We start from the raw sequence: 72,089 nt of genomic DNA on the forward strand, positions 1-72,089 counted from the left end.
GAATAAAACGTTTATATACCTCAATATGCTCCCGCAAGTTGGATGGCGAGGTTTTTGTAGGCAGTGATGTGGTTTGTTTTCGGCAAACAAAACATTTTTAAATGAAACTAATCTTTTAATCCTTTCAGAAAACTGAAACATGGGTTGTAGGTAAAGCCATGGGTGTGTGCATTCCCCAGAAGAACCGCCTCCTTCCATTCTGCCATCAACTGATCGTGTTAAATAATGCTGTTGAGAAATCATTGAACTTGATTTTATACAGTCTATGGATGTGACGTGATCCTATTGGTTACTGATCGGCTGTCTCAGTGTCACCTGCGAAAAAAAACAATCTTTTAGAAAAGAAAAACACATCCGCTTTCAAAGTCACTTCATAGTAACGAGGACCTTGATAAAAATGTAGTGGAGTGAAAAGTACAATATTTGTCTTTCAAATGTAGTGAAGTTAAAGTCATAAGTTTTTCAAAAAAATACTCAAGTACAGATACTGAAAGTGTAGTTAAGTACAGTACTCAAGTAAATGTACTTCGTTACTGTCCACCTCTGCTTATCAGAGACATTTTCCCACCATCTTACCCTAAATATCCATCTAAGGTATCTGTAGTGGAAACTGTTCAGCTTCTTTTCATCTCCTTTAGTGATTTTCCACATTTCACAGCCATACAACAGCACAGCTTGAACCAGTGTACTAAACAGCCAAATCTTGGTTCTCCTCCCTATTCCTCTTGTTGCCCACACTGCCCGTAACGTCTGAAAGGTGATGTGAGCCTTCTGTAATTGGTTGCTGATGTCTCTATTGTTACGCCCAGCTATGCCCCCTTCAGGCCCAACACTGTCAGTGCACGGGCAGGGCTGGGTCCTGGTACCTGATTACCTAATTAGGTACACCTGTAATGCCAGCTGGGGCTATACAGGGGCTGGCGCCTATGGCCTCACTAGGCTCTTTCTCTCTCTGTCTTGACTGGCACTACCTGCTTGTTCTCTCAATCACAATAATGATTAAACTACCATTACACAACGTGCAAGAAATGCACAGAAACTGGTAAAGACCAGAATAAATCACAAACGTACTTGTCGCAGTATCAAAGCATACGCAAACAAGGTTAAACATGCACACCTCACCTTACAAAAGGCTACAAACTAACAAGTTGCAAACAGCGCAGCGCATGCACTAAACGAGGCACCAACCTCCACAAATTGCAACTTAAACAGCTTAATTAAGCGCAGCGAGACAGATCACCCAAACACAGAACATCAATCGATCTAAAAATAGATCCGTGAATGTTCTACACGGTACTCCGCACACAAAAAGTAGCCAATTAATGCGAACACATTCTACTGACAAATAAAGAGAGGATAGACACCACATCCGCATGAACCACTTACCCCAACGTGACTCCAGGTGAGACCATCAGCTGGTCGCCGGCGAAATTCCTACAGCAAATAAAACACAGTCCTCTGGTAACCTTACCTAGCCCCAGAAGCTAACTAACCTTGCTAGTCTTCAGGAGCCTGCTGGCCTTGGGGCGGCTGGTTAACACTGAACTCGCAACAGTGTTACACTGTTCGAAGCGTGCCCCTGACAGGAGAGATAACTCCCGACCAGGATTACCCCCAAAAACAAATAACTAAAATAACAAAGGCAAAATAATAACCAGTGCACCGAAGGAAAGGCAATACCCAGCTGGAGCACTCTGCCTAACCAGAGACTGCAATTAAGCCAAACAAACCAAACAAATGGGCTCACCTGAGACCACTTGAGTCTATGATCCAAACCAATTAAAATATCCCGGACGAGCCCCCAAGTTATGTAACGGCAGGCTCGTTTACCATCACATAATGAGGGAGACAACAACAAAAGTAAGTTTTAAGATGTTTATTTAAACAACAAAAAAAACCATGTCTAGGGATAAAATACAGGAGTGAGGTTATGCATGAGTGGATACAAATAAAAAAGGTCAGTATATAAGATTGTGTTCAAAATAACAAAAGAATGAGGCACAAGGAAAAAGAATAAGAGCTGAAAACGGAGAGAGAGAGAACAAGCAGGTAGTGCCAGTCAAGACAGAGAGAGAAAGAGCCTAGTGAGGCCATAGGTGCCAGCCCCTGTATAGCCCCAGCTGGCATTACAGGTGTACCTAATTAGGTAATCAGGTACCAGGACCCAGCCCTGCCCGTGCACTGACAGTGTTGGGCCTGAAGGGGGCATAGCTGGGTGTAACACTATTTCCTCCTCCTTTCTTGTCTACCATAGCTCCTAAATACAGAAACACATCAACATCTTCAACTTGCTTGCCGTTCAATATTATTCTTTCTTTGCTTCTAGCCTGCTCAGTCCTCAATGTCTTGCACTTTTTGGCATTAAGTTTTAGGCCAACTCTGTCTGCTTCCTCCATCAAACTTTGACAATAGAGCAATATCGTCTGCAAAGTCAAGATCTTCCAACACCGTTGAGAAGTTCCACCGTATTCCTCTTCTCCTACCAGCTGTTGCTTTTCTCATAACCCAGTCAATAACCATTAAAAATAAGAATCCCTGCTCCGAAGGGATCACCACCTTATCGTGGCAGGGCAGTTTGTGCGTCCTTATGACCCCTAGAGCTATGTTGGCTGGAGTCTTGGGCTCCTGGTAGGGTTACCCATGCTGAACAAGTCGAAGGGTAGGGTCCTGACAAAGAGTGATCCTCTGGTCTTCCAGGTTGGGGATTGAGCATAGGGCTGACAACTCTACCCCATAAAAAGTACTTGTTACAGAAACTAGAAACACTTGTGTTCATACTAAGTTCACGTTAGTGGAGTTAATGTCAATGTCATTCAAGGCCGTGTTCAGTTATTGTGCTGCTGGAGGAGATCTGGATTCTCACAACCTGGTTGTTGGTGGAGCTCTTCATACGGAAAGAATTTGAATGAAGAAATCTGAATTGTTCTGAGCTGTTGTGGAGATAGTCAGTACTTTTAACAATATCCTGTACTTCTCCTCTCCATTGACAACCTATGGGTGTAACACAATGGCACAGCTGCATGTGTGTCTGTGTCTGCATATGTGCATGAGTTCTCCTGTCTACAGCTGGTTTTGTCAGCCATGTAATGTCTCAGGAGAAAGTCAAATTCAAGATGCATATGAGCAACTTGTCTTACTACCACCAGAAAATATCCAAGAATACACAAGTGCAGTCTGTAGCAAAATGTGCAAGTCATCAGAAAGACTATTTAACAGTTGTTCCACAAAATCAAGTCATAAATGAGCTGATAGTCGAGTTGGCTATAAGCCATGTATGATGAAATTGAATAGAATAATTATTTAATTCTATCCACATTCACTGGATTTTGAGAAACAGAACATCCATCCATCCATCCATTATCTGTAACCACTTATCCTGTTCTACAGGGTCGCAGGCAAGCTGGAGCCTATCCCAGCTGACTATGGGTGAGAGGCGGGGTACACCCTGGATAAGTTGCCAGGTCATTGCAGGGCTGATACACAGAGACAAACAACCATTCACACTCTCATTCACATCTACGGTCAATTTAGAGCCACCAATTAACCTAACCTGCATGTCTTTGGATTGTGGGGAAAACCAGAGCACCCGGAAGAAACCCACGCGGACACGGGGAGAACATGCAAACTCCACACAGAAAGGCCCTCGTCGGCCACTGGGCTCGGACCCAGAACCTTCTTGCTGTGAAGCGACAGCGCTAACCACTACACCACCATGCCGCCCCGAGAAACAGAACATTTTTATTTTTTGCAAATTCAGTAAATAAAAACTTTATACAAAACATCCAACAAAATCATTTCCGTTTAGGCAGACTTCTTAAAAACCTATCAATGGCTGCATGAATTGACTTTAGTGTTGTTGGTTTTTTGTAGAAAGTGCCATCTTGCTGTTACGCCGAGGTATAGATTAGCTTTAGACATTTATTTAATTCTTCCTTGGACATTTCAGTTCTGTACTTTTCAAACTTCTTTGAGCTTTTGAACCAGTCTAAAAAAATTCAAGTTTTAATGCTTAAAGATGAAGAATGTAAACAAACCAGTGAAATGACAGTAGCAATTTGTGAAAAATGCTATAATAATAATATCCATCCATCATCTGTAGCTGCTTATCCTGTCCTACAGGGTCGCAGGCAAGCTGGAGCCTATCCCAGCTGACTATGGGCGAGAAGCGGGGTACACCCTGGACAAGTCGCCAGGTCATCACAGGGCTGACACATAGACACAGACAACCATTCACACTCACATTCACATCTACGGTCAATTTAGAGCCACCAATTAGCCTAAGCTGCATGCCTTTGGGGGAAATCAGAGCACCCGGAAGAAACCCATGCGGACATGGGGAGAACCCAGGATCTTCTTGCTGTGAGGCAACAGTGCTACACTACACCACCGTGCCACCCTATAATAATAATTCTTGGAAAAATAAAAAAGAGATGTTTTTATCATCAAATACTTTCATTCCATATTTTGTTGCTTTTTTAAAATTTTGGGGGGGTTTTGTTTTTGAGTAGTTTTTATTTCATCCTCGGGTGGTTCTGCAACACGCTCCGCCATTTTGTTTTTCTCTGCTCACGGTATATGAGCTGATAGCCTAGTAGTAAAGTAGCCAATCAAAGCGCACCATTGCTCATATCCAGTGAATGTGGATCGAATAAAAAGGCATATGGAAGTGCACAAGGAAAAAAATCATGTCAGTCCGTTCATGAACCCATCATGCATCTGCTACATTGGAACCATGCAAGTCTGCTACTGACTTGAAGTATCAACCATGAGCACACAACTGGAGGGAGGAGACGGAAGAAAAACAAAAGAAAGAGACACTGCGATGGCTATCATCTGTCAAATATATGGAGCAACCACCACATGTTTAATACTCCAAATATTCATATCTGTATTTGGATTTAAACATAGAGTGGGTGTGCTTGGTTTGTGAATTCTGGCTCTGACATTTGCTCAGTTTCAGCTGTATCACTCACTCCAGGTCACAACTATAGATGTTTATACCTGTTGGATCTGGTTCCCAATATATCACCAAACTTGAAGCCTAATTTAAAGGTGCATTAGGTAAGATTAGTCTGTTTTATTGTAATTCAGGTGAGTTTGACATTTGAGTGAGTTCATGAAGCTCTGCCCCAGAATGAGGAAGGCTTAGATGGCCCATAGATTCTATAAAATGACTGACAGGAGGCAAATCCAAAACCAAACAAGCATTCCGGACCAAATGAAGTTCTCAGTGACTTAAAGGAGAACTGAAGTCATTTTTAAACTTGCTTTATTTCTTAATTAATGTGTTATTCAATTACGTTTTCAGTTTTAGTAACCTTATATCGTGGCTCGTATTGGCATATTATATTACACTTATTGGCCTTTTCGGTTTTTAACCATGTTGAATGTAGTTTGTTTGGTCCACGGCAGGCGTCGCTTATCTGTGCAATCTTCACAAGACTTGTGTGAGACTTCAAACGTGAAGTGTCGGCACCGCCATTTTGAAAACTGTTTACACAGCGGCCAGATTGCCATATCATTCCAATTTAGATTAATTTCGAGATTTGCCAGCTTCATCAGTGATGGAGATTATTCCATACGACTTCGAACCAACGTGGAGTAGAGAAGAGTTGGAAAGACGACAGGATAAGGACGAGTCCATTGTGCTGGTATGTACTTACTGTCGCACAAGTAAAACATGCCAGATCAGGCAGCTGGTGGGTTTTCAAAATAATAAATACATACATATGTATTTATCACAAAAATACATTATACTGAGCGCATTTCCCACATAATCCTCACTAAGGTTTTGGACAGCACTACAAAATGGCGTCCACACTATATAGTGCACTATATAGTGAGTAGGGAGAGATTTTGGACACAGGGAAAACTGCCGGCTTGATTACGTCAGCATTCAAAGGAGGGCGCATGCATCTTTTGACAATGTTGGCAGATGTTGGTCACTTTGATTTCTGCTGTACGTTTTACTTCCATCCTACGATGTCTCACGCAGGTGTCAGTGAATCTCATTTACTGCCATTGCTTTGACATATGGACTGATATATTACACAGCATATTTCAAACATTCATAATTTGCTATAGCAGTGACAAAATAGCTGTCAGAAATGCATTCCTATATTTAATAAAATGAGATAAACAGAATTTTGAACATAAAAAATTGCCTTCAGTTCCCTTTTAATAAACTTTTGCTGATGCAATGGTTTAGCCTATTGTTTTTTATCATTTAAATATTTTCCAAGTTATTAGTACAAATAAGGAATTAAAAACTGTACCTTTAAACTACAGAGACGCCTGTTACTAAGATGAATAAATAAATGTGGTGTTTGATGCTTTTTTTTTTGTGACCCATGGGATCACCTCGATTTCTTGAGATGCCTTGGGAACTTTCTTGGCATTTGTATTTGTTTCTGTTGAGAGCATGATGTCTGTTCATTCTGAATGATATATTTGTGTTTGTTTACATCCCTTTGAATGCTGAAGGATACATGACCCAACATGCCTACCATAAGCACTTCTGGAAACCATCTTCAAGCATAGAACACAAACCTCCATGCAAACTTGAGTTGACCAGATTGATAGTCTGAAAGGGCTTTTGTTGTCTGAGTTCTGACTCAAATGGGGCAACACTGGTAAGAACTAGTAAGAATCATACACAATGTCTGTATGCTTTTTGTCCACAGTAACACTCTTGGAGGTCAACCTTTGTCAACTGCTGAAAAAACAAAACAAAGTTTATTAGTCACAAGTTAAGTACTGTACAAACCTTCCCATGTTCTTTACCTCGATGTGTTCTTCCCGAGGAAAGCTGGAGCCAATTCCAGCTGACTTCGGGCAAGAGACTGGGTACACCCTGGACAGGTCACCAATCTATTGCAGGACTAACACAGAGACAAACAACCATTCACACTCATGGGCAATTTAGACCTGATCCATGTCTTTGGACTGTGGGAGGATACCAGAGTGCCCAGAATAAACCCATGCAGGCACGGGGAGAACACACAAACTCCACAAAGAAAGACCTGAGTTTGCTGCAAGGTTCAAATCCAGAACCTTCTTACTGTGAGATAACAGTGGTAACCACTGCACCATTGTGCTGCCCCATGTGTTTATATTTCTTCTTCTTCTTCTCCTTTTGACTGCTCCTGTTAGGGGTTGCCACAGCAGATCTGTTCCACATGTTTGATTTGGCATACAGTGGTGCTTGAAAATTTGTGAACCCTTTAGAATTTTCTATATTTCTGCATAAATATGACCTAAAACATCATCAGATTTTCACACAAGTCCTAAAAGTAGATAAAGAGAACCCAGTTAAACAAATGAGACAAAAATATTATACTCGGTCATTTATTTATTGAGGAAAATGATCCAATATTACATATCTGCGAGTGGCAAAAGTATGTGAACCTTTGCTTTCAGTATCCGGTGTGACCCCCTTGTGCAGCAATAACTGTAACTAAACATTTCCAGTAACTGTTGATCAGTCCTGCACACCAGCTTGGAGGAATTTTAGCCCATTCCTCTGTACAGAACAGCTTCAACTCTGGGATGTTGGTGGGTTTCCTCACATGAACTGCTCACTTCAGGTCCTTCCACAACATTTCCATTGGATTAAGATCAGGACTTTGACTTGGCCATTCCAAAACATTAACTTTATTCTTCTTTAACCATTCTTTGGTAGAACGACTTGTGTGCTTAGGGTCGTTGTCTTGCTGCATGACCCACCTTCTCTTGAGATTCAGTTCATGGACAGATGTCCTGACATTTTCCTTTAGAATTTGCTGGTATAATTCAGGATTCATTGTTCCATCAATGATGGCAAGCCGTCCTGGCCCAGATGCAGCAAAACAGGCCCAAACCATGATACTACCACCACCATGTTTCACAGATGGGATAAGGTTCTTATGCTGGAATGCAGTGTTTTCCTTTCTCCAAACGTAATGCTTCTCATTTAAAGCAAAAAGTTCTATTTTGGTCTCATCTGTCCTCAAAACATTTTTCCAATAGCCTTCTGGCTTGTCCACGTGATCTTTAGCAAACTGCAGATGAGCAGCAATGTTCTTTCTGGAGAGCATTGGCTTTCTCCTTGCAAGCCCGCCATGCATACCATTGTTGTTCAGTGTTCTCCTGGTGGTGGACTCATGAACATTAACATTAGCCAATGTGAGAGAGGCCTTCAGTTGCTTAGAAGTTACCCTGGGGTCCTTTGTGACCTCGCCGACTATTACACACCTTGTTCTTGGAGTGATCTTTGTTGGTCGACCACTCCTGGGGAGGGTAACAATGGTCTTGAATTTACTCCATTTGTACACAATCTGTCTGACTGTGGATTGGTGGAGTCCAAACTCTTTAGAGATGGTTTTGTAACCTTTTCCAGCCTGATGAGCATCAACAACGCTTTTTCTGAGGTCCTCAGAAATCTCCTTTGTTCGTGCCATGATACACTTCCACAAACGTGTTGTGAAGATCAGACTTTGATAGATCCCTGTTCTTTAAATAAAACAGGGTGCCCACTCACACCTGATTGTCATCCCATTGATTGAAAACACTTGACTCTGATTTCACCTTCAAATTAACTGCTAATCCTAGAGGTTCACATGCTTTTGCCACTCACAGATATGTAATATTGGATCATTTTCCTCAATAAATAAATGACCAGGTATAATATTTTTGTCTCGTTTGTTTAACTGGGTTCTCTTTATCTAATTGTGTGAAAATCTGATCATGTTTTAGGTCGTATTTATGCAGAAATATAGAAAATTCTAAAGGGTTCACAAACTTTCAAGCACCACTGTAGGTTTTACACTGGATGCCCTTTCTGATGCAACCCTCCCCAGTTTATCTGGGCTTGGGACCGGCGCTACATATGCACTGGCTTGTGCAACACCAGTGGCTGGGTATTTTACCTAACCTGCATGTCTTTGAACTGTGGGGGAAACCGGAGCACCTGGAGGAAACCCATGCAGGCATGTGGAGAACATGCAAACTCCACACAGAAAGGCCCCTGTCCACTGTGAGTCTTACTGTCATCGCAAAAAGCCCCTACTAGCCGTGCTGCTGACTTGGTTCAGGTGTACAAAAGGAGTACATAGTGTATGCATTCTTGATTTGTCGCAAGACCCGTAGAATTTGCATGTGCAGGACCAAAAGTCTCCACGGGCAGTCTGTGACCTTATATGGCACTGAACACACGCAAGTGTTGCGCAAGTCTTGAGCATGGTTTTGCCTATTTTTTTTTTACCATAGACCGCCTGTAGCAGCCCATACGGCCGGTTGTGAGTGCGGCTTTAGATGCTATTAAAGACTCCATCTTGGACACCACTGCTCAAGAAAAATCTGGAGATGTGAATCTGAATGGGTCATCCAGAAAGTCAAATTAAGCATAACCTGATTCCATCCATCCATTATCTGTAGCCACTTATCCTGTGCAGGGTCACGGGCAAGCTGAAGCCTATCCCAGCTGACTATGGGCAAGAGGCGGGGTACACCCTGGACAAGTCACCAGATCATCACAGGGCTGACACATAGAGACACACAACCATTCACACTCACGGTCAATTTAGAGCCACCAATTAGCCTAATCTGCATGTCTTTGGACTGTGGGTGAAACCGGAGCAAACCCACACAGACACAGGGAGAACATAACTCCACACAGAAAGACTCCCATCAGCCACTGGGCTCGAACCCAGAACCTTCTTGCTGTGAGGCGGCAGTGCTAACCACTACACCACCGTGCCACCCCATAACCTGACTCTGAATACAAACATCTTTTTGATGTTACATCAACTAATTATTAATGTAACTTTTGAACTTAAGTCCCTGACTCTGAATACAGGCCGAGATAATTGCAACCACTTTTTTTTTTATAATGATACATGGATATGGGATGTTGTAACTGCTCATAATGTGACTGAATTACATCAGTTGTAATGATGTAACCAAATAAAAAATATATATTTTTCATTTTTAAGCTAATGGGTCTCAGTGGCACTGTGGTTATCACTGTCACCTCACAGCAAGAAGGTTCTGGGTTCGAACCTTACAGTCAACTGGAGCCTGTCTGTGTGGAGTTTGCATGTTCTCCTTCTTTTTCTTTCCGTGCTTCCACAGAAGGTGGTTGCATTTTTCTTTGCTCTCCCTCTCCCTCCTTTTTTTTCCCTGCTTGTGCTCCTTTGTCTCGTCTCGTCTGTCTATACATTTGAGAGACTCTCTCCGCATTGCTCTCTAAACTAAAAAAAAAACAAGGAATTGATAAACTGGTCTTCGAATGAAATTGACACAGTTTTCTCGACGAGAAGCCTGGGTTCAGGGGAACCCGCCTGTCCTGCCGGAACATTCGTGGCTGGTTACACGATGGATGCGTGGGAGCGGTGGCAGGTCATCTGCCTGGCGATTCTTTCTGTGGAGGACATTGAAGAGATCTACCTATTCAGAACCATGATTACAGGACTTTTGCTGATTGGATTAGGCATTGCCCTGGTTTATCGAGGAGATCAGAAAATGGTGACAGCTGTTCAAAGTCCCACAAAGCTGCCCAATATGATTGAAGCAGTGGGCAGAGCTGTGGGCACTCAGACTGTGGCTATTCAGAACTTGAACCACAACATGGTTGTCATCTTGGAGATGCTTTCGGCTTTGCAAAAAAAAAGTATTTCGGAGACCAAATTGGACAGATATGGACAATCAGAGTGGACGGGCAAAAAATGCATCTGCTCGCAAGACCAAACAATCCCAATCTTATCTACTTTCGGCTCCCTGAGACAGCACCGGCCTCGGCCAAGGCCGTTGCTGGGACAACGTCTCCCCCTGAAGGTCACTGCTGTGAGACACTCTTAGCCTGGGCCCGCCCATCCTAAGTGTGACACAACACGGGGGCCTGTTGCGAACATAGTCTGGCAAGGCAAGCTATCTCCAGCTCTTCCAAGCTCCCGAAAAATCAGGAGCCAATCAACTTTGAGCATCTCCAACGGCCCTGGGTAGAGGCATGTTCAAGGCAGTGACGTAGTAGAACTGCGACCGGAAGCCATAGATTGTTTACACAATCTATGCCGGAAGCGCTTCATTCACTAGAAACATTACGAACATGGAGCAGCGGCAAGCCTTTGACACAGCGGTAGATGCTGTATTGAAAGCATTCAATGGGAAGTTCTCATTGAAAACGGAGCAAAGAGCAGCCCTGGAGGTATTTATCTTCTTCCTGTTACTCAAGCAGTTTCCATCGCATCACATACGTCAGAGGAAAGAGTGATGTGATTGGTTTAAGCTTCGTCACAGCCTTTTCTGGCTTCGACCAGTAGCAAACTGAGGCATTTCAGGGAGGTGGGTCAACCACGCGCTTTGGGAAACGGTTGGGCTTAATATCTTTGCCAGACCAATGCTCGCAGAGCTTTGAAGTTGCGTTAGCCAGACTAAGACACTCTCGCATTCCTTCCCCCACTTCCCGCGGTCGCTGCTTTCACCCCCAGTGTGACAAACGGGTGCGTAACCAGCGCCCTCATGGCTGCAGGAGCGGATGGCTGCTTGCTTGCGCTGGGTTACCTCTACCTCCTCCCCTCCCCCCTCCACCCCTTACCCCTCACCCCTGATTGCCCCCCCTTCTCCCCTTTACCCCCCCCTTAAGTCCCGTGTTTTCATGTTGTAAAGTGTACTTGTGTTTCTTGTGCTTACGGTATGTGCTGAGGTTTTTTTTTTTAATGTTCCCACACTGTACTCTTGCAGAAGCATAGAGTGGGGGTGTTTTTTTCTCCTCTCCTTTCCTCATGTTCTCTGTAATTTCTTTTTTTTCCCCTGTCTTCCTGTCCTGTCTACTCCTCTTAATTATGTGTATGTATGTATGTAAGGACAGGTTGATGGTCAATTTCACTGGTAACAGTGATAATAAAGGGTTCATTCATTCATTCATTCATTCATTCATTCATTCATTCTTCCTGCATGGGTTTCCTTTTGGTGCTCTGGTTTCCTCCTACAGTCCAAAGACATGCAGTTTGGGTCAAATGGCCACTGAATTTCTCCTAAGTGTGAACAGTTGTTCATCTCTGGGTCAGCCCTGATATAGGTTAGTGACCTGCCCAAGGGCACCTATCCCACCTCTCGCCCAAAGTCAGCAGGGATTGGTTCCAGTTCACCCATGACCCTGACAGATAAACTGTATAGATAAAGGTTAACAGACCATCTGGTGTGTGCAATAAAACTACATTTTATATTTCATATTCATGCATGAATGTTCAAAGGGTGTGTATGAAGCTTTTTTTTTTTGCTATCGTCAGTGCTTACGAAAACCAAAAACACAAACTAGACACACAATTCACACAAGAAAAATGCTGTATTTATAAAACCACTGCTTCATTATGTACTCAAGTAAAGTAAGTGATGTTGAAGAACTGCACACGTTCAGGAAACTAGTTATGTTCTAGAAAGTTCTATTTGTTCTCATCTCATTCTCATTATCTCTAGCCGCTTTATCCTTCTACAGGGTCGCAGGCAAGCTGGAGCCTATCCCAGCTGACTACGGGCGAAAGGCGGGGTACACCCTGGACAAGTCGCCAGGTCATCACAGGGCTGACACATAGACACAGATAACCTGGTTCAAATCTTTACAGACAAATATTTTGAACACTAAAACGATATGTATACAGGTACATACAGTGGCATTACGTTACAGCCCTAGACTGATAGTATAGAAAATTGAACTTTTAAATAGGAAGCTTGAGAAGTCTGTGAAAGCAAGAGCCAGACGTGAAATTGCTTTATATCTATCACATTTGTATTATTCAAATTTTTATTGTAAACATAATATAAATATCATCATAGTTAAACGCCATCATAGTTGCCTTTCTATGTATAAATGTTCAAATATGATTCTTCTGAAAAGTTACAGGGATTTTACATGTTTTTTAGTTTTCATCAAGTTGAAATAAAATTTCTCTTATCAGCATAAAAGTCTTACAACAATTAGAAACACATTAGGTTTTTTAAAAAGATACAAAAATGCAAAACATTTATAAAGACTTTTGTTACAGAGTAGTATGAAGTCCCTATATTATTCTGACATAACGCGCACACTATACTGTATAAAGGATTTGTAAAGACCAGTGAGTTGTTTGGCTTTTTTCTGTAGATTTGTGTATCGATAGCCAGTTGTGCTATCCTGTGACGGTGTGTGTGTGTGTGTATGCATGTGTGTGTGTGTGTGTGTGTCAGTGTGCATTTGTCCCATGAGGCCAGTCTTCTGTGTCAAACATGTGAGACACTACATAATCCTTGTATTTTCCATCAATCAGTTTAGCTGCATTATTCTTGGCGAACCAGCAGTGGACGGTGTGTGTCCCAGAGTAAATATGTCTGCTCTTCTCTACCACATCCACAGTGCGCTCCTTCACCTTCAGGGCCATGTGACCAGGCTCAGGGTTACCTTGGGTAATGCTTACGTCTTGTGGGTCATTTCCTGTTGCTGCAGTGATGTTTCCAGGAAGCTGTGTTAGTGTGACTTCTTCATAGATAAACTGACCTGAAAGGACATATTTAGTAATATCTGTGTATGAGTGTGAGTAAACCTTACAATCAATCAATAAGAAATAGAGGTACAATTTATTGGACCAATTTCAGATTGATGAAGTTTTTCACCCTGGCCTCGTTCCTGATACTAAACAATGCTAAACTATGTCAACCAAACAAATGAGATCCCACATAATCTGACAAAAATGGACAAATGGTGTTGTTCAAAGCAGAGGTAGCTTGTAACCATAGACTTTGGTGGGGCATGATGATAAGTAATAACCTAAAACCAAATTAACTAGAAGGACACTTGATAGAGTGTATACCTCCACCAAGCCATGTATCCAGATTTACATCAAAATCTAATCAATTGTTCCATGGCTCACTTTTCCTCAAAATTTCATTAAAATCCATTCACTACTTTTTGAGTTGCATTTGTGAACAGGCAAAAAAAAAAAAATCTTGGGTCAGCATACATATCTGGAACCTGGATCCACATACATACCCGGATTTGTATCAAAATCTAATCAGTTGTTCTTTGTCCCATGATCCACGTTTCCTCCAAATTTCACCAAAATCCGTTCACTACTTTTCGAGTTATGTTGGGAACAAATAAACAAATGAAAAGTCGTGCAGAGCACCATACTTGCAAAAATCACAAAGAAACGGAAGTTATGGCCAATTAGGTGTTTTTACAAGATTTGACCTTGACCTTTAACCTTGACCCACCAAAAACTAATGATGTCTTTGTATGACCCTAGTGAGTTGTCCTGTGCATTTTGGTGAAGATTGGTCCTGAAATAATGATGCTAGAGCACCAACAAACAAACAGACAGATCAACATGCTTGCAAAAATTTCCGATTTTTGCAAGTAACAAACGGAGTCTCATCCAACAAAGTTGGCGGAGGTAATTAGAGATGCTATCACACTTGACTTGCACTACAGGCATCTAGATTACTATTTTAGAGTAACCACATAACAGGCAGTTGAGAGTTAACATTATCCAGTGATCCAGCATACAGTCCAGCAGCTGGTAATATCATTAACCAGGTTTGCCAAGTTTTAGTAAACTTTCCAGCCCAAACATCACACGAAAGACCTGAAACTCAAGCCAAAAAATCTGGGATTATTAAAAGGGCCAATTTTTTCCTCTTTCTCACAGCCTATGTGTGAAAAAACAAGCATTTCACACTTATTTCTCATGTATGTCCATTACCCACTACATCAAGCCCCTTTCACTCTCCAAATCTTTGCAATATATCATACAATAGAAATGGTTCTGCACATCACAGACACAATGATGCACTTATACTTTGCCTTATATACTTTGCCTTTATTGCAGAAATTTATTCAACAAGATCTTGTGACCACAGATCATTTTTAAACTATGCCAATTTGGTAATCCCCTTAACTGTCCTGTCCACTGCTCCTCCCTCAAACATGGGGCAGCAGGATTATTGTCCCACTGGGATTCTATGTGCACTTGTTGCAATTTCCTTTTTTTTTATTAATAGGTGTAATAATAACTCTGTGGAGCTGAACAGGGCAGTGAGAACACTATAGACCCCTTGCGCATGACGTCACACAACACGTCATAATTTCACCTGGGGGACAATCAGACACCGTCTTTCGTGTAAGCAAGGCTTAATCTGTCTTAAATATGATTCATTTTTGCACTGTTTTTAATTGTTCAAATAGAGAAATAGATAAAAGGTATTACCATCTCCCCACTATCAAGAAAAATAGTAACAAAGAAGCAAATGCTTCAAGAACAACGAAGAAATTAATGGTTAAAGAGAATACGACGAGAGGAGCTAAGCCTGAAAACTCCAGAGAAGTTTGTGAATGCCTGCGTTTGTAGTGATAATTTTATTTCAGGTAAGAACTTGCATTTTAAAAAATAGAAAGTCGGAAGGGGCGGCACGGTGGTGTAGTGGTTAGCGCTGTCGCCTCACAGCAAGAAGGTCCTGGGTTCGAGCCCCGGGGCCGGCGAGGGCCTTTCTGTGTGGAGTTTGCATGTTCTCCCCGTGTCCGCGTGGGTTTCCTCTGGGTGCTCCGGTTTCCCCCACAGTCCAAAGACATGCAGGTTAGGTTAACTGGTGACTCTAAATTGACCGTGAGTGTGAATGGTTGTCTGTGTCTATGTGTCAGCCCTGTGATGACCTGGTGACTTGTCCAGGGTGTACCCCGCCCTTCGCCTGTAGTCAGCTGGGATAGGCTCCAGCTTGCCTGCGACCCTGTAGAAGGATAAAGCGGCTAGAGATAATGAGATGAGATGAGAAAGTCAGAAGTGAGTATGGAAGAGCTTGCATAAGAATCTTATTTTATTTCTGCTCGCATTTGAGTTAGCTTCTTCATGAAAGTATTTGATTTTCTTACAGGTGAACCAGCTTCCTTATTTGACACAGAAAACCCAGATTGGGCACCAAGCAAATATCTCAGACATAACTCAGTAAAAAAACCAACAAGAAGCGACATGTAGGATATATCCTGAAAGAACAGAAGAGATTAAGAGCAGAGAGCACTGTAGCTTTGTTTCTCTTATCAGAAGAGCCGAGTCCTGTGCAAAATGTCACCATGGAGCTGGAGTGTAGTAATGAACCTACAGTTTGAGTGAGTTCTACACACACACACACACACACACACACACACACACACACACTGAACTTTACAACAGCTGCATGCATGTGAAACGGAAATAAATCGACTAAGGCAGGAAAAACTCATCTCATCTCATTATCTCTAGCCGCTTTATCTTGTTCTACAGGGTCGCAGGCAAGCTGGAGCCTATCCCAGCTGACTACGGGTGAAAAGCGGGGTACACCCTGGACAAGTCGCAGGTCATCACAGGGCTGACACACAGACATAGACAGCCATTCACACCTATGGTCAATTTAGAGTCACCAGTTAACCTAACCTGCATGTCTTTGGACTGTGGGGGAACCCGGAGCACCCGGAGGAAACCCACACGGACACGGGGAGAACATGCAAACTCCACACAGAAAGGCCCTTGCCGGCCACGGGGCTCGAACCCGGACCTTCTTGCTGTGAGGCGACAGTGCTAACCACTACACCACCATGCCGCCCGAAGGAAAAACTATTTTGAATAAAATTGTTACTGTCCGTTACACACTTATCAACCTGTGTGACTCAGTTGTGCCTTTTGAAAAGAGAATAAATGAAGAGGGAACTGAACATTAACCATTTATTGAAATTATTATTACAAGGGTGATTATAGTTACTGTATGACTATAGCTACAACTGGAATGTGCTGATTCTGTTAGCGTTTGTAATTATTGTACCATCCACTATTAGATAAAATTAAAATAAAATCTTACAATATTGTCTGAAAGTCTTTTGATATTTTGCTATTTTACAAATAATAACACTTCAGATATTGTTTTAACAATAATAAGTATCACTGTATAAATGATGGAGTGTAAATAGCTCTGTAACTAGCTAGATGACCTCTGGGTTGTTGAGACATGGAGGGGTGGGAATACCATCTAGCCCACAGTTCAGGTCGGAGTCCTTTGAGAGTAAATGCTTTGGCTTTTGCAACATTCCATTCCCAAAAACTGATGTTGGGAAAAAGTCTTTACACAAAGAAGGTTTCTGTAGTTTTTTTAACTTGTCTTCCATGGAAAAAAGGTACATTACAACATCTATGTACAACCCCGAATCCAAAAAAGTTGGGACAAAGTACAAACTGTAAATAAAAACGGAATGCAATGATGTGGAAGTTTCAAAATTCCATATTTTATTCAGAATAGAACATAGATGACATATCAAATGTTTAAACTGAGAAAATGTATCATTTAAAGAGAAAAATTAGGTGATTTTAAATTTCATGACAACAACACATCTCAAAAAAGTTGGGACAAGGCCATGTTTCCCACTGTGAGACATCCCCTTTTCTCTTTACAACAGTCTGTAAACGTCTGGGGACTGAGGAGACAAGTTGCTCAAGTTTAGGGATAGGAATGTTAACCCATTCTTGTCTAATGTAGGATTCTAGTTGCTCAACTGTCTTAGGTCTTTTTTGTCGTATCTTCCGTTTTATGATGCGCCAAATGTTTTCTATGGGTGAAAGATCTGGACTGCAGGCTGGCCAGTTCAGTACCCGGACCCTTCTTCTACGCAGCCATGATGCTGTAATTGATGCAGTATGTGGTTTGGCATTGTCATGTTGGAAAATGCAAGGTCTTCCCTGAAAGAGACGTCGTCTGGACGGGAGCATATGTTGCTCTAGAACCTGGATAGACCTTTCAGCATTGATGGTGTCTTTCCAGATGTGTAAGCTGCCTATGCCACACGCACTAATGCAACCCCATACCATCAGAGATGCAGGCTTCTGAACTGAGCGCTGATAACAACTCGGGTCGTCCTTCTCCTCTTTAGTCCGAATGACACGGCGTCCCTGATTTCCATAAAGAACTTCACATTTTGATTCGTCTGACCACAGAACAGTTTTCTACTTTGCCACAGTCCATTTTAAATGAGCCTTGGCCCAGAGAAGACGTCTGCGCTTCTGGATCATGTTTAGATACGGCTTCTTCTTTGAACTATAGAGTTTTAGCTGGCAACGGCGGATGGCACGGTGAATTGTGTTCACAGATAATGTTCTCTGGAAATATTCCTGAGCCCATTTTGTGATTTCCAATACAGAAGCATGCCTGTATGTGATGCAGTGCCGTCTAAGGGCCCGAAGATCACGGGCACCCAGTATGGTTTTCCGGCCTTGACCCTTATGCACAGAGATTCTTCCAGATTCTCTGATTCTTTTGATGATATTATGCACTGTAGATGATGATATGTTCAAAGTCTTTGCAATTTTACACTGTCGAACTCCTTTCTGATATTGCTCCACTATTTGTCGGCGCAGAATTAGGGGGATTGGTGATCCTCTTCCCATCTTTACTTCTGAGAGCCGCTGCCACTCCAAGATGCTCTTTTTATACCCAGTCATGTTAATGACCTATTGCCAATTGACCTAATGAGTTGCAATTTGGTCCTCCAGCTGTTCCTTTTTTGTACCTTTAACTTTTCCAGCCTCTTCTTGCCCCTGTCCCAACTTTTTTGAGATGTGTTGCTGTCATGAAATTTCAAATGAGCCAATATTTGGCATGAAATTTCAAAATGTCTCACTTTTGACATTTGATATGTTGTCTATGTTCTATTGTGAATACAATATCAGTTTTTGAGATTTGTAAATTATTGCATTCCGTTTTTATTTACAATTTGTACTTTGTCCCAACTTTTTTGGAATCGGGGTTGTAGCTAACGCTAATGTTAGGCCACAAATCTGCACCATCACTTCAGTCATTTCAATTTTATATGGATCATAACTGCGAATAAACTCCAATTTCTGCATATATCTATCCTTTACTTTTTTCTGACTAAGATTATCCAAGTAATTCGGTAGTAGAGCTTTTTTAGCTGTAGTTTTCTTCGGACAACAGCAACAGACGTCGGACATCTTCGCTTGGCTTCAGTATGTGAACAGTATGTAAACAAAGTTTGCTTGTCTCCCAGGATAAGGGTAGCGACAGTTGCTAAGATAAATGTGACGTCAGTGCAAGGGGTCCATACTACAACTGCACAACATTTTGAAAAGTGAGCAAATCAATTAAAATCGTTAATATCTTTGGTCATTCATAAAAAGTAATTAGTATCAGTTCAACAGAATTGTAAATGCATGAGCTTGTGATGGAAATGGTGGGGTCAAGTCTGTCCCTATGGACAAGCCATCACTAAACAACACTTTAAAGGTGTTGAGATGGAGATGAGTTGGTGCAGGTCAGACGAGTTTCTGAGCCAGTGACCAAAAGTACAGGTCAAATAATCCAAACTCCATGAATAAGCAAACAATCAAGCCCCTTATCCTTCAAGTGTTTCGATTGTCTCCTGCCTCAAATGCAAGTCACTTTGGTTAAAAGTTATAAAATGTATATGCATGATATATTATTTTGTTTTATTTCAGTTTCAGAATTAATTTGTTTAATTTAAAGGGAAACTTCAGGACTTTTTAACCTGAACCCTATTTTCTGATCTTTTTGGGTCCAAATTTTTACTCAGAACAAAACTGATTGAAATTGGTTCAGTACTGAGTTAGATCATTCTTTCCATGTAAATACCAGAAAACGGCCCCATGTAATAATTGACTACAGGCGCTGAATGTGGTGCTGCATCAGAAACTGGAAAAAAGAGAAAGGTAAAAAAAATGAGTGTAGAAAGTGTTATTTTCTACAGTTTCTTTACAGTTATTGAAGGAAACAGACCCAGCTGTCAGTGGAGAAAAGAAGCTTTTCACTTTGACACGCATGTTTGTCCAATAGGATTACATTGTATAGCCTTTTTTTTTTGGTTGCTGGTTACAGCATTGTGTCTCAATAGTGGACTGATTTCAATAATTTTTGTCCTTAGTAAAAATCTGGACACAAGAAGATGGAAAAAATTGGGTCCAGTTTTAAAAAATCCTGAAGATTAAAAAAAAAATTCCTGAAGAAATTAAGGTTAAAAATGCAAAACGCAGACTATAAGTTAAAACCATATGCCACAATTAACCTGAGATAAATTTATAGTTTTTATTGTGACTTGTTTGTTTGTTTGTTTGTTTGTTTGTTTGTTTGTTTGTTTGTTTGTTAACCATAATATGGAACAGTGTGTAATGTGAATGACAATTTTGCATATTTGTTTTGATGACATTTTGTTTCCTGAACTAACAGAAAAATAAGAATATAATGTCTAATATTAAGGCATATTGATAATGTTCTGTAAAATGTATTATATATATTATTATACATATGGGCCACTTTTTCCATGGAATAAAAACATGTATTCTATTCCCTTCTAGTGGGTTTATTGATGGCATGCAATATTTTTATCATATCGCTTATCCTTCATGTATTATGCCACTCTACCCAATGGAGAATGAGCCTGCAATATTGTTATAATATTGCATGTTGTCAAGACAACATGATGTCACACATCGGAGTTCATGTGAAGATCCAGTGACAAAACTTTTCTGCTGCGCATGCGCACAATCATTTCTTTGTCGGCTGGGAAAGAGAGACGATGAGGTTAGTCCAGTGCTACTGCTAGGATTAGCTATGCTATAATTAAACACTGAATAAATGAACTGAAAACTGAAACTGAAGATTTGCTGAACACCCGAAAGGCTACCAAAACTTCATTATATATTCTTCACGCATATTTGCAAGAGAAAAACATACCAACAGACATCAAAAAACTGGAAAAGAGACATGTCTGAGATGTAAAACTTCCGCACTAGCGAGTGACTGTGACTGTTTGTAAATGAACATGGCTGCGAAGTTTGCTCGGTTAAAAGCAGAAGATTTTGATAGAATTTTGGCTGCCAGGTCACTCCGTTGTGTGTAGTTGTCGATGTTGAGTTTAAAAGTAACAAAGTAAATCACACAGGGAAAATAGTAATAATAATAATAATAATAATCAGCTTGACTATGCTAGCATTGGCCTGTGCTAGCATTGGCCTGCGCTAACACTACACCAGCTAGAAGGTAACTGGACTGCCATGGTAACAGCACTGAGTTGCGAGTAAGCTAGCATTGGCCTTTGCTAATGCTACTGCTGAATGCTGCACCACCTAGAAGGTAACTGGACTGCTGTGCTAACAGCACCAAGTCACGGGTAAGCTCACGTTGGCCTTTGAGAATGCTCATATGAAGAGAGTGTGTATGTATGTATAATAATAATAATAATAATAATAATAATAATATTGGCTGTTTTTTTGTCGTGGTATATCAGATATATTCCATTCAGCTACTTGTCTTTGACTCATTCAGTATCATGCTAGCTGAATGGAATATATCTGATATACCACTCAAAGCCAGCCAATTTTATTTAAATATATAATTTTTGATTTATATAAGAATCTTATCTTTCACATATACAGTATATATGGATTTTTCTTTGCCCTATTGTCTAGAGTTTGCAAGATTACATCCAAGTTGGGAAGGATGGCCGTCGTCTCTCTTGTCAGTTAGAACAGCACCTGAAATCCCACTCTGCTCATATATATAAAATCGGGCTGTGAGCTTTGGACTCCTATGCAAGTTCAGCTGTAGTGTAAACGCTACTGTACGATAATAGAGTCTCAGTAAGTCAGAGTAGGAATTAACCATGGTTCGATTTGGAGTAAACTGAATTATAATAATACAGTATTAAATGTGTGTAGAGGTGTGGCTGTGTGCTCACCTAACAGTCCGTGTGTGTCCTTGCTCAGTCCCCTGCTGTCCCCTATATAGAAGCCCAGGTGGTCTCGTTGGTAAGCAGCAGGGTTTTTATAAATATGCATCAAGATGATGAATCGGATTGTTCCCTGAATGGTAACTGTAACATTGGCATTAGCAACTATAGCCACTGCTAAATCTTTGTTATCCACAGTGACACTGGAGCTGCAGGAAAGGATGAGGCGATCAAGGCTGTCAACAATGACCTTCCGTGGCGTCACTTCGATGTACGAGCGCCTTGGCTTATCAACAACAATAATGATGGAGCTAAAATATGTGCGCTGCTGTTTGTGACTGCCAGGGGGTGCTGGAGCGCCAATCAGCTTCCCGTTTACAGTTATGCCTTAAAAAATATCAGAGGTAAACAGCAATATCAAGAACTGACATTCAGCTATAGGATATTCTAGGATATACACATAGCGTAGGTATTTCAGCAGAAAGCTAGCTGTAATGGTGTACGGTATATCATTGCCCATATTTTTGATTGCTGATCCCTTTTACGCTTGTGATTCCTGGATTAGATAACCATAAAAACAGTGTCCATGTCTCCTTTTACAGCACATCTGATCGTTATGTTAATATCACAGTCACGCTGATACAATGATCTACAGTTTCAGTTGTAATTGCTGAAAAAGTACTGTATGGTATAGAAGCTTATTATCAGGTAAATAATCCATGCTCTTGTCTTACCAGAGTGTTTGTGGTCGGTCACTAAGCGGAGGACGTCCCCAGGCTCTCCATTAATGTTAAAACACACGGTCAGTTTGCTGAGAGGGAAGTCAACCACAAAGTGAGGATCTCCATCCGCTACAGGGGCAGAGACACAAATCTAGTAAAACATGACAAAGCCTAAAATTTGGAACAATTTACTGCGTCTTATAATAAACCAAGATGCAATGTTAACAAAATGTATTTTACACTGTCCTTTAATATAATGTCATTCTTTCTGAATATGAGTCAAAAACAGGGTTTTCTTATTGATCGAGGGAACACATGATAGGAAAGAAAAGAAGGATATCAAGTGAGTCAATATTGGGAATTATTATACATACAGGACACTTTTTTGATGGAATGAAAACGTGTTCTGTTCCCTTCTAGCGGCTTTCATTCATTTGGTTTGATAGCGTGCAATATTGTTAGCATATCGCTTATCCTACATGTATTACGTCACTCTATCCAATGGAGAATGAGCGTTGAATATGGTTTACAATATTGCATAGTTGTCAAGACAACATGACGTCACACATCGGAGATGTCAAACTTCTGCGCTAGCGAGTGACTGTGACAATTTGGAAACAAACATGGCCGCCAGGTTTGCTTCGTTAAATACGGAAGATTTTGAGAGAATTTTGAAAGAGAAAGATGCATTGAACGCCTGAAAGGAATGTATAATAATAATAATAATAATAATAATAATATTGGCTGGCTTTTTTCGTGGTATATCAGATATATTCCATTCAGCTACTCGTCTTCGACTCATTCAGTATCATGCTAGCTGAATGGAATATATCTGATATACCACTCAAAGCCGCCAATATTATTTAAATGTTATTACAAGAAGGCAATGATGTGTTGAGGAGCATACTTGTTCCATCATATGAATGACACAACAGTATAAATGTTCCCAGTATATTATATATTATATATAGTATAATCAAACATGATCAACCAAAAAAGTTTATAACCTGTTCATTCATTCATAATCACTGCTGATGTTTATGCTTGTGTCAACGGCATGAATTGAAAATAATTAAATAATATTGGCTGGCTTTTTTTCGTGGTATATCAGATATATTCCATTCAGGTCACATGATACTGAACGAATCAAAGATGAGGAGCTGAATGGAATATATCTGATATACCACAAAAAAGACAACCAATGTTTATTATTATTATTATTATTATTATTATTATTATTACACATTCCTTTCGGGTATTCAACACATCTTTCACTTTCAAAATTGTCTCAAAATCTTCCGTATTTAACAAAGCAAACCTGCCGGCCATGTTTGTTTACAAATTGTCCCAGTCGCTCGCTAGCGCTGAAGTTTTACATCTCCGATGTGTGACGTCATGTTGTCTTGACAACCATACAATATCGTAAATCATATTCAACTCTCATTCTCCATTGGATAGAGTGGCGTAATACACGTAGGATAAGCGATATGCTAACAATACTGCATGCTATCAAACCAAATGAATGAAAGCCGCGAGCAATGAACAAAATACATGTCTTTATTCCATTGAAAAAGTGTCCTGTACGAGTATGTCTAATAATACACCATATTCATTCTGTGTAATCACTTGACATGACTGTCACTGATTAGCTGTATGAATCTCGAGTCTGGTCTAGAAATAAATCAGCCTTAGTCTGGTGACTTCATGTCATTCTGTGTATTCTTCTTACAAACCATTGTGCAATCGATTTGATTCCGCAAAAATCTGACATAATCCACTTTAAGACATTTGTTAAAAGCAAACAATCTGAAGTGGTGCTTAAAAATGGAGCCTTATATCAATGTCTCTTTATCTGTGAAAGATAAAAAGCCATTTAAGCAACCCATTAATACCAGCTGCTCGATGGAGGAGACTGGAAGTAACTCTCGAATAATCAGCCATCATCTTTAATATCTGATGTGATCTGAAGATGGGAGACGCTCTTCAGATTGTGTTATATGGTCACACTTTGTGTCTCAGAGCCCAGACATTATGGCTGTGTTGAAAGAACCTCCTGTCTTTCCTTTAATGCTTTTATCTCTGAGAAGACGTCTCTAATTGCCACTTAAATGTGCCCCTTCTTCAAAAGACTGTCTGTAACTCACGAACACACAGCATTGCATGGAGCCAGATTCTGACCTAAAATGCATACCACAGTACATGACACATACAAGTTCACACACATGGCCCTGACAGCGCTGTCACAATTACAGCCTGCAGTGAGCACTTAGTAGTGTTTAACTCCCCTCTGTTGTAGCCCTCTTTACTTACAAGAGCTAAATTACAAGCCGATTTTTTACACAGCGAATAATTATTTTCTACCTGTGCTTTTTGACTCCTCGCTACACAGACACGGAAACAATTAGACGACACGTAGGTGAACAAAGGAAAGAAATTACCTGATGTTTTGGATAGGGTGACTGACTTTTTGCTTGGTCTTTTAAGTCCATCTGAAGACAAAAAAAGACAAGGGACAAGAGGAGCAGTGAGAAAAAATAATAATATTATGTCTTGTCTTGCACATTGGGGATCTCAAGCTAAATCCGATTATTCTGTCCACATTCCCTGGATATGAGCAATCACATGCTTTGATTGGCTACTCTACTACTAGGATATCAGCTCATATACCGTGAGTAGAGAAAAACAAAATGGGAGACTGCGTTACTGAACCAACCGAGGACGAAATAAAAACTACTCGAAAACAAAACCCCAAAAAATACAAAAAAAGCAACAAAATATAGAATAAAAGTATTTGATGTAAGAATGTATCTTTTTTTTATTTCTCAAGAATTATTATTATAGCATTTTTCACAAATCGCTACTGTCGTTTCGCCGGTTTGTTTACATTCTAAGCGGAAACGATTTTGTCAGATGTTTTGTATAAAGTTTTTATTTATCAAATTTGCAAAAAATTAAAATAAAAATACTCCGTTTCTCAAAATCCAGTGAATGTGGATAGAATAAAACCGTTATTCCACTCAATCTCGTCATACATGGCTTAAAGCCGACTTGTCGCTTCATGCTTCGTTGGCTATCAGCTCATGTATGACTCGATTTCGTGGAATAACTGTTAAATGTCTGGAAAGGAGCTTTGTGGCAAAGTAAATAACAGTAAACTGAACTGAATATGGACATAATTTCCCCCTCAATCCCGTTGATCTGCCAAGACATGTTTGGTCCCTGAGTTTTGCACTGGAGCTAAGAACCTAATGTAGCAAAAAACAAAAGCAAGTCTATCTTCTTCTTTCGGCTGCTTCCAGATTATCCGTCCCAATTTTTATGATCCACATATTTGATTTGGCATAGGTAGGTAGGTATCTATCTATCTATCTATCTATCTATCTATCTATCTATCTATCTATCTATCTATCTATCTATCTATCCACACCGAATGCTCTTCCTGATGCAACCCTCCCCAATTTATCCAGACTGGGGACCAGCACTTAGTCTACACTGGCTTGTGTAACCCCAGTGGCTGGATATTTTACATAATCTGCATGTCTTTGACCTGTGAGAGGAAACCAGATCACTGAAAAACAAAAGCAAATCTATATGTACAGTGGTGCTTGAAAGTTTGTGAACCCTTTAGAATTTTCTATATTTCTGCATAAATATGACCGAAAACATCATCAGATTTTCACACAAGTCATAAAAGTAGATAAAGAGAACCCAGTTAAACAAATGAGACAAAAATATTATACTTGGGCATTTATTTATTGAGGAAAATGATCCAATATTACATATCTGTGAATGGCAAAAGTATGTGAACCTCCTAGGATTAGCAGTTAATTTGAAGGTGAAATTAGAGTCAGGTGTTTTCAATCAATGGGATGACAATCAGGTGTGAGTGGGCACCCTGTTTTATTCAAAGAACAGGGATCTATCAAAGTCTGATCTTCATAACACATGTTTGTGGAAGTGTATCATGGCACGAACAAAGGAGATTTCTGAGGATCTCGGAAAAAGCGTTGTTGATGCTCATCAGGCTGGAAAAAGTTACAAAACCGTCTCTAAAGAGTTTGGACTCCACCAATCCACAGTCAGACAGACTGTGTGCAAGTGGAGGAAATTCAAGACCATTGTTACCCTCCCCAGGAGTGGTCGACCAACAAAGATCACTCCAAGAGCAAGGCACGTAATAGTCAGCGAGGTCACAAAGGACCTCAGGGTAACTTCTAAGCAACGGAAGGCCTCTCTCACATTAGTTAATGTTCATGAGTCCACCATCAGGAGAACACTGAACAACAATGGTGTGCATGGTAGGGTTGCAAGGAGAAAGCCACTGCTCTCCAAAAAGAACATTGCTGCTTGTCTGCAGTTTGCTAAAGATCACGTGGACAAGCCAGAAGGCTATTGGAAAAATTTTTTGTGGATGGATGAGACAAAAATAGAACTTTTTGGTTCAAATGAGAAGCATCATGTTTGGAGAAAGGAAAACACTGCATTCCAGCATAAGAACCTTATCCCATCTGTGAAACATGGTGGTGGTAGTATCATGGTTTGGGCCTGTTTTGCTGCATCTGGGCCAGGACGGCTTGCCATCATTGATGGAACAATGAATTCTTAATTATACCAGTGAATTCTAAAGGAAAATGTCAGGACATCTGTCCATGAACTGAATCTCAAGAGAAGGTGGGTCACGCAGCAAGACAACGACCCTAAGCATACAAGTTGTTCTACCAAAGAATGGTTAAAGAAGATTAAAGTTAATGTTTTGGAATGGCCAAGTCAAAGTCCTGACTTTAATCCAATCAAAATGTTGTGGAAGGACCTGAAGCGAGCAGTTCATGTGAGGAAACCCACCCACATCCCAGAGTTGAAGCTGTTCTGTACGGATGAACGGGCTAAAATTCCTCCAAGCCAGTGTGCAGGACTGATCAACAGTTACCGCAAACGTTTAGTTGCAGTTATTGCTGCACAAGGGGGTCACACCAGATACTTAAAGCAAAGGTTCACATACTTTTGCCACTGACAGATATGTAATATTGGATCATTTTCCTCAATAAATAAATGACCAAGTATAATATTTTTGTCTCATTTGTTTAACTGGGCTCTCTTTATCTACTTTTAGGACTTGTGTAAAAATCTGATGATGTTTTCGGTCATATTTATGCAGAAATACAGAAAATTCTAAAGGGCTCACAAACTTTCAAGCACCACTGTATCCCTAAATTTGTTCCATATGTATTATAAATGCTTAAAATACATATACTTGCTTCAGGCAAACAAAAGTTTGGACACGCTTTCTCATTCATTGGTTTTTCTGTATTTTGATTCTGTATTTTCTGCATTGTCGAACAATACTGAAGACATCAAAACTATGAAATAACATCTGGAACATATATGGAATTATGTGGTGAACAAAAAGTGTATAAAAAACACAATGTTTGATATTTTAGATTCTTCAAAGTAGCCAATGTTTCTCTTGATGATGCTTTGCACACTATTGGCATTATCTTAACCAGCGTCATGAGGTAGTCACCTGGAATGCTTTTCAATTAACAGGTGTGTCTCGTCAAAAATTAATTAGTGGACGAGTTTCTTGCCTTCTTAATGCGTTTGAGATCAAATAGTAAATAATAATAAATACAGTAAATAGCCCTATTCCACACCACAACTGTAGTAATCCATGTAATCCATCAAGAACCGCTCAACTAAGTAAAGAGAAACGACATCCATCATTACTTTAAGACATGAAATGTCTTTTCATTCAAGAAGAAATGTTGAATTAGAAGGTGTATCCAAACTTGTGACTGGTACTGTAGCTTTAACAATTTGCTAAAATGGACGGCTTGGTGATTCAAGTGATCCCAGTTCAACCCTGAGCTCAGGTTAGTGTCAGAGTTTTATGTTCTCTTCATGTCTGTGTGGTTTTCCATGGCGGTGTGTGGATAGGCTATGCTAAATTGCCTCAAAGTGTGAATGTGTATATAGCATTTAGTGGAAATATCTGAACGTTCCGGGCGGCACGGTGGTGTAGTGGTTAGCGCTGTCGCCTCACAGCAAGAAGGTCCTGGGTTCGAGCCCCGGGGCCGGCAAGGGCCTTTCTGTGTGGAGTTTGCATGTTCTCCCCGTGTCCGCGTGGGTTTCCTCCGGGTGCTCCGGTTTCCCCCACAGTCCAAAGACATGCAGGTTAGGTTAACTGGTGACTCTAAATTGACCGTAGGTGTGAATGTGAGTGTGAATGGTTGTCTGTGTCTATGTGTCAGCCCTGTGATGACCTGGCGACTTGTCCAGGGTGTACCCCGCCTTTCGCCCGTAGTCAGCTGGGATAGGCTCCAGCTTGCCTGCGACCCTGTAGAAGGATAAAGCGGCTAGAGATAATGAGATGAGATGAGATCTGAACGTTCCACGAAATGTAACTATAAATGGATAAAAAGTATGATGTGTTGTTCTTTAATAAAGAATAACATTGTTAATGGCAAATTGCTGAGGAATAAATCCAGAAGAAAATATAGTAATCCACTTTGGAGTGGAAACAGCATCACACCACCGTGTTGTGTATTATTTTCCTATAACAGCATGTCCCATTAGGTTTTACTGTTATGCTTAAAGACGGAAAGGTGGAAAGATGAATGAATTAATATAATAATCTGTAAACTTCAATTAACTATTAACTACTGTAGCCTTGTAGTTCCAGTGCAAAACTCAAGAAACAGAACATGTTTAACTGATTGGCTGCAAATGGGAACTTGTGCAATTATGTATTTATTAAAAAGTATATTTATTTATATACGGCTTCATTTTCCCATGTTCCTCCCAATTGTTGTTCATTTGCCAATTCCCAGCCAATAGCCAACTCTCCACTATCATACAACAGATACCAAGCAGCTATGGTACATCACAGGGAAGCATATCACTCTCAGAGGAAAGAACTCTTCAGCATGCATGTGCTCATATAAGCCTACACTTGGTTCGTGTTCCTGTGATTGACAGAGGAGGAAAAGTATGCCATCTGTCCATCAAGAAAGTATGGTCAGTGTTGCTCTCTAGACTCCTGAGCACAGATTGCTGTCGCATTTCTAGGATTCAAACTTGCATTCTCCTGATCATAGGGCGAACATGTTTCTGTTGCACCACTCGAGAGCCTCTGCAGATTTCAATTTTAGCTATTTTTTTCTCAGAAAGTAATGAACATGTCTCACTTGTGGGCTTGCCAGCTGTGGGCACTGTTGCTGGCTGTTCCTTATTCCTGTGCAGGCTTTGAGGCGTGTCTCCCAACGGCTCCTCCTCTGCCAACTGATTGACCAAATCTGAGTGTACAGGTGGGGCTTCTGTAGGCTCAGCCTCTGCGAGAGTTCCATCAGTGAGCATTTGTGGTGTCTCCACCTTCATTTGTGTTAATGGCGTGAGGAAATTGTAAGAAAGTGAAAGTTCGGTGGCACGTTGTGTGAAGTTCTCTCTTTCTGAGCTTGTGTGACTGCGTAATCGTCCATTCAGTCCATCCTTCACACTCAGGAAGCCCCAGAGCCGCTCGATGTAGCCATCCGCATTTGGTCCAGCTTCAGCCTCCTCCACACGCCGCTTCGTTTCACGCTCCTGTTCACTCAGAGAGACGTCTTTCTCCATTACCAGGCTGCGATCACTGTTGCTGGCCGTCACCTGCACGTGGAGGGAATCCGAGCTGCGATTGGTCAGCTTTCCGGCCACGACGATCTCGGAGCCATTGAAATAATTGGGGAAGAGGTTCTGTGTAACGTACTCGACAGCATTCTCTGAATATTCGACACGAATATCCGAGAGCAGGGGGGTGCCAATTTCTGTGTAGAATCTACAGATACAGAGAAAAGACTGTAAATATTAATATATTAATTAAATAAATAGAAATATTCATTAATAATAAGTAGTGCAGCAGTTAAGAGGTTTCCACATTTTGGCATTGCTTTAATTTGTGAAAAAAAGTATTAAAAACATTTAAGGGCGGATGAATTAATAGGGAATTAGAGTTAGAAGTTGGGATGGATGTGGTAACTTATTTGAACAAAGCTGATGTGTAACTAGGTGACTTTAATGAGGTAATTATCACCAGCACTGTGAAAAAATGTTCAAGAGAAAATAAAATCATTGAGAAACTTGGATCATCCAGAGTTTTCATTCAGATCTGACTTCTTTTAAAAAAGTTTAAAACATGATTAACTTTAAAACATTAAGTTCAATGAACTTTTTGAATTCTCAGAGATGATGATTATTACAATCCCAAATCAGAAAAAGTTGGGACGGTATGTTGAAATTGAAATTAAAATTGAAAACAATGGTTCATAAATAATCTGTATTGCACTCAAAAAATACATCACATTATTTGTTTTACCACATAGATTTTGTTGTTGTTTCCAAAATAAGCATTTTTTCAATTTTGACTGAAACTCATTTCAAAAAATGTTTTGGACAGTAAAGCATTTGCCACTTCATAATGTTCACATTCCTTCTGATAGTTAGGGACTGAAGACACCAAGTGATGAAATGTTTCAAGTGTTTTGTCCCCTTCTTCCTGCAAACAGGTCTTAAGGTGTGCAACAGTATGGAGTCGTCCTTGTCATTTTCTGTTTCACAATTCACCACACATTCTCTATTGAGAAGCAGTCAGGACTGCAGGCAGGCCAGTTTAGCACCTATACTCTCTTCTTTTCCAGTATGCCTTTGGAATATGGTTTTGCATTGTCTTCTTGAAATATGCATGGGCATCCCTGGAAAATATGTCATCTTGAAGGCAGGATATGTTACTCCAAAATCTCAATGTACTTTTCTGCATTAATGCTCCATCACAGAAGTGTAAGTTACCTTTGCCAAGGACACCGACACAAGCCCATACCATGATAGACCCTGGCTTTTGGACTTGTTGCTGGTAACAGTCTGGATGGTCTTTTTCATATTTGGTCCGGAGCACACGGTATCCATTTCTTCCAAAGAAATGACCTGGAATACTAATTCATCTGACCACAATACAGGTTTCCACTGTGTGATGGTCCATCCCAGAGGCCTCCAAGCCTAGAGAAGTTGACAACGCTTCTGGACACAGTTAACATAAGGCTTTCTTTTTGCACAGTACATTTTAACTGGCATTTGTGGATGTAACTCCATGTTGTAGTGCTTGACAAAGGTTTGCCAAAGTAATCCCGAGCCCATGTGGTTATATCAGATATAGATGAATGATGGTTCTTGATGCAGTGCCATCTGAGGGATCGGAGGTCACGGGTGTTCAGCTTTGGCTTGAGCCCTTGCCTTTTATGCACTGAAATTCCTCCAGATTCTTTGAATCTTTTAATAATATTATAGAGGATATAATATAGGATGAGATATCCAAATTCTTTCATATCATTCTTTGAGGAACATCATTTTTAAACACTTCAATAATTTTCTGATGCACTTCTTGACAAACTGGAGATCTTCGACCCATCTTTCCTCCTCAAAGACTCGGTCTTTCCTGGATACTGATTTTGTACCAAATCATGATTACAATCACCTGTTGACATCACCTGTTTCAAATCAAATCATTATTTAATTGTTTTACCTCATTACTAGCCCTAAATTTTCCCCATCCCAACTTTTTTGGAATGTGTTGCAGGCCTGAAATGCAGTAATGGATGTATATTAAAAAATGAAATTAATTTGACCAGACAAAACATGAAATATATTGGGTTCAGACTGTCTGAAATGAAATACAAGTCAGAGTAAATTTAGAAATCACTGCTTTCTTTTTTATTTGCATTTTCCATACCATCCCAACATTTTTTTCTGATTGGGGGTTGGGCGGCACGGTGGTGTAGTGGTGAGCACTGTTGCCTCACAGCAAAAAGGTTCTGGGTTTGAGCCCAGTGTCTGACAGCGGCCTTTCTGTGTTGAGTTTGTACGTTCTCCTCATGTCTGCGTGGGTTTCCCGCACAGTTCAAAGACATGCGGTTAGGTTAACATGGGGTGGCCTTAGGTTGAGGTGCCCTTGACCGAGGTACCTAACCCCCAACTGCTCCCCAAGCGCTGTTAGCATGGCTGCCCAGTGCTCTGGGTATGTGTGTGTGCTCATAGCTCACTTGTGTGTGTTCACTGCTTCAGATGGGTTAAATGCAGAGAGGAATTTCACAAGTGTATGTATGATGAATAAAGTTGTTCTTCTATTATTTTTATTTCATAATGCATTATTATACATTTTGATCATTATCACATTTAAATGTAGACTAAAGTTGCTGTTTTATTGGAAAGTCTTCAAACTCCCGATCATGGTTTTATAGAATACCCTGGGAGTTATTACTAGGATATTCTGGGAAAATTAATTTTCCCAAATCCTAGTTTTTGGGCTTGTTCAGATTCCTGGCTTACCATTGTGCTTACCAATATGATAGTATGAACAAGCGGTGAACTTTGTTGGCTCGTCCAGGTGACTGCGCACTTGTTTGAATTCACAGAGGTACTTAATCTTCAACCCTTCAACCCTTGATGTGAACCTTTGTTACAAACCCTCATGTATGGGATTTTGCCCAATCCTGTTGCTTTTTTAGTGCTTGATCTCTGACCTTTGAGATAAGCAGTAGTAAATTAGGGCTCATAGGTAAACTGCGCATGGGGCCGCAAGCCATAGTCTTTAAATACATTTCACTGCCAATTCTTATTCTCTCTCTCTCTCTCTCTCTTTATAGTATATCTTGTATGTATCATCTTTGCAGGCATATGCAACTGGTGGAACTGGACACTAATCAAAAGCTTCATTTACCATTTAAATTTAGAAAGCAGTAGAAAGCTTTTATTTGTCACATTTACATTACAATGTGGTGAAATTATTTTCTTCACATATCCCAGCTTATTAGGAAGTTGGGGTCAAACCCAAGGGTCAGCCATGTAATGGTGCACCTGTAGCAGAGATCGCTAAGGGTCTTGCTGAAGGGCCAACAGATGCAGCTTGATGGTGCCGGGGCTTGAAACTCTGACCTTCTGATCAGTAACCCAGAGCCTTATTGTCAACTTCTTGTCAAAGGTTTAATTACAGGGTAGTGTTAATGTTCAGCCTATTCAAACATAGATAGCATGCTTTGTCAGCAGCCAGTCAGAGCAAGTCTGGGGGCAGAAACCATTAAAAGTGGTGATGACTAAAGAAATTAGAGATGAGGAGGGACTTACTGCACTCAAGAGGACAAATTCTTTGGAATTTTATGGAAGCAAATTCAGATCATACAACCAGTCGAATTATAATTTCCACTATTATCGCATGATTGTATTGAAGTATTTTACTAAAATATTTAGCTATACAGCTCCACCCTTCTCACCCTTTCAGCATGGCGCTAGCATTCGCATCTTCTGGAATTCTTCTCATGGTGCCACAGTTCTCCAGCGCCATGCGCTCCAGAAGCTTATAGTCAACGTCGTTGCCCATCCCGATGGTAAAGATGCAGAACTTCTCTTGCACAGCTGCCTTTGTGTTTCCCAGAATGACTGGCGTCTGGACCACACCCACTGTGGGACGTCCATCAGTCAGGAAGATTATGAGGGACACGCTGTTGTGATGTGGCTCCTCCTTTTGTGACAAGTAATCTCTGAGCAATGATGAGCCAGTCTGGAGGGCACTGTTAATGTCTGTGCCTGGGATTAGAGATAGAGAGAGAGATTGAAATGAATGAAAATATTTTGTAGTGTTACAACCTGACACTGAAATGGACCCAATTGTCATTATATGTCATGAATCTACACAAAACAGCACACAATATTCAATTAGCTGCCATCAGAAGTTATGTTGACTTGTGTGTAATTAAAGTGTCATGTGATCTCATGAAAATAAATACACCTGTTCTTTGAGTTTGTTCAGGAAAATTCATAAACTTACACCATCATGGAGACCAAGCTACTAAAAAAGGCTAAAGGGGGCTAGGCCACTGGCACTGAGAAACCCTGGGAGGCAGCAAGTTGGAGAATCAACAAACATGTGGAGAAGGTTCTCTGATCTGAAGAGACCAAAATTAAACTTTTAGCCTTGGCACAAAGCATGACACTTGGCCGAAACCCAACACTGCTTATCACCCTGATGACACCTTCCCCACAGTGAAACACGGTGGTGGTAGCATCATGTTGTGGAGATGCTTTTCATTACTATGGACTATGAAACTGGTCACAGTTTGCACACTATCATCTCACTATCATAGATTTCCCATGTCATATTTTGTTCACTTTGCATTTTACTCGCTTATATTTTTAAAACTGTTCTTGATAATAGCGTAAATAATTTGGTATAACTATACTGTGTCAGAGGAACAGAAAGAGCAAGCTGTGTGAAAGGAAATAAGACAAAGGACACAGCAATGTTATTCCATATATTTGGAAAAATTTCATTGGAAGTACTGTATATTTTATTTAGCATATACTGTTGCGAGTATATTGTTGACTTTTGTGACAGATTATCTTTCTCATTGTAAGATTCACTTAATCATTTTTGTGATAGTGAAGATACTCCTATGTGTGTCACATACTGTACACTTACTGTACATACACTGTACACTTTACTTGTGTTTGCAATACTGATATAAATAACAGTGATGTAGTACATGGTGTAGCAGGAGGAGAAAAAAGGATATAAGGTGTGGTACCTCCAGTCGGTGAGATCATGTAGATGAACTTCTTGGCATCACGTACATTGTTCGGCGTAACAGGCACCAGCTTGTCCAGCTGCCACACTCGCACACGGTTCGAGAAACTGACGAAATTAAAGTGATCACTTGGACGCAAGTCACCCAGGATAGTGAACAGAGCTTCTTTAGTCTTTTGGAGAAAAAGAAGGAGTATATTGCAAAAATATTGGCTATGCTTAAGTATTGGTGATTGATAAATGAGAGGAATATCAGACACGTGCTCACAGAAATGAGCACACACCCATACACAGAGACATACTGAGTGAACAGCTCAGCTCTCACTGCATGGTAATGTGTTTAAAAAAAAATGAGGTCATTCAATAAATGGTCTGAGACAAATCTCATCACCCCACCTCACAACACTTTGCTAACAAGCATTAGTCATGAACAAGTCCACTTCTTCAAAACTCTTCATACTGTAGCTCTCTCTTTCTCTCTCTCTCTGAACAACCAAAATGCACCACAGATATGGAGAATTTTATCACAACACAAGCTCTGTGTCTCTTCTAATGAGAATAAGCAGTACGCAATGATCAAAAGAAACCTAGTGACTTGTTTCAGGAGCAATATAATATAATTTATTCTATTCACATTCATTTGATATGAGCAACCGCTCGCACACTTTGATTGGCTACTCTATTACTAGGCTATCAGCTCATATACCGTGAGCAGAGAAAAACAAAATGGCGGTGCACATCAAGTCGGATATATCACTTTGTTATCAAGTATTTAAAAGAAACAAAAAAAGCTAAAACGAATACAGCCCCTCTCCCCAATATCGCCTGTTCTACACTCCAGCCCAGATGGTGGCACATTTAAGTTTGGCAAACCACCAAAAAACCCTAAAGAAGAAGAAGAAAATGGTGGCGTGTGTTGCTGAACCAACTGAGGATGAAATAAAAACTCTACTTGAAAACAAAATACAAAAAATACAAAAAAGCAACAAAATAAGGAATGAAAGTATTTGACGGTACGAACATACCTTTTTTATTTTTCAAGAATTATTATTATTATAGCATTTTTCATAAATTGCTAACCAGTTTGTTTACATTTTATTTGCAAAAGATAAAAATAAAATTGCTCTGTTTCTCAAAATCCACTGACTGTGGATCGAATAAAACAGTTATTCCACTGAATCTCGTCGTACATGGCTTATAGCCAACTCAGTGCTGTGCGCCTCGTCGGCTATCAGCTCATGTACGACCTGATTTCATGGAAAAATTGTTAAAGATACTTGTCATATAATGTTTTTTAGAAGTTTGTGTTGTTGACTTTCCTTTGGTTGATAGCAATGTACAGAATGGCACTTTTTCAGTAATTGTATAGAATATACCACAAATTGAATGTGTTAGAAATGTACAAATATCTGATTAATTAAGAGTAAGCAAAAGTGACCCCATTTCTTTATCCATCCATCCATAACCGCTTATCCTGTGCAGGGTCGCAGGCAAGCTGGAGCCTATGCCAGCTGGCTATGGGCGAGAGGCGGGGTACACCATGGGCAAGTCACCAGGTCATCACAGGGCTGACACATAGGGACAAACAACCATTCACACTCACATTTACGGTCAATTTAGAGCCACCAATTAGAGCCACACATGCCTAACCTGCATGTCTTTGGATTGTGGAGGAACCCAGAGTACCCGGAGGAAACCCACGCAGACACAGGGAATACATAACTCCACACAGAAAGGCCCCCATCAGCCACTGGGCTCAAACCCAGGACCTTCTTGCTGTGAGGCGACAGTGCTAACCACTAAATCACCGTGCCACCCCACCCGTTTCTTTAATGTACTGAAAATCATTGTGTGACTGAATGATGAAGGCAAAATGCCTTAGTGTAATGCCTAAGCCTTAGCCTTCCATACAGATCATCCAAAACAATAAATAGGCACTGTATGGTATGGACTGATTTTGTTGAACTTCTTGTATGATATACTTTACTGTGACCCTTTTTTAGGGTTGCTTACAAGCTGCTGTGTGAAGTGATTCAAAAATGTAAATTTAGTAGTGACTAATGCTTGTCAAGAGCTAGATTCTACTAAACACTTTTATACCACCTGTCTCATTTTGGTCCCCAGCATGGAGGCACTGGAGTCAATCACAAATACAACGTTCTTCGGTACAACAGGCAAGTCTTTTGGGGCGAAGTAGTGCACAAAGTGTCCATCCAGCACCTAGAGAAAGCAGAGGGGTTCATGAACTTTTGTTTGCATGTGTGTGTGTGTGTGCGCGCGCGCTTGTACTTTCTACATACTGAGGACCAGAACACATTTTTTACCAACAGAGTTAGGACATTGTTGGAAAGTGAGGACATTTTGGCTGGTCCTCACTTCTTCAAAGAGCTGTTTGAGGGTTAAGACTTAGTTTTAGGGTTCAGCTTAGAATGAGGTTTAGGTTAGGGTTAGGGGAAGAGTTGGAGTTAGGCATTTAATTGTGATGGCTAAGCTTAGGGTAAGGGGCTAGGGAGTGCATTATGTCAGTGAGTGTCCCCACAAATTTATTAACCCCATTTCCAGAAAAGTTGGGATATTTTCCAAAATGCAGTAAAAACAAAAATCTGTGATTTGTTAATTCACGTGAACCTTTACTTAACTAACAAAAGTACAAAGAAAAGATTTTCAATAGTTTTGCTGACCAACTTAATTGTATTTTGTAAATATAAACAAAGAATTTGATGCCCGCAACACACTCAAAAAAGTTGGGACAGAGGTATTATTATCATTGTATTACATCGCCTTTCCTTTTAATAACACGTTTTAATCATAAGATTTCTGGGGATACTAATTGTTGCAGTTTTCAGTGGGTATATTTGTCCATTCTTGCTTGATACAAGACTTCAGCTGCTCAACAGTCCGTGGTGGCCGTTGTCTGATTCTCCTCTTCATAATGCACCATACTTTCTTAATAGGAGACAGATCTGGACTGGCAGCAGGCCAGTCAAGCACATGTACTCTGTGTCTATGAAGCCACGCTGTTGTAGCCCGTGCAGAATGAGGCCTGGCATTATCCTGCTCAAATAAGTATGAATTTCCATGGAAGAAACACTGTCTTGATGAATATGTCTCTAAAAACCCAATATATGACCCAATACTGTATATCAGTGGTACCTTCACACACATGCAACTCACCCATGCTGTGGGCACTGATGCACCCCCATACTGTCACAGATACTGGCTTTTGCACTTTTCTCTGATAACAAACCGGATGGTCGTGTCCACCTTTGGCACTGAGAACTTGATGTCCGGTTTTCCCGAAAACAAGCTGAAATGTGGACTCATCTGATCTCAGCACACGTTTCCACTGTCCTTCGGTCCTGGCCCAGAGAAATTGGCAGCATTTCTGCATAGAATTGATGAATGGCTTCCTCCTTGCATAATACAGTTGCATTTCTGGATGCAGTGACGGACTGTGTTAAGTGACAACATTTTTCTGATGTACTCCCAAGCCCATGTGGCTATATTTGTCATGTTAGCATGACGGTTTCTCAGGCAGTGCCGCCTGAGGGCTCGAAGATCACGCCCATTCAACAGTGGTTTCCACCCTTGCCCTTTACACACTGAGATGTCTCAGAATTCCTTGAATCTTTTCACAATATTATGTACTGTAGATTTTGAAAGACCTCAAATCTTTCATGAAGAAATGTTCTTTTTGAACTGAGTAACAATTCTCTCATGAATTTTGGCACAAAGGGGTGAGCCACGACCCATTCTTGCTTGCAAAGACTGAGCCTTTGGTGCTGCTCCTTTTATACCCGATCATGTCACAAATTAACCTGCTTATTGTGGATTCTTCCAAAATGGTGTTACTTGAATATCCGATAAACTTTTCAGTCTTATTTTGTCTCTGTCCCAACTTTTTTTGAGTGTGTTGCAAGCATCAAATTCTAAAACTATTGAAAATATTTTTCTTTGTATTTTGTCAGTTAAATAAAGGTTCATGAGAATTAACAAATCACAGGTTTTTGTTTTTATTGCATTCTGGAAAATATCCCAACTTTTCTGGAAATGCGGTTTGTAGAAGTACAACTCTGTGTGTGTGTGTGTGTGTGTGTGTGTGTGTGTGTGTGTGTGTGTGCTCAGAGTACTGCAGGCCAGCTGTGGGTGGAAGTGTGTCTGGGGAGAAGAAGGAATTAATTTGCTTTCTGAGCAGAAAAGACAGGAAACTAAAGAGCAAGTGCAAGAGTAAGAAAAAATGTGTATATATATATATATATATATATATATATATATATATATATATATACACACAGACACACACACACAAGGAGTATAAAGTAACCACATTAGCTATATCTATATCTGTGTGTCTTTAGTGTTCAAAATATTTCTATCCCTATGTGGATTTAAACCGGAAGTGGGTAAGTGGGTGTCCTCGACCTCAACTCAGGGCAGCTGGAAAAAGGAATCAATTTTCATTCACAAATTACAGCAAAAAAAAAAAAAAACATTTGAAAAACACAGCTTTATTCAACTCCTTAACTTCTACAGTTCCTCGACCTCATCCACTTCACTCAAGTTAACTACTGGTCTCAACCAGACACCTCTTTGGAACTTTCTGGAAGCTATCTCGCTAATTTGACTGAGTAAGTTACCTACGGTACGTTTCTTCCAAAACAAGAAGTTCATTCCCCAATAAGGAACTGTTGACAACAATAGCCACCTAATAATATTTTATCACATTTCCTTCAGTAAATATCAGGTTTGTTACACTCCAGAAAGATCTGAACCTTTCTGTAGACATTGTAAGAGTGTACCATGAAGTGCCACTGCTAGTCAAAATGGGGTCCTTTAAGAAGCATTTCTCATCTCATCTCATTATCTCTAGCCGCTTTATCCTTCTACAGGGTCGCAGGCAAGCTGGAGCCTATCCCAGCTGACTACGGGCGAAAGGCGGGGTACACCCTGGACAAGTCGCCAGGTCATCACAGGGCTGACACATAGACACAGACAACCATTCACACTCACATTCACACCTACGGTCAATTTAGAGTCACCAGTTAACCTAACCTGCATGTCTTTGGACTGTGGGGGAAACCGGAGCACCCGGAGGAAACCCACACGGACACGGGGAGAACATGCAAACTCCACACAGAAAGGCCCTCGCCGGCCCCGGGGCTCGAACCCAGGACCTTCTTGCTGTGAGGCGACAGCGCTAACCACTACACCACCGTGCCGCCCTCATTATAATAATTATAATTTTAATAATAATGCAGAATGTTGTTTTTAAAAGGATGAAGAATGCACACGCTTGATGTAAAATTAATGTGCATCTGTACTTTTATCCATATAGAGCAATAATATATTCGTATTTGGTTACATTCATACGTACATGCCACAATGAGTAAAAGATAATCAGTAACAAATCGCGATTCATTGAATGTCTGAGGTTTTCTGTGTTAATACCATGTGACTGTATGTGTGTGTAGGTACCTGAATGTCACCGATTCCCAACTCTCTCTCCACATCATAGCGCACTATGAAATCTCCCAGCATGCCGTTGTTGGCGATCCTGACCTGCTGAACGATGTTCGGGGTAAAAGTGATCTTGCAGAATGTCTCATTCTGTCGGATCACCGTGGAAGGGGGTATACCCACATTACCTGAGGAGGGACATGGAATGTAAGTTGAATTAAACTGTACTGTATATTCAGTATATAGTGTATAGAGTATAACCATGTTGGCACATATTACATCCATCATCAAAAAACTCCCATGCAGGGATTGGCCAAGGATGGCTCACATGACATAAAATAGTTTCACCATTGATTAAGCAATGTACAGTGGTGCTTGAAAGTTTGTGAACCCTTTAGAATTTTCTATATTTCTGCATAAATATGACCTAAAACAACATCAGATTTTCACACAAGTCCTAAAAGTAGATAAAGAGAACCCACTTAAACAAATGAGACAAAAATATTATACTTGGTCATTTATTTATTGAGGAAAATGATCCAATATTACATATCTGTGAGTGGCAAAAGTATGTGAACCTCTAGGATTAGCAGTTGATTTGAAGGTGAAATTAGAGTCAGGTGTTTTCAATCAATGGGATGACAATCAGATGTGAGTGGGCACCCTGTTTTATTTAAAGAACAGGGATCTATCAAAGTCTGATCTTCACAACACGTTTGTGGAAGTGTATCATGGCACGAACAAAGGAGATTTCTGAGGACCTCAGAAAAAGCGTTGTTGATGCTCATCAGGCTGGAAAAGTTTACAAAACCGTCTCTAAAGAGTTTGGACTCCAGCAATCCACAGTCAGACAGACTGTGTACAAATGGAGGAAATTCAAGACCATTGTTACCCTCCCCAGGAGTGATCGACCAACCAAGATCACTCCAAGAGCAAGGTATGTAATAGTCGGCAAGTTCACAAAGGACCCCAGGGTAACTTCTCAGCAACTAAAGGCCTCTCTCACATTGGCTAATGTTAATGTTCATGAGTCCACCATCAGGAGAACACTGAACAACAATGGTGTGCATGGCAGGGCTGCAAGGAGAAAGCCACTGCTCTCCAAAAAGAACATTGCTGCTCATCTGCAGTTTGCTAAAGATCACGCTGACAAGCCAGAAGGCTATTGGAAAAATGTTCTGTGGACAGATGAGACCAGAATAGAACTTTTTGGTTTAAATGAGAAGCGTTATGTTTGGAGAAAGGAAAACACCGCATTCCAGCATAAGAACCTTATCCTATTCGTGAAACATGGTGGTGGTAGTATCATGGTTTGGGCCTGTTTTGCTGCATCTGGGCCAGGACGGCTTGCCATCATTGATGGATCAATGAATTCTGAATTATACCAGCGAATTCTAAATGAAAATGTCAGGACATCTGTCCATGAACTGAATCTCAAGAGAAGGTGTGTCACGCAGCAAGACAACGACCCTAAGCACACAAGTTGTTCTACCAAAGAATGGTTAAAGAAGAATAAAGTTAATGTTTTGGAATGGCCAAGTCAAAGTCCTGACCTTAATCCAATTGAAATGTTGTGGAATGACCTGAAGTGAGCAGTTCATGTGAGGAAACCCACCAACATCCCAGAGCTGAAGCTGTTCTGTACGGAGGAATGGGCTAAAATTCCTCCAAGCCTGTGTGCAGGACTGATCAACAGTTACCGCAAACGTTTAGTTGCAGTTATTGCTGCACAAGGGGGTCACACCAGATACTGAAAGCAAAGGTTCACATACTTTTGCCACTGGCAGATATGTACTATTGGATAATTTTCCTCAATAAATAAATGACCAAGTATAATATTTTTGTCTCATTTGTTTAACTGGGTTCTCTTTATCTACTTTTAGGACTTGTGTGAAAATCTGATGATGTTTTAGGTCATATTTATGCAGAAATATAGAAAATTCTAAAGGGTTCACAAACTTTCAAGCACCACTGTATCTTGTGACATCAAAAAAAAAATGGATATGGTGTCAGTCAGTCATGGTATATCCTGGATATACCATGAACTGACGTCACAATTTCAAGCTATACAACTGATTAATACAATAAAGACAGACACAAATAGAAGTCATTAATACAATCAAAACAAAAACATTAGCATTTCAGCCAGGGGGATTTTCAACTGAACACACTAAAATAACCACACAAATCAATAGGTTTAACAGCTTTCTGATTTTGTGAGTTAGTTATTGTTTTTATGTCCTGTTTCGTCTCTTTTACAAATACCAAAAATAACAGTTTCGCAACCGACTCGAGTTACAGCTGTGGCTCCGCAAGCATTTCTGTGTGTGTAGATCTATGTATCATGATCATACCTGGCAAGGCAGGTGATAACATGGCAATAAATAAATAAATAAATAAATGGTTTAAAATCCCGATAGCATGGTGCACTGCACATGCACAGGTCAAAGGTCACTCTGACATAAACAACAATCATGGCTGCCTCCAGTGAGTGAATCTCGGCATAAAATCTTAACACTTTTAATTTAGAATTTTTTGATGATGGATATAAATCAAATATATCATGCACTGAGAGGCTCCGGTTGAAATTATGGATTCTCTTCGATGACTGGCTGCACCCCTCACAACATATTATTACGCCAGCCACCTCAGAGAATCCATAATTTCAACCGGAGCCTCTCAGTGCATGGTATATTTGATTACTGTAATATTAGTGAAGAATAATTAAACTGTGTGTAAGGAGAATTTGACAGATGTACAACTGGAATGAAACCTTTTCCAGTGGATTCAGGCTTGGAAATTATTCTCAGTATGTGGGTGTGGACAACCCCAAAAGAGAAGGTTCCAGGATGATGGAGCTTTCATTAAAGCATGGTGAAAGGTGATGTCAACACAGTATGAGGCAATGGATTGTTGTGCCAGGCATGTTGGTATTAGGTCAGTGTCTGTTGTAGCATTGCAGCATGTACAGTGTCTTGCAAAAGTATTCATCCCCCTTGGTGTTTGTTCTGTTTTGTCGCATTACAAGCTGGAATTAAAATGGATTTTTCGAGGGTTAGCACCATTTGATTTACACAACATGTCTACCACTTTAAAGGCGCAAATTGTTGTTTTATTGTGACACAAACAATAATTAAGATGAAAAAAAAGTCAGAAATCTGGAGTGTGCATAGGTATTCACCCTCTTTTGTATGAAACCCCTAAATAAGAGCTGGTCCAACTAATTCACTTCATAAGTCACATAATTAGTTGATTAAGAGCCACCTGTGTGCAATCAGTGTCACATGATCTGTCACATGATGTGTGTATAAATCAACCTGTTCTGGAAGGACCCTGACTCTGCAACACTACTAAGAAAGCAACATTAAAACCAAGGAGCCTCCAAACAGGTCAGAGACAAAGTTGTGGAGAAGTATAGATCAGGGTTGGGTCATAAAAAATATCCCAAACTTTGAATATCCCAGAGAGCACCATTAAATCCATTATAGCAAAATAGAAAGAATATGGCACCACTACAAACCTGACAAGAGAAGGCCCCGCCCACCAAAACTCACAGACCGGGCAAAGAGGGCATTAATCAGAGATGCAACAAAGACACCAAAGATAACACTGAAGGAGCTGCAAAGATCCACAGCGGAGATGGGGGTATCTGTCCATAGGACCACTTTAAGCCATACACTCCACAGAGCGGGGCTTTATGGAAGTATGGCCAGAAAAAAGTAATTGCTGAAGAAAACACATTTGGAGTTTGCCCAACAGCATGTGGCAGACTCCCCAAACACATGGAAGAAGATTCTCTGGTCAAATGAGACTAAAATTGATCTTTTTGGCCATCATGGGAAATGCTATGTGTAGCACAAACCCACACTATTCCTACAGTGAAGTATGGTGGTGGCAGCATCATGCTGTGGGGATGTTTTTCATCTGCAGGGACAGGAAAGCTGGTCAGGACTGAAGGAAAGATGGATGGCCCTAAATACAGGGCAATTCTGGAGGAAAACCTGTTTGAGTTGGCCAAAGGTTTGAGACTGGGACAAAGGTTTACATTCCAGCAGGACAATGACCCTAAACATACTGCTAAAGCTACACTGGAGTGGTTTAAAGGGAAACATTTAAATGTCTTGGAATGGCCTAATCAAAGCCCAGACCTCAATCCAATTGAGAATCTGTGGCATAACTTGAAGATCGCTGTACACCAACGCAACCCATCTAACTTGAATGAGTTGGAGCAGTTTTGCCTTAAGGAACAGGTAAAAATCCCAGTGGCTAAATGTGCTAAGCTAATAGAGACATACCCCAAGAGACTTGCAGCTGTAATTGCAGCAAAAGGTGGCTCTACAAAGTATTGACTTTGGGGGGATGAATACCTATGCACACTCCAGATTTCTGGCTTTTTTTTCATCTTAATTATTGTTTGTGTCACAATAAAACAACAATTTTCACCTTTAAAGTGGTAGGCATGTTGTGTAAATCAAATGGTGCTCCCCCCCCACTTTAATTCCAGTTTGTAATGTGACAAAATAGGACAAACACAAAGGGGGATGACTACTTTTGCAAGACACTGTACTTAAGATACTTTTCTTAACATTATTTTATACACATAGCAGTACTGAAATGACTTTTTCCCTCTAACTGAACAGGCAATATGCAGCATAATCAATAAATGGTTTGAAGAAAGTGAAAATTAAAGTGTGCTGAGTACACAATGAATCATTTTATAATCATGACCACAGTTTGGGCTTTCCACAAATAATTAACTAATAATCATCTGAGATATTAATCACAGTTAAATAATAATAATAATAATAATAATAATAATAATAAAGTATCTCAACATTCCCTAACACATTTCCTAAATAGGCTGAATAAATGAAATAAACTAGAAGGGCACTCAGTAGAGTGCATACCTCCACCAAACCACATATTATCAACATCAGAATCAAATCACTTGAACCAAGGATAATACTAAAGCTGTCCACCAAATTTCATCCAAATTTATTCAGAACTTTTTGAGGTACATTGAAAACAGGCAAAAAATTAAAAATAAAAAAATCCTGGATCCGCATACATATCTGGATTTTCATCAAAATCTAGTTACTTGTTCCTTGGCCCATGGCTCACTTTTCCTCAGAATTTCATCAAAATCTGTTCACTACTTTTTGAGTTATGTTGGGAGGCAAAACATAACCTTCTACAGCAAAGTTGGCAAAGGTAATAATTGTGATTTAGTACTGACCAAAACTGATCATGGCAGTTGTTTTAGCTATTAAAGTGCAACATGGAAAACAAGAAAAGAAGTTTAATTTAAATGAAAAGTGATGTAAAATACATTTAAGAGTAGTTTGGCATATTTTAGACTTGCAAAGGAGTCAGTCTGTATCCTATTCATACATTTTGGAAGAAAGAGTATTGTAATTTTAAAAATTAACATATTGATTTGCCATGTTGAATACACTCTTTGTGTAAAATCACACACAATGTGGCAGTTATTGAGGCAATAAGGGTAAAGGGTGCTCTAAGGCATGATGCAAAAATAAGCACTTAAAATTCCCATTCCTGTGATAAAATTACTGATAAAATTCAGAACCTCAAATAGCTTATTGTTTTTATAAAACAGTCGGGGAATTATATGATAAAACCCAGTGTTCAATAAATAATTTTTTGTTAATAATCATTTTCACAGTAAATAATTCTTCAGCCATGCAATGTAGTCTGTTAAAGGTAGACTGCCTTTCAGATTTTAAGTGTAGGTCATAAAAAGAATTTTCCCTGGCACCCAATTATTTTTGTTTACTGGACTGAAAGCTACTGAATTCAAATCTCAGACTTCCAATTTTATTAGTTTTTTTTTTTTCTAACAGAACAATTGATGTATTTCAGGCCACATGGCCCTAAATTCTCAGCTATTTTTTTCTTGTTTCACCATGACCTAATTCAAGATATTACATCATGCATGATGTGGTGGGCTTTCCCCATTCGCGCAAGGCATTGTGGGATACAAATTTGAAACAGGAGAGAAAAATGGAGGACATGAGTGTACGAATGAAACATGAAAGACCAGCTACAGTAACAGAAAGCGAGAAGAAAAGACGTTATGTTGCGAAGGAAAGGAAACGCAGGGCCAAACTAATAAATATTGGCGGTCAGCAAGCACCTCGGTGTGATCAGTTGTTCGTTTAGCGACAGAATGATGGAACTGTCAGTGCACTGTCAAAGGTAAACCTGCGCCTGCACACACGGACTTCCTCTGTCTGCTTGACTGCGTGAACCAAGCGATTTCATGCACATTATTTGCTTTAATCCCCTCAAATTAAATAACTTCTCAGCCACAGAATGGCCTGGTTTATTTTGTGAGATATTACAGAAATAAACATATATTACAATGACCAAATTTCAGAGGGAAATAAATTTCACTTATTTTATGAAATCGAAAGGTCATCTAGCTTTAACAGTAAGCTTTAGTTGCTGAGTAACAGACAAAGATTAAGATTATCATATAGACAGAACAATGGCTGAATTGTAATGGTTTTATTGGTTTAAAACCTGGTGCAGTCACACAGAATTCAATTATTGTGATGCAATCACAGGTGTGTACCCATATATATTAAGGATTTTCCAATGGCTTCAAACATGGCTCAGCCAATCAGATTTAAGGAGTGAACCCATCTATTTTATATTAAACAATAAACGCAGCAAACTGAGAATTCCAATTTAGAAAGAAATACCGCTTGTCCTGCTGCTGTTCCTGGACCCAGATGTTTTGCTTTTGCGCAAAGGGAGAACCTCAAGGTACTTGATGCGAGAGTGTTCGACGATGGTAATGGCCACACTGAGCTTGCTGACCAGCTGCATGGGCCTAACACTCGTCACGTGCTGGTAATAACCCAGCCGTCTCTGCAGTAGCTCTTCATACGTCAGAAGAAAGATGGCACGGTTTCGCCCAGGGATTTTCACAGACATGCGAAACAATTCCATCTCACCCTCACTAAGAAAAAAGAGTGAAATGAAGAGAAGTGGAAAGAAGGATAAAGCATTAGATCAACTGATGATTCAGTAACTGGGCTGGTACTGGCATGTTCAAACAGAGATTTTATTGTCGAGTCGGAAAATGCATCCTCCAATTTCCACATATTTTTCTCCTGTCTTTCGACAGTCAGTGCAGTTCAGTCTCAATGCCTTCCACAGTAAGAACATGTAAATGTCCTTCTCTGGATAGAAAAACTAACAAGAATTTGAAATCTCATCTCATTATCTCTAGCCGCTTTATCCTTCTACAGGGTCGCAGGCAAGCTGGAGCCTATCCCAGCTGACTACGGGCGAAAGGCGGGGTACACCCTGGACAAGTCGCCAGGTCATCACAGGGCTGACACATAGACACAGACAACCATTCACACTCACATTCACATTCACGGTCAATTTAGAGTCACCAGTTAACCTAACCTGCATGTCTTTGGACTGTGGGGGAAACCGGAGCACCCGGAGGAAACCCACGCGGACACGGGGAGAACATGCAAACTCCACACAGAAAGGCCCTCGCCGGCCCCGGGGCTCGAACCCAGGACGTTCTTGCTGTGAGGCGACAGCGCTAACCACTACACCACCGTGCCGCCCCAAGAATTTGAAATGTTTTTGCAAACTAGAACAAGTATCATGCAATGAATTAAACACAACAGGGCAAAATTACCACCTCAGAGTCGAATCAGTTAAATTCTTGTGTTTTACTTTACAGCCATTTGTCAATTCTGTTTTTTTTAATTAATTAAAAAAACAGCTTATCATATTATCCATTTATAATTACTTTTAATGTACACTTTGCACTTTCTGGTTTCTAAGGAACATAACAAGCGGCATTTGTTTGTCTTCTAAGTGATCACAATAACTAATTTGCCTAATCAATATTCTATCCATCCATCCATTCTCTATACCATTGCAGGTTGCAACTGAGCTGGAGCCAATCCCAGCTGATTGGGCAAGAGGAGGGGTCCACCCTGGACAGGCCACCAGTCTATCATGAGGCTTGGACGTTCCACAACATTATAATTAACAAACACTTACAAAGCACAATGTTAAAAACGAAGAATTGTAATCATTGGCAAATCACTGTGGTATAAGAGGAAGGTTATAGGGATATGTAGTTATAGGATAATGGTCAACTTTGGGTGGTAACAGCAACTCCAGTTCATAAGGAGCTGTATCACACTATCCATCCATCCTTTATCCGTAACCGCTTATTCTGGACAGGGTTGCAGGCAAGCTGGAGCCTATCCCAGCTGACTATGGGTGAGAGGCGGGGTACACCCTGTTAACCTAACCTGCATGTCTTTGGACTGTCAGGGAAAACAGAGAAAACCCACGCAGACACGGGGAGAACATGCAAACTCCACACAGAAAGGCCCTCGCCGGCCACAGGGCTCGAACCCAGAACCTTCTTGCTGTGAGGCAGCAGTGCTAACCACTACACCACTGTGCCGCCCAATCACTATCCAGTTGGGGATTTTTTTCTATAAGAGCACTTTGACCAATCAGAATTGAGAATTAAACTCATCTCATCTCATTATCTGTAGCCGCTTTATCCTGTTCTACAGGGTTGCAGGCAAGCTGGAGCCTATCCCAGCTGACTACGGGCGAAAGGCGGGGTACACCCTGGACAAGTCGCCAGGTCATCACAGGGCTGACACATAGACACAGACAACCATTCACACTCACATTCACACCTACGGTCAATTTAGAGTCACCAGTTAACCTAACCTGCATGTCTTTGGACTGTGGGGGAAACCGGAGCACCTGGAGGAAACCCACGCAGACACGGGGAGAACATGCAAACTCCACACAGAAAGGCCCTCGCCGGCCACGGGACTCGAACCCAGGACCTTCTTGCTGTGAGGCGACAGTGCTAACCACTACACCACCATGCCGCCATAATCATAATCATAATTACAACTACTATATGACTGTTAGCAAACAGGCCTAGTTAGCATTAGCTATCTAACCAAGTTTATCAATAGATAAAATATACTATGACTAAAACAAACCATTTAAATATTATTTGTACTTTTCCAACTGCCGCTGTGCTCAGCTACCACCATTTAGATCTCTTCAATGATATGTTTATATAGGGGTGCATAATTGTTTTCAATTAATTTTATTCATTTTCCTCAATAGCCATGGAAAGGATCCTGTCTACAGAATATATATATATATATATATATATATATATATATATATATATATATATATATATATATGTGTGTGTACACACAGTACTCTGCAAAAGTCTTCGGCACATGTAAAGAAATGCTGTCAACCAAAAATGGCTTAAAAATAATTAAATGAAATGTTTCAACATTACAAAAAAAACTATAAACAGCAGTAAGCCATAATAAATGAAACAAAGTCAATATTCGGTGTGAGACGACCCTTTGCTTTAAAAAAAAATAGTAGTCTGAGGTCCAGTGAGTGTAGTTTTATGCGGAAATGAGCTGTAGGTTTTACTGAGCATCTTACAGAACCAGCCACAGTTCTTCTGGACACTTTGACTGTCGCACTCACTTCTTCATTTTGCACCAAAACCCAGCAGCCTTCATTACGTTTTCTTTTTTAATCTGAAAAGTGTTCTATTATGGAATATGCTACTCAGATACAAACATTTTTTTCTGTAACATTTAATTTTGTGCTGGAAAATGGACGTTTGGACTCTAAAATGTTTTTGTACTGACTCAATAATGTAAAAGTTAGAAAATAGACATCTATAACAAAGTTTGTATGAAAAAATAAATAGGGGGCCTAAGACTTTTGCACATATATATAAGTGAAGTGTACAGAGGTTTAACACACACACATACACACACACATACACATCTTACCTGTGTTCTACTGAGTCTTTGTTCTTTGGTGTGCCATTGTTCTCCTTCCTGTCCTTTTTCAGTTTCTTTTCCTTTGCCTTGATCTGGCTGGGGAAAACTCTTCCTCCCACAATCCTGTAGTGACACAAAGCAGTTTACTATAAACTTCTTGTTGTCATGACAACAACAATTTTGCTCCAATCAAATATAGTGCCCCGTACTGTTTGTGGATGGGTTTGTGTTTGTAATATTAACCGTAAACTAAACGGTCACAGGCCCTGTGGTAACCTTTCCAATAAAACAAGTCCAAAATAGCTCTTTTCATTTATTCATGGGGGAAAAGATGTTCAGTATGAAGGCATTCAAATGAATTCAACAACATAAATGATCCAGAGGATGGTTTTAGAGATACTGACTGCTCCATGAGCTGTAATCTCATGATTTTTTAGATTGATTGGACCATTCTGGATCAAGCACATGAGGGTCTGCTGAGAGTTTCAGTGTAGAAACAAGGGTTTGTGGTATGGTCTCAAAACCCAAGATGTCTGACAGTGCTATACAATCAGTAAGTAAGACCTAAAAAGTGTAATGTTATGTGTAATGTAATGGTACAATTTAAAAACCATCCCAGATAACCCAGTTGGGTTTCAAAACTCTACATTACTTCAAAACCCAACATCATGGCATCATCATACATATCGACACTGTCATCATATATTAAAATAGCCTCGGTCCAAATGGCTGGGCATCATAACATAACATAACATAACATAACATAACATAACATAACATAACATAACATAACATAACATAACATAACATAAGAGTCTGGGAAAACTGTAAGGAGCATGTGCACCCTTCATCCTTCCAGACTAATGACTTCACTGTTACAGTATTGAATGATCTCTTTCAGTGCTGAATGAACAATTTGTCTGTAAAATTCTAGCTGAATGCAAACGTACACTGTATGATAGTTAATGCACAGGAATAAAATAAACCTATGAAAATAGTTTCAACATGCTTCCTCTAGTTACCCTTCACTGTGTCATGCTCACATTGTAAAGTTGGAGATGTAGGCAGCTGCTGGGACATGGAACATGAAAACGGCCTCAGATGCTGCGCTGTGTCTGTTGACCATGGTGCAGGACACAGCAGTGAAAGCATAGCGCGAAATGATGGTGGTTGATACCGACAGCTCCTGTATGTGTGGCTTAGTTTCCTAAAAGGACCAAACAACATATACTCAGTTACATCAGGGTACATAATGTTTTGTGTTCATTATGTAGTTGCCAAACCTGGTTGTGAAGATCTAGCCAGGTATCTCATTCTCATACAGGAAATTAGTTTTCCACCCGATTGGTTTGATCAGAGCTGGTATTTTTCAAGTTAAAGCTTAAACAAGGTGACAATAACATTTAGGACTTCTTCGTGCAAAAAAAAAAAAAAAAAGAAGATAGAGGTCATCTATATCCCCCGCCCTATAGACCAACTATATACCAAGTTTCAAGATATTATTTATCTGTCACATTTTTCAAGTTCTGCTGCAGGAAACCAACCCTACCTCTTTATACTGACCTCAGCAGCCCATGGCGTAATAAACACACCAGACCTTTGGTCCAGGTGAGCTAAAAATTTTAATTTCTCACATTTCTTAGTATCAAAAGGCACATATACATTACTTAATCAACACATATACCAACATTCAAGACCGTATCACTCATAGTTTTCAAGTTCTGCTCCGGAAAAAAAAACCTACCCCTAAGACTAACCTGAGAGACTAAGTCTGAAATCATTTCCATGGAAACATGAAAAATTAACATTTCTCAAATTTCTTATTATGAAAAGGCACATCTACATCACCTTGTTAACATGTACACCCAAGTTTCAAATCTGTATCATGAATAGTTTTGGATATATGCTCCAGAAATGAACGTTGCTCTTAGAAACTAAGTCAAAATCTAATTTTTATGTAAAAATTTGAAAAATACTTTTTTTTCAAAAAATCCAAAATAGCAAAAGGGACCAGTTCACATGTTGCTTGATGTGTATACAAAGTTTCATGAAGATATCTTCAGTAGTTTTAAAGATATGGCCCAGAAACGAAAACGTGACCGGACGGACAGTCAGATGGACAGACGGGCGGGACCCGATTCTATATCCCCTGCCAAACTTCGTTTGGGTGGGGGATAAAAATGTGCTGGCTACTTTTTTGGCTTGCAGACACTGGATAAATCCCAAGTGACTCCATATTGGAAAAACACATAGATAAGTTTGCAGAAAACATTTGTTCACATTCTATCAAACCATAGCCTTCAAAAAGGGGGATGTAACAGTACTGTGCAAAAGTCTAAGGCACCCTATTTTTTTTTCATACAAACTTTGTTATAGATTTCTATTTGATGACTTCTACATTATCGAGTTGGTACAAAAACATTTTAGAGTCCAAATGTTTGTTTTCCAGCACAAAATTAAATGTGACAGAAAAAAATCCTTGTATCTGAGCAGCATAGTATTACATAAGAGAGCACTTTTCAGATTATAAAAGAAAACAATGAAGTCTGCTGGGTTTTGGGGCAAAATGAAGAAGCGAGTGCGACAGTCAAAGTGTCCAGAAGAACTGTGGCTGGTTCTGTAAGATGCTCAGTAAAACCTACAGCTCATTTCCACATAAAACTGCACTCATCGGACCTGAGACTACTATTTTTTTTTTAAAAGCAAAGGGTCGTCTCACACCAAATATTGACTTTGTTTCATTTATTATGGCTTACTGTTTATAGTATTTTTTAATGTTGAAACATTTCATTTCATTATTTTTATGCCATTTTCGATTGACAGCATTTCTTTACATGTGCCTAAGACTTTTGTAACTGCCTTAGTAACTACAGGGTGTTTCAGAAATTTGATATAATTTCACGATCTAATAACTTTGCCAATTCTTGTTCAATTGACCTCAAATTTTAACAGCATGTGTGGAAACAGGTCAAAATTTTATGTTTAATTTTTTTTTTTTATCTTTTTAGGTATAGAAATGCCATTCACTGGAAAAGAAAAGGCGTTTTGTGTGTTAGAGTATACTCAAACGCACTCGAACAAGACTGTACAGTGTGCATTTATGAGAGAATTCTCTAAAAATGTACCAACTGCAATGCAGATTTGGACACGGCACCAAAAGTTCAAAGAGGAAGGCTGTGTGTGCAGGGCAAAAGGATCTGGACAACCACCAGCATCGGAAGAGATGGTTAAGCGGGTTTGCGGATATTGAAAATTTGTGAAATTGTTCATGGAATCCACATACCTTTGAATTTCTCATTCAAATTTTGAGGAATAAATCTTATATCGCTCAACATTAAGCCTGTTCCGTTTCATTTGCCTAGACTATGTAGTTTCTGAAATATTTACATCTCAAACAATATCACATTTTTGAAACACCCTGTACTTTATCCCCATCAATGTTTACAGTAGGTTTGGAGTCTCTCCTAGGAACACTGACAGCAAGCCAGGAATATACAGTTGTGGTCAGAAGTTTACATACAGTGAGATGAATGTCATCTTGGATATGAATGTCATGGCAATATTTGGGCTTTCAGTAATTTCTTTGAACTGTTCTTTTTCTGTGGCAGAATGATTGTACAGCATACAGCTTTAATAAAAAAAAAACACTAGAATTTGGTGCACAAGTTTTAATTTTCTTTGGGTTTTCTGAAATCAGCACAGGGTCAAAATTATACATACAGGGACAAAAATGTACATACACTCACTTAGATTATTAATTCAGAGGTGCTGAAACTTCCAAAATGTCTCTTACGGTATCTTCCCAAGGCCGAGGTCTCTTAACTTCCTGTTAGTGATCATGATTGACTGCAGCTGGTAGCTTCTCTGTGCCTTCATAAAAAGAGTTTGTTTACAGCACTCATTGGATTGACCAACGCACAATACAATGGGAACGTCCAAGGAGCTCAGTGCAGATCTGAGAAAGAGGATCACAGATATACACAACTCTGGAATGTCTCTTGGAGCCATTTCTAAACAACTGCAAATTTCAGTTCAAACAATTGTATCCAAGTTATTTTGAGGTGTAGTCACTTTGCCAAGCCACTTTGCTTTAAGATAAACCCAAACTGTCACCCTCAGCTGAAAGGAAATTGGTTTGGATGGTCAGGAACAACCTGGGAGCCACCATGGCACAGCCCTGCCATGAGCTGAAAGCTGATGGATCACTGTCTACAGTTCAGATCACCATGGATTAAGAGGCTGCTATCCAAGAAATAACCCCCTGCTCCAAAATTGACAACTTCAAGCTTAACTAAAGTTTGAAGCTGACCACACGGACAAAGAAAAAGCCTTCTGGAGGAAAGTTGTATGGTCAGATGAGACAAAAATTGAGTTGTTTGGCCACAATGACCACCATGTACAGAGGGACACTGTACCAACTGGTGGTGGTGGTAGGATCATCATGCTCTGGGGCTGTTTTGCTGCCAGTGGAACTGGTTCATTGCACAAAGTGGATGGAATAATGAAGAAGGAGGACTACCTCAGAATTCTTCAGTATAAACCATCAGAAACTTGAACACGATTTGGGAGTCACAACAGGACAATGAATCCAAACACGCATCAGAGCTGGTTGTGGAGGATAAAGTAAGCTAACATTAAGCTTAAAACAAATCCTGACTTCAACCCTATTGATAATATATGGACCATGCTTATAAGTTGAGTCTATGCCAAGAAAAAAAATTTAATTGAACTCTACCAAGTCTACCATGAAGAGTCGTGAAATATCCAACCACAATTCTGCCAGAAGCTTGTTCATGGTAAACAAAAATGTTTGGTCAAGGTGAATCTTGCGAAGAGGCATTTTACCCAAAGATTAGGTGTGCTGTATGTATATTTATGATCCTGTATGTATAATTTTGACCCTGTGTTGATTTCAGAAAACCCAAAGAAAATTAAAACTTGTGAACCAAATTCTAGTGTTTTTTTTTTATTAAAGCTGTATGCTATACATTCTGCCACAGAAAAAGAACAGTTCAAAGAAATTACTGAAAGCCCAAATATTCTCATGACATTCATATCCAAGATGACATTCATGTCACTGTATGTAAACTTCTGACCACAACTGTACCTCGGATGGGATGCCAGTCCATCGCAAGGCATATTATTATTATTATTATTATTAGTAGTAGTAGTAGTAGTAGTAGTCATTGAATTAGCATTTATTTAATATATTGTAACAAAATACCTTGGCTTGTTTGTTTTCTTTCTCTCTGTCCTACCCTCCCCTTAACTAACTCAGTGATATCCATAGACCAAGACAAGATGATGCTTTATTGTTCCCTGGAAATTTGGGTGTTAACAGCAGTAGAAAGACAGGTGAAGAAGTATAGACAAGTTAAGCTACATTCAACTAGCATGAAAAAATGTTTTTGATAAAAACTAAAAAGCACTTCTGTAAGTCTCTCTGTAGGGACATCTGCTAAATCCTGTCAGTGTAAATGTATTACACTAGTAGTATTATAATTATTATTTGTAGTCGTAGTACAATTATGAATATCATTATTAATGACTATCCAAGTCGCTATAGTAATTATAATACATAAGCCTGATTGCTTGCTTAAATTGATTGTTATACTTAAAGATCGATTAACAGCATTGATTTGCAGATTGCCTGTTGGACATGTACTGTATAGCCAGAAGTATGTGGACACCTGACCTGACCATTACACCCATTTATGGTTCTTTCCCAAGCATATATAATAATGTACATAATGTTACTGTATGCTTTAGCATTACAATTTCCCTTCACTGGAAGTATCCAAGTTATTTTGAGGTGTAGTCACTTTGCCAAGCCACTTTGCTTTAAGATAAACCCAAACTGTCACCCTCAGCTGAAAGGAAATTGGTTTGGATGGTCAGGAACAACCTGGGAGCCACCATGGCACAGCCCTGCCATGAGCTGAAAGCTGATGGATCACTGTCTACAGTTCAGATCACCATGGATTAAGAGGCTGCTATCCAAGAAATAACCCCCTGCTCCAAAATTGACAACTTCAAGCTTAACTAAAGTTTGAAGCTGACCACACGGACAAAGAAAAAGCCTTCTGGAGGAAAGTTGTATGGTCAGATGAGACAAAAATTGAGTTGTTTGGCCACAATGACCACCATGTACAGAGGGACACTGTACCAACTGGTGGTGGTGGTAGGATCATCATGCTCTGGGGCTGTTTTGCTGCCAGTGGAACTGGTTCATTGCACAAAGTGGATGGAATAATGAAGAAGGAGGACTACCTCAGAATTCTTCAGTATAAACCATCAGAAACTTGAACACGATTTGGGAGTCACAACAGGACAATGAATCCAAACACGCATCAGAGCTGGTTGTGGAGGATAAAGTAAGCTAACATTAAGCTTAAAACAAATCCTGACTTCAACCCTATTGATAATATATGGACCATGCTTATAAGTTGAGTCTATGCCAAGAAAAAAAATTTAATTGAACTCTACCAAGTCTACCATGAAGAGTCGTGAAATATCCAACCACAATTCTGCCAGAAGCTTGTTCATGGTAAACAAAAATGTTCGGTCAAGGTGAATCTTGCGAAGAGGCATTTTACCCAAAGATTAGGTGTGCTGTATGTATATTTATGATCCTGTATGTATAATTTTGACCCTGTGTTGATTTCAGAAAACCCAAAGAAAATTAAAACTTGTGAACCAAATTCTAGTGTTTTTTTTTTATTAAAGCTGTATGCTATACATTCTGCCACAGAAAAAGAACAGTTCAAAGAAATTACTGAAAGCCCAAATATTCTCATGACATTCATATCCAAGATGACATTCATGTCACTGTATGTAAACTTCTGACCACAACTGTACCTCGGATGGGATGCCAGTCCATCGCAAGGCATATTATTATTATTAGTAGTAGTAGTAGTAGTAGTAGTAGTAGTAGTCATTGAATTAGCATTTATTTAATATATTGTAACAAAATACCTTGGCTTGTTTGTTTTCTTTCTCTCTGTCCTACCCTCCCCTTAACTAACTCAGTGATATCCATAGACCAAGACAAGATGATGCTTTATTGTTCCCTGGAAATTTGGGTGTTAACAGCAGTAGAAAGACAGGTGAAGAAGTATAGACAAGTTAAGCTACATTCAACTAGCATGAAAAAATGTTTTTGATAAAAACTAAAAAGCACTTCTGTAAGTCTCTCTGTAGGGACATCTGCTAAATCCTGTCAGTGTAAATGTATTACACTAGTAGTATTATAATTATTATTTGTAGTCGTAGTACAATTATGAATATCATTATTCATGACTATCCAAGTCGCTATAGTAATTATAATACATAAGCCTGATTGCTTGCTTAAATTGATTGTTATACTTAAAGATCGATTAACAGCATTGATTTGCAGATTGCCTGTTGGACATGTACTGTATAGCCAGAAGTATGTGGACACCTGACCTGACCATTACACCCATTTATGGTTCTTTCCCAAGCATATATAATAATGTACATAATGTTACTGTATGCTTTAGCATTACAATTTCCCTTCACTGGAAGTATCCAAGTTATTTTGAGGTGTAGTCACTTTGCCAAGCCACTTTGCTTTAAGATAAACCCAAACTGTCACCCTCAGCTGAAAGGAAATTGGTTTGGATGGTCAGGAACAACCTGGGAGCCACCATGGCACAGCCCTGCCATGAGCTGAAAGCTGATGGATCACTGTCTACAGTTCAGATCACCATGGATTAAGAGGCTGCTATCCAAGAAATAACCCCCTGCTCCAAAATTGACAACTTCAAGCTTAACTAAAGTTTGAAGCTGACCACACGGACAAAGAAAAAGCCTTCTGGAGGAAAGTTGTATGGTCAGATGAGACAAAAATTGAGTTGTTTGGCCACAATGACCACCATGTACAGAGGGACACTGTACCAACTGGTGGTGGTGGTAGGATCATCATGCTCTGGGGCTGTTTTGCTGCCAGTGGAACTGGTTCATTGCACAAAGTGGATGGAATAATGAAGAAGGAGGACTACCTCAGAATTCTTCAGTATAAACCATCAGAAACTTGAACACGATTTGGGAGTCACAACAGGACAATGAATCCAAACACGCATCAGAGCTGGTTGTGGAGGATAAAGTAAGCTAACATTAAGCTTAAAACAAATCCTGACTTCAACCCTATTGATAATATATGGACCATGCTTATAAGTTGAGTCTATGCCAAGAAAAAAAATTTAATTGAACTCTACCAAGTCTACCATGAAGAGTCGTGAAATATCCAACCACAATTCTGCCAGAAGCTTGTTCATGGTAAACAAAAATGTTCGGTCAAGGTGAATCTTGCGAAGAGGCATTTTACCCAAAGATTAGGTGTGCTGTATGTATATTTATGATCCTGTATGTATAATTTTGACCCTGTGTTGATTTCAGAAAACCCAAAGAAAATTAAAACTTGTGAACCAAATTCTAGTGTTTTTTTTTTTTATTAAAGCTGTATGCTATACATTCTGCCACAGAAAAAGAACAGTTCAAAGAAATTACTGAAAGCCCAAATATTCTCATGACATTCATATCCAAGATGACATTCATGTCACTGTATGTAAACTTCTGACCACAACTGTACCTCGGATGGGATGCCAGTCCATCGCAAGGCATATTATTATTATTAGTAGTAGTAGTAGTAGTAGTAGTAGTCATTGAATTAGCATTTATTTAATATATTGTAACAAAATACCTTGGCTTGTTTGTTTTCTTTCTCTCTGTTCTACCCTCCCCTTAACTAACTCAGTGATATCCATAGACCAAGACAAGATGATGCTTTATTGTTCCCTGGAAATTTGGGTGTTAACAGCAGTAGAAAGACAGGTGAAGAAGTATAGACAAGTTAAGCTACATTCAACTAGCATGAAAAAATGTTTTTGATAAAAACTAAAAAGCACTTCTGTAAGTCTCTCTGTAGGGACATCTGCTAAATCCTGTCAGTGTAAATGTATTACACTAGTAGTATTATAATTATTATTTGTAGTCGTAGTACAATTATGAATATCATTATTCATGACTATCCAAGTCGCTATAGTAATTATAATACATAAGCCTGATTGCTTGCTTAAATTGATTGTTATACTTAAAGATCGATTAACAGCATTGATTTGCAGATTGCCTGTTGGACATGTACTGTATAGCCAGAAGTATGTGGACACCTGACCTGACCATTACACCCATTTATGGTTCTTTCCCAAGCATATATAATAATGTACATAATGTTACTGTATGCTTTAGCATTACAATTTCCCTTCACTGGAACTAATAAGTGCAAACCTGTTCCAGTATGACAGTGCCCCTGGGAATACTGTGTATGGTTTGCCAAGGTCGGAGTGGAAGAACTCGAGTAGCTGGGACAGACCAAGAACTCCACTGAACACCTTTGGGATGAACTGGAACACAGACTGTCCACCAGAGCTTCTTGTCCAATATCAGTGTCTAATGTTCTCGTGGCCACACTCCAAACTCGAGTGGAAAGCCTTCCCAGAAAAGTGGAGGCCAGTATAGCAATAAAGGGGAAACCAATTCATATTAATGCCATTGAACACATCTGGTTGTCATGGCAAAGTGTCCACAGGGTTTTTATAGGAAATAGAGAGACGTGCAATTCAGCCATCCACTTAAAATATTTCACAGAAGTAAGCCTGTACATGCATCATTTTGTGACTGATCTTACTGTAGTTTTGTGGTTTGATCAAAGAATATAGACTAAAATAATGCAAACAATAAGACAAGCGTGCGTAAAAGCACGCACACCAACTCTTACCTTTCGTAAAAAAGTTTTCACCTGCCGAGGAACTCTGCGTGGTGCCTGGGAGAAAAAGCAGAAACACCATGATAACACAATGTAAAGCTTTATTATTATTATTATTATTATAGTTTCAGTAGCTCAAGAAAAAGAATCCGTAACACACTGTGCCCAAGTCCAATTCTGAAATCAGATAATCCTCAAGCTCGACATCCTCAGAAAGATCAGCTTCATTCTCATTTTCAGCAAAAACTGCGTCTTTACAGCACAAAGCGATAAGCAGCACCAGGAGCAACATTTCAGCTTGACAAGTGCAGAGACAGAGCAAGACACATGCTTTTGTATAACACAGAGCAGAGAACTGTGCGTAATCGTTTCCCACCCAGATCCAGACTATCCTCGAGCATGGTGAACACACACACTCTCTCTCTCTCTCTCTCTCTCTCTCCCTAACTGACTGACTGACAGAACCCATCACTGGAGGCGTGTCTTAAATGTGTTCTCTGAGAGGATGACTTGGATTTTAAAGCCAAGCTCTTTATTGTTTTATGCTTTTCAGAATGGAAATAAATGATGAAAACTAAAAATCATTTTAATACCTTCAATTAAATTTGCATTGCTTGAGTTTTCCTGTTAATGTGTTACATTGCATTACATTACATTACATTACATTACAGGCATTTAGCAGACATTCTTATCCAGAGCAACATACAACATACCCAGAGCAGCAGTTGGGGTAGGTGCCTTGCTCAAGGGCACTTCAGCAATTTCTGCTGGTCCAGGGAATCAAACTGACAACCTTTTGGTCACAAAGCTGCTTCTCTAACCTTTTTTTTTTTTTATATGTAAATACTTAATTTATCTAGAAGCTTTCTCTAGGGCGGCACGGTGGTGTAGTGGTTAGTGCTGTCGCCTCACAGCAAGAAGGTCCTGGGTTCGAGCCCCGGGGCTGGCGAGGGCCTTTCTGTGTGGAGTTTGCATGTTCTCCCTGTGTCTGCGTGGGTTTCCTCCGGGTGCTCCGGTTTCCCCCACAGTCCAAAGACATGCAGGTTAGGTTAACTGGTGACTCTAAATTGACCGCAGGTGTGAGTGTGAATGGTTGTCTGTGTCTATGTGTCAGCCCTGTGACGACCTGGCGACTTGTCCAGGGTGTACCCCGCCTTTCGCCCGTAGTCAGCTGGGATAGGCTCCAGCTTGCCTGCGACCCTGTAGAAGGATAAAGCGGCTAGAGATAATGAGATGAGATGAGCTTTCTCTATTTTCTATTCTCTGTTTATCCTGTAATGATGCTGCTGGAATTTTAATTTCCCTGAGGGAACCCTCCCAAAGGGATCAATAAAGTTCTAATCTAATCTAATCTAATCTAATCTAATCTAATCTAATCTAATCTAATTAGGTCATGGCTTCCCCCATGATATGTTAACCTCATGGGTGGAGCTAAGGGGTAGCTGGGGTGACCAGTGCCACCCTCATGTGAAGTATGGCCACCCCTCTGGCCACTCCAATATGCCTAGATGTATCCTAATGCTTTGTGAATTGAATTGAATTGAATTGAATTGAATTGAATGTTAGCAAAATATTTTTGTAGCTTGTTAGGCAACAACAAGTGTTGCTTCACTGTTCGATAAGGATCCAGCTCAGGCCATACACAGATAGGTACATTAGTTGCATTAAAGAATTTTCTATGGACATGGATTAGCATTTCGTGTCACCTTAGACTATTACATTATCCATTACATTATGCTTGTGTCACACATTGGAGTTTCAGCCTTACTTATGTACAGCATATCAGGATGCATGGCAGTAAGAAAAGAACGTCACAGCATCGCCAGCTTACATAGCTAATACTCTAGGATGCATAACACGATCTCCTTGTATGCCAGGGTGTGGCGTATTTTTAAGTCCGCACTTAAAAATCCGTAGCGCGGATGTAGTAGCTTTGAGCTTTCACCAAACAAAGCACTTTATGCAAAGGCCAAAAGGCTCCATTTTGATCTCATCAGTCCAGAGAATATCTTTCCACATTTTTCTACATTCCAAAACATCATAATGGATTTCAGATGGCTTTTTTTTTTCCTCCAACGCTCACTACATGTTGTGATGTCTAGAATATATTTTTTCTGTAAACAGTGTCTTAGATCCAAAGCATGGAATGCTCCAGCTCCTTCATGGCTACCCTTGGCCACTTGTTTGCTTCTCTGACTAATGTCCTTCTCATCTGGTCACAGACTTTTGTTGGACAGTCTCATCAAAACAGAGTTGTGTTTATCCATCCATCCATCCATCCATCCATCCATCCATTATCCGTAACCACTTATCCTGTGCCTACGGTCAATTTAGAGCCACCAATTAACCTAACCTGCATGTCTTTGGGGGAAACCGGAGCACCCAGAGGAAACCCACACAGACACGGGGAGAACATGCAAACTCCACACAGAAAGGCCCCCGTCAGCCACTGGGCTTGAACCCAGAACCTTCTTGCTGTGAGGCAACAGTGCTAACCACTACACCACCATGCTGCCCTGAGTTGTGTTTATGCTCTATTCATTTGATGGTTTAATAATTTAAGGGTTTCCAAAGATAGACAACCAAATAATCCTTAAGGTTCTATATTTTTGTACATATAGGCTATTGACCTTTGTATTTCGATTTAATGTTAATCTCATTAATCCATCTTTTTTGAAAGTAAATGACAGGTTGGTGATAAAAGACTTTTATATCATCTCATTATCTCTAGCCGCTTTATCCTTCTACAGGGTCGCAGACAAGCTGGAGCCTATCCCAGCTGACTACGGGCGAAAGGCGGGGTACACCCTGGACAAGTCACCAGGTCATCACAGGGCTGACACATAGACACAGACAACCATTCACACTCACATTCACACCTACAGTCAATTTAGAGTCACCAGTTAGCCTAACCTGCATGTCTTTGGACTGTGGGGGAAACTGGAGCACCCGGAGGAAACCCACACGGACACGGGGAGAACATGCAAACTCCACACAGAAAGGCCCTCGCCGGCCACGGGGCTCAAACCCGAACCTTCTTGCTGTGAGGCAACAGCGCTAACCACTACACCACCGTGCCGCCCAGAAGAGCAGATATGACCAATAATCTGCCTTTGACTTATTTTTTGTTATTTTCCATGTTTGCCTGAGTGAAGATAAGATGCAGACAATATGCACGTGTCATATACGGTAAGAGACAACTTTAGATGTCACAGCTTACACGTACAGAACATGAAGTTGAAACATGAGTACATCTACACTACGGCAGGTTTACAGAGCCAAAACAAGTGGAATGCATATGACATGACAACAATTTGTGTGTTAATACAATACAAGCATTAACAGACAGGTTTTGATCATGTGGACACTCAAGTTGGTGTACTTGAAGCCGTCTAATGTGTAACTGGAGAAAATCTTGGTGAACCTTGATGCTTTACTGCCCCCTAGTGGTGTGGAAGTTTTGCTTATTTGACACAGGGGACCAAATTGCAAACTCCAGTTTTAAAATTATTTGCAAATAATAAATTACTAGAGCAATTATCGACAGTCCATAATTATCGACACCTTTTCAGATTTACCAATAAAAAACAATTTTACAAAGGTGAATTTCAGTTATAACAGTTATTATTGGTTAATTAATCAACCAGAAGACCCCCTCACCCTTTGATCTTTTCGTCTGATGACACAGCTTGTTACCTGAGATGGAATGTTTTTCAGCACAATCAGCAATTTGAGGAAAGCCCGGATGTTTTCATCGCAGGCAAGCATGGTGGAAAGATCATGGACATGTTTTTACTGATCAAATTCACCGATATTTCATGATCTCCTTGTCGAAACCTACTTTGTTTCTGACTCTTTCATTTGACAGTCACCATTTTGTATCTGTTTGAGAAGTTACGTGAGGTGTCGATAATAGTGATCACTTTCACCGGTGTCCACCATTATCGACACCCTGTGGAATTAAGTGACATTTACAACTGTTATGGATCGATCTTTGTGTAACATTGCTGAAGTAGATGAAGTACTTTTAAAAAAAAAGTGCTGTGATTTATAATAATTTTTTTCTGATTCATAACAGAACGGAATGTTTATAGAGTATTTGGAATCCGATTGCAATAAATAGAATTAGACCAGAATTAAATTCCTAGCATATTAAAAAAAATTACATGCTTGAAATATTCAGATTTTTCTGTTCCATTAAGAATTTTTTTTCTCAGTTTGTTGTAAATATCGACCACATATTACAATATCAGTAGGCATTTTATATTTTGGTTCGAGGAATAACATGCGACCTTTGACCTGGATTTCCATGTGGTTACAATGTCAATTCCCTGTTGACATTTATTGGTAAACGACAAAACTAGAAATTAATACAAACAACGAATCATTAACAAAATGTGATCTACGAAAATCCTTAGAAAGTGGGTAGAAAGTGGAACAAAAAGATTTTCTGACGCAGGTTAAACATTATCAGTTCATTTGTTTACAAACATTAGAATTACTTCCTCATTTACGTAAGGACCAACATCCATATATTTATATAAAAGATATTTTGTACTAAATATAAGTCTATGTAAAGCAAGTTTTAAATAAAAACTATGTTTTGTTAACTTAATACCACATACCGATTTTTTTTTTTTTAAACAAACAATCATTTGGATGTCGATAATTGTGGAACGGTGTCAATAACTGTGGACAAAGATGTCAATACTTGTGGAACTTTATCACGTGATCTGATACGCTAAGTAATCAGGAATCAATTCATTTTTTCCAGTGGAAGTTTGAGTAATTATTCATGCACAATTTACGTATTGAAAGTCTTTTCTACTTTTGCAATGGCCAACAGATCGTTAAGATGTCGATAATTGTAGCCGCCACTCTACTAAAGTATTAAATAATTATTCTGAACACTTTTGGGTGCTAATTCAACAGTTGAGAGGTCAATTCATTTTAGATTGTCTTTATTAAACTACAGACATGACAGCAGGGTTTTTACAAAGTGCAGAAAAATTTGTCATGACATAAACTTTATCACTGAAGTACCATTTATCTTGGGGTGGCACGGTGGTGTAGTGGTTAATACTGTCGCCTCACAGCAAGAAGGTTCTGGGTTTGAGCCCAGTGGCTGACGGGGGCATTATTGTGTGGAGTTTGTATGTTCTCCCTGTGCCTCCATGGATTTCCTCCACAATCCAAAGACATAGCGTTATGTTAACTGGCTACTCTAAATTGCCCATAGATGTGAGTGTGCAGAAAGGATCTGGCCATCCTACTGCTGCAATTCTGGCCAAGTCAACCAAACATGGTTCACCTTAAGCCTGGTTTGGCAGTGATGACAACCCTTTATCTTCTGTGGAGTTATTTAATTTTTATTTTGAAAAGTCTTTGATAACGTTCTCCAAGGTGGGAATGACTATATGAATATGTGTGTGTGTGTGCGTGTGCGTGTGTGTGTGTGTGTGTGTGTGTGTGTGTGTGTGTGTGTGTGAATAATACCTTGCCACTCCAATTCAGAGTGAATTCTCCCGCCTTGTGCTCGGTGTTCCTGGGATAGGCTCTGGATCCACTGCGAGCTTGACCAGGATGAAGTACAACCCCGATTCCAAAAAAGTTGGGACAAAGTACAAATTGTAAATAAATGCAATAATTTACAAATCTCAAAAACTGATATTGTATTAACAATAGAACATAGACAACATATCAAATGTCGAAAGTGAGACATTTTGAAATTTCATGCCAAATATTGGCTCATTTGAAATTTCATGACAGCAACACATCTCAAAAAAGTTGGGACAGGGGCGATAAGAGGCTGGAAAAGTTAAAGGTACAAAAATGGAACAGCTGGAGGACCAAATTGCAACTCATTAGGTCAATTGGCAATAGGTCATTAACATGACTGGGTATAAAATGAGCATCGTGGAGTGGCAGCGGCTCTCAGAAGTAAAGATGGGAAGAGGATCACCAATCCCCCTAATTCTGCGCCGACAAATAGTGGAGCAATATCAGAAAGGAGTTCGACAGTGTAAAATTGCAAAGAGTTTGAACATATCATCATCTACAGTGCATAATATCATCAAAAGATAAAGAGAATTTGGAAGAATCTCTGTGCGTAAGGGTCAAGGCCGGAAAACCATACTGGGTGCCCGTGATCTTCGGGCCCTTAGACGGCACTGCATCACATACAGGCATGCTTCTGTATTGGAAATCACAAAATGGGCTCAGGAATATTTCCAGAAAACATTATCTGTGAACACAATTTACCGTGCCATCCACCACTGCCAGCTAAAACTCTATAGTTCAAAGAAGAAGCCGTATCTAAACATGATCCAGAAGCGCAGACGTCTTCTCTGGGCCAAGGCTCATTTAAAATGGACTGTGGCAAAGTGGAAAACTGTTCTGTGGTCAGACGAATCAAAATTTGAAGTTCTTTATGGAAATCAGAGACGCCGTGTCATTCGGACTAAAGAGGAGAAGGACGACCCAAGTTGTTATCAGCGCTCAGTTCAGAAGCCTGCATCTCTGATGGTATGGGGTTGCATTAGTGCGTGTGGCATGGGCAGCTTACACATCTGGAAAGACACCATCAATGCTGAAAGGTCTATCCAGGTTCTAGAGCAACATATGCTCCCATCCAGACGACGTCTCTTTCAGGGAAGACCTTGCATTTTCCAACATGACAATGCCAAACCACATACTGCATCAATTACAGCATCATGGCTGCGTAGAAGAAGGGTCCGGGTACTGAACTGGCCAGCCTGCAGTCCAGATCTTTCACCCATAGAAAACATTTGGCGCATCATAAAATGGAAGATACGACAAAAAAGACCTAAGACAGTTGAGCAACTAGAATCCTACATTAGACAAGAATGGGTTAACATTCCTATCCCTAAACTTGAGCAACTTGTCTCCTCAGTCCCCAGACGTTTACAGACTGTTGTAAAGAGAAAAGGGGATGTCTCACAGTGGTAAACATGGCCTTGTCCCAACTTTGAGATGTGTTGTTGTCATGAAATTTAAAATCACCTAATTTTTCTTTTTAAATGATACATTTTCTCAGTTTAAACATTTGATATGTCATCTATGTTCTATTCTGAATAAAATATGGAATTTTGAAACTTCCACATCATTGCATTCCATTTTTATTTACAATTTGTACTTTATCCCAACTTTTTTGGAATCGGGGTTGTAGTTTATAAAGCTGAATGAAGGCTGTTGTTTTTTATCTATGCCAAGTTTGTTGGAGGAGGTTATGTTGTTTTTGCCTCCTTTTGTCTGTCTGTTCCTACTGTAACTCAAAAAGTAGTAAACAGATTGGGATGGAATTTGGAGAAAAGGTGAACCATGGACCAAGGAACAATTGATTAGATTTTAATGCAAATCCAGATATGTATGTGGATCCAGGATTTATTTCTTTTTTTTTTGTCTGTTCCCAACATAACTCAAAAAGTACTGAATAAATTTTGATGAAATTTGGTGTCCGGCTTTAGTATTATCGTAATTTCCAGTGACTTGATTTTGATGTTGATAATATGTGGCTTGGCGGAGGTACACACTCTATTGAGTGCCTTTCTAGTTCATATACTGTATCCTGGCCATTGGTGGTACACATAGGTTACTCGCACACACAGATTGTTCGCCTTATGATTTCTGTTACGCACATTGGCAGAGAGGGATTATAATACAGTTTATAAATCATTTGCCCTTATATTACATGAATATCATTTTTGCTCTTTTAGGAAAGGGTTTTTTTTTCTCATGTCTTCACATAATCCATGATGTGCACAGTATCCAGCATCTGCCTGTCAGTAAAGTCGCATGGGTTGGGTTGGCTAGCTTCAAGGGACTTGTAATATCTGAATTACTGACATGAGTTACTTTTGCTAGCTTGGCTTAATCAGTTAGACCAGAGATCTTATCAGGTAATATGACCGGTTAGCAACTAAAACAGTTCCAGAAACCTCCAGAATGGTAGTCCATCTGGGCATCTTGCAGAATTTATGTCAAGGCCCAATGAAGCTCTTCTGATTTCTCATGATGACCAAATATTTACTAAAACCCTTTGTTGTTGTTGTTGTTGTTGTTGTTTTCCCTTTAGTTTCTCACTCCCTCTGAATACCCATTTGGTGTAGCTGTTGTGCTGTTCTGGGTAGAGTTGTGGTCAGAAGTTTACATAGAGTAACATGAATGTCATCTTGGATATGAATGTCATGGCAATATTTGGGCTTTCAGCAATTTCTTTGAACTGTTCTTTTTCTGTGGTAGAATGATTGTACAGCATACATCTTTAATTAAAAAAAAACACTAGAATTTGGTGCACAAGTTTTAATTTTCTTTGGGTTTTCTGAAATCAACACAGGGTCAAAATTATACATGGAGGGTCAAAATTATACATACAGGGTCAAAAATATACAGTGGTGCTTGAAAGTTTGTGAACCCTTTAGAATTTTCTATATTTCTGCATAAATATGAACTAAAACATCATCAGATTTTCACACAAGTCCTAAAATTAGATAAAGAGAACCCAGTTAAACAAATGAGACAAAAAATATTATACTTTGTCATTTATTTATTGAGGAAAATGATCCAATATTACATATCTGTGAGTGGCAAAAGTATGTGAACCTCTAGGATTAGCAGTTAATTTGAAGGTGAAATTAGAGTCAGGTGTTTTCAATCAATGGGATGACAATCAGGTGTGAGTGGGCACCCTGTTTTATTTAAAGAACAGGGATCTATCAAAGTCTGATCTTCACAACACATGTTTGTGGAAGTGTATCATGGCACGAACAAAAAAGATTTCTGAGGACCTCAGAAAAAGCGTTGTTGATGCTCATCAGGCTGGAAAAGGTTACAAAACCATCTCTAAAGAGTTTGGACTCCACCAATCCACAGTAAGACAGATTGTGTACAAATGGAGGAAATTCAAGACCATTGTTACCCTCCCCAGGAGTGGTCGACCAACAAAGATCACTCCAAGAGCAAGGTGTGTAATAGTCTGCGAGGTCACAAAGGACCCCAGGGTAACTTCTAAGCAACTGAAGGCCTCTCTCACATTGGCTAATGTTAATGTTCATGAGTCCACCATCAGGAGAACACTGAACAACAATGGTGTGCATGGCAGGGTTGCAAGGAGAAAGCCACTGCTCTCCAAAAAGAACATCGCTGCTCATCTGCAGTTTGCTAAAGATCACGTGGAATAGCCAGAAGGCTATTGGAAAAATGTTTCATGGACGGATGAGACCAAAATAGAACATTTTGGTTTAAATGAGAAGCATTATGTTTGGAGAAAGGAAAACACTGCATTCCAGCATAAGAACCTTATCCCATCTGTGAAACATGGCGGTGGTAGTATCATAGTTTGGGCCTGTTTTGCTGCATCTGGGCCAGGACGGCTTGCCATCATTGATGGAACAATGAATTCTGAATTATACCAGCAAATTCTAAAGGAAAATGTCAGGACATCTGTCCATGAACTGAATCTCAAGAGAAGGTGGGTCATGCAGCAAGACAATGGAGCTAAGCACACAAGTCATTCTACCAAAGAATGGTTAAAGAAGAATAAAGTTAATGTTTTGGAATGGCCAAGTCAAAGTCCTGACCTTAATCCAGTCAAAATGTTGTTGAAGGACCTGAAGCGAGCAGTTCATGTGAGGAAACTCACCAACATCCCAGAGTTGAAGCTGTTCTGTACGGAGGAATGGGCTAAAATTCCTCCAAGCCAGTGTGCAGGACTGATCAACAGTTACCGGAAACACTTTTAAGATGGTTTGCGTAAATTGTCTATAAAGTTATTAAATAATTTGAAACGTATATTATATATCTATCACCATTAATTACTCATCACTAGCAGCCATTCACTTTTCTGCAGCCACACTATTTGCACTCCACAGGTCAAGTTTCAAAGGTTTCCCTTCCCCTTTCGAGTGCTGTTCTGTGTTATACACAGCATGACCAATATTGATGAGGCTCAGAGGGCTGGAGCTTGCTGACTGATAATTTGCCTTGGAGTGTGTATTTTGCCTTTTGCTGGATAGATTTCTCTTCTGTTCGGTCACCATGAAGCTCCCGGCACTGCTGCTGGCTGCCTTGCTCTTCTCACAGAGCTTGGCGTTTGAGTTCATTATTGAAGGAGAGTGGGAAGATGAGGTGGTGAGTGAGCCAGACAGATTTTCAAATTGTATATGGGATCAGTTTATATACCAGACTTCCATGTTTACATGTGTTTTCCTTGTTTCTCTAGTCAGATCACGATCATCATCTTAAAGAAACTTCCAGATACAGAGTAAGGGGTTTTGTTTTGCTTTGTTTTTTTGGGTTTTTTTTCATTTGTTAGTTTGTTTTTATCTTTCTACTTTATAATTTTTGTCTGAGTAGTATATAAGAATCAGTCTGTACAGTGGCAGGAGTAAAAGTAGACATATACAGTAACAACTGGAATTATAAAATAGATGCTCAATCAAATAATGCTACTATAACATTTGGAAGAAGATGAATGTTATGTTCTTCTTAGAAGTGCTTTTGTATCATGTACAACACACCTCCACTGATTGCATTTCCGAGTTTCTGAGCTGACCTGGTGGTTTTAGTGTAATAAGGCATGGATACAAATGAATATACAGTATTTAGCCCATAATATTTACGTCACAAATTAAGTATCTCATAGTCACAAATTATGGTGTAGCCACAAGATATCCAAGATGTGTCATGGCCACAAATTGTGTAAATTAAGACCACAACTTAATGTATTGTGGAACATCGTAGTTAATACATGGCCTTGTTTATCATTTTGTGGAATTTGCTTTGCGTTATTGGTATATCCATGTCTCAGTGACCTGACTCTAGTATGCCTTTCTGCGTCATTCCATGACTGAAGTGTAATATTATCAGTCATCTTAATATCATGCTTAACTTCCTGTGGCCACAATGTTCTAATTAAAAAAAAAAAAAAGTTCAATAGTTGCCACGAAATCAAAAGATAACTCATAGCTGAATCTTATTAAATCCTATTCAATCATAAGACTTCTTCTTTTCTGGAGTACAGTGGCCTCAATATAACAATCCGTGGTCATACCTTATTAAGATATAACCTCGACGTCACCTCAGTGCATCCGTCATGTGTCTTTATATTACAAAAGAATTAACTGGCAAAGAGTAAACAGTAATATGATCCTGAAGATCATTTCATTATTTCAGTCGATTTTGATCAACAGCGTGTGTGCACTACAAACAACTGTTTTTATTTCATCAGTTAACTTTTTTTTAATTTATTTATTTATTTATTTATAATCTTTAACAAGACATGCTGAGTACTATAACTCCGAAACATTGTACTCTTTGATAATACATAAAGTGTAGAAGAAGCGTCAGTATCAGTGCGAGTCATTAAGAGACCAGATTTAACACTGTAATAGATAATGCTTGAAAGAAAATGAGACAAATATACTGTACAGGTTTAATAAAAACAGTTCTTAGTAGTGCCCTCGGACTTTTGGACCCGTCAGCTTGACATCTGTAGTCAATACGTTAGTGTTCACAATGCTGATAGGACACTGAACACATGTAGCTGCTAGCCGAAGCTAAATAAGATTTCACTTTAAACTGCCATAGTTTATGCCTGTCTTTGCCTGTAAAGCATATTTGATGAACTTTGGTGTCTTTTGCTTTATTTGTAGAGAAATATATTGATCAGCGAAGAGGAAGAGGACTTTGAGGTAGCCACTGTTTTGTTATTTGACCTCGTTTCTGTGAATCTCTCTGTACTAATGCACCAATCAATGGCTGTGTTTGCAGAGCCCCAAGCATCACAGCGGTTATTGACGTCTGCTCTGTATCTTTGTAAAGATAACATTTTGAACCAGAACCTCTTCATAGCTTGAATTGTATTCAATCATATGTGACAAAATTTCTTCTAAGAACTATTACTGGTTATGACGATCTACATATGTGA

The 72,089-nt window shown here is 39.8% G+C and overlaps 2 protein-coding genes across 3 annotated transcripts in view; one reads left to right on the forward strand and one right to left on the reverse strand.

Moving 5' to 3' along the window:
* Positions 1-12,755: 12,755 nt before the first annotated feature.
* itih5 (inter-alpha-trypsin inhibitor heavy chain 5) lies at positions 12,756-60,572 on the reverse strand. 2 transcript variants are annotated; one of them, XM_060902978.1, is made up of 14 exons: positions 60,303-60,572; positions 60,155-60,199; positions 51,402-51,565; positions 50,368-50,481; positions 47,230-47,489; positions 40,523-40,692; positions 37,151-37,267; positions 35,049-35,220; positions 33,738-34,050; positions 29,631-30,256; positions 24,885-24,935; positions 22,459-22,575; positions 21,734-22,111; positions 12,756-13,507 (listed from the first exon to the last, which is right to left on the reverse strand). In XM_060902978.1, the coding sequence occupies exons 1-14, from the start codon at positions 60,432-60,434 to the stop codon at positions 13,197-13,199; spliced, it is 2,970 nt and encodes a 989-aa protein (XP_060758961.1). In that variant the 5' UTR covers positions 60,435-60,572; the 3' UTR covers positions 12,756-13,196. The 2 variants fall into 2 exon arrangements, with proteins under 2 accessions (XP_060758961.1, XP_060758962.1); XM_060902979.1 differs by lacking the exon at positions 21,734-22,111.
* A 9,626-nt stretch (positions 60,573-70,198) lies between these two features.
* Positions 70,199-72,089, forward strand: part of itih2 (inter-alpha-trypsin inhibitor heavy chain 2) — a 62,797-nt gene continuing 60,906 nt past the window's right edge. Inside the window, exons 1-3 of the mRNA XM_060902986.1 lie at positions 70,199-70,291; positions 70,383-70,424; positions 71,815-71,853. Coding sequence (XP_060758969.1) covers positions 70,199-70,291; positions 70,383-70,424; positions 71,815-71,853 — 174 coding nt within the window. The remainder of the gene's footprint in view (positions 70,292-70,382; positions 70,425-71,814; positions 71,854-72,089) is intronic.

The sequence above is a fragment of the Neoarius graeffei genome, chromosome 21 (genome assembly GCF_027579695.1).
Source record: "Neoarius graeffei isolate fNeoGra1 chromosome 21, fNeoGra1.pri, whole genome shotgun sequence".
NCBI lineage: Eukaryota > Metazoa > Chordata > Actinopteri > Siluriformes > Ariidae > Neoarius > Neoarius graeffei.

Excerpts from the sequence above, each read along its gene's own strand:
- itih5 (XM_060902978.1), bottom strand. The coding sequence starts at position 60,434 with ATGTTGCTCCTGGTGCTGCTTATCGCTTTGTGCTGTAAAGACGCAGTT. Across the intron at positions 50,482-51,401 it reads TACATCTCCAACTTTACAAT|GATTGTGGGAGGAAGAGTTT; the intron begins GTGAGCATGACA and ends GTGTCACTACAG. Across the intron at positions 24,936-29,630 it reads CACAGCTGGCAAGCCCACAA|ATGGACTTAAAAGACCAAGC; the intron begins GTGAGACATGTT and ends TTTTGTCTTCAG.